General features: G+C 53.4%; 1 protein-coding gene across 1 annotated transcript; it reads left to right on the plus strand.

Annotated features, from left to right (window-relative positions):
* The first annotated feature begins 914 nt into the window (after window positions 1-914).
* Window positions 915-58,721, plus strand: HS3ST4 (heparan sulfate-glucosamine 3-sulfotransferase 4). The gene is made up of 2 exons (XM_061473297.1): window positions 915-1,816; window positions 57,163-58,721. Exons 1-2 carry the CDS (start codon window positions 1,161-1,163, stop codon window positions 57,797-57,799), a joined length of 1,293 nt encoding a protein of 430 aa, XP_061329281.1. The 5' UTR covers window positions 915-1,160; the 3' UTR covers window positions 57,800-58,721.
* Window positions 58,722-70,440: the final 11,719 nt, after the last annotated feature.

Below are 70,440 nucleotides of genomic sequence, written 5' to 3' on the forward strand. Positions count from 1 at the left end.
GGGAGACTCTCAGCCCCAGCCTGCACCAGTAAGGCTGGGCATGAAGCTCCTGGAAGAGCAGCTTGTGAAGGCGTAATCGGTCTCACCTACTAGTGCAGCTCCTGGCACCTAAACTATGAACCCCCCTTGCTGCAAATGGCCCTTAGCTCCACCGTACCAGCAAAGAAGCTGCTTCCTGCCCCTGCCCACGGTCTGCCACCTCTCCCCAGGCTCCCAGGAGACAGCAGGCTGCCCTGCGGAACCTCTCCACTCTGCTCCTGGGTCTCAGAGGGCTACAGACAGGAGACCTTGCTGGAAGGGGCTGTCCCAGGGGACCTGTCCGGACGTTCCCCTGGGGGAGCTGGAGGATTTCCGCAGGAGCCACGGGCGGGGGGCAGTGGGCTGGGACGGTGGTGATACAGAATGCACTGGGGGGAAGCAGAGGGGAGCAGGGCAGGACAAGGGGCCAAGGAGCTAGCTGTAGCGCGGTGGTTTCTGCTGAGGGAAGGGAGCGGAGTTGGTAGAGGCCATGGGCGCTGCCTCCCGCCCTGGCCCGCACCCTCCCTGCTGCCGGGAGCGCTGGCAGGGGAGGACGTGGCACCGCTGCTGGGTCTGCGGGCCGCGGGCTCTGCCCCGGAGAACGGGGGAGCAGCGGGGCTGCAGCGCGCAGGGGGTTGCCCTGCCCAGCCTGGCGCTGCCGTGCCCGGTGCCGCCCGCGGCGCCCCGCGCTCCCGGGCCCCGCCGCTGCTGTCAGCGGTGCTGAACGGGCGCTGTCCGCGGTGTCGAACGGCAGCGGCGCTCGGCGGCCCCAGCGCGCTCCCCGCGCTCTCGGCGGCGGCGGGGGCGGGTCCTGCCCTCCCCTCCCCTTCCTCCCTCCCTCCTCTTCCTCCTCTCCCCGCGCCGGGAGCTCGCTCCCGCCTCCCACCCGGCACAAAGTTTAGCAGCAGGAACTCGGGCGGGAGCAGCGCGGAGCCGGCGGCACCGGAGCGCAGCCGCTCTGAGCCCAGGCCGCCCCGGTGCCCGGCGGGGGGCCGGCGGCGACCGTGCCATGCGGGGCTCCCCCTCCCCACCGGCGGCGGCGGCGGGGCGGGAGGGCAGCGGCGCCCCATGCGGCGGGGGCGGCCGGGCGGCGGCTGACACCATGTGCGCCCGGTGCCCGGGGCGAGGAGCGGGGAGCAGCCATGGCCCCCCCCGCCGCCCAGCCGGGGGTGCCGGGCGGGCGCGGCTCTAAGGTGCCCCCGGCGCGGAAGCTCCTCTGCATGTGCAGCCTCTCCCTCTGCCTCACCTACCTGTGCTACAGCCTCATGGGGGGCACCGGACCGGGCGCTCTGCGCTCTCCGGCCGCGCTCCCTGGCACGGCGACCCCGCGGTCCCCGGCCGCGCTCCCTGGCACGGCTCTCCCCGGGCCCCCGCGCTCCCCGGCCGGCTTCCTGGGAGGCTCCTTCGCTCCGGACCCCTCGGCGGCCCCGGCGCGGGCCGGCAACAGCAGCCAGGAACGGGCGGCGGGGCCCTGGCCGCGGACGTCGCTGGCCCCCGGGGAGGTGATCACGGCGCAGAGCGGAGCCTTCGAGAGGGACCCGCAGGAGTCGAGCACCACGGACGAGGAGCTGAGCCGGGCTGGCAGCCCGGGGAGCCGCGGCGGCAGCAGCGGCAGCAGCAGCAGCACCACGCCGGACTACGGGGAGAAGAGGCTGCCGCAAGCTCTCATCATCGGAGTGAAGAAGGGGGGGACGCGGGCGCTGCTGGAGGCCATCCGGGCGCACCCCGACGTGCGCGCTGTGGGCACCGAGCCCCACTTCTTCGACAGGAACTACGAGAAGGGGCTGGAGTGGTACAGGTGAGGGCGCGGGAGCTGCGGGGCCGCGCGGGGTATCCGTGCGCAGGCGGTCCTGGGGGTGCAGTGCTCGGGGGATGCCCGGTTCTCCCCCAGGCTGGCCCCGGTGGGTGGCTGGCGATGGGGCCCGGGACTGGTGCGTGGGTCCGCGGGGACGCGGCGGGAGCGGAGCCGGGGCAGGCCGGGCTCTCGCGCGGACCCCTCGGCTGGTCGCGGTGTTGATTTGGAATGCGGCGTTCTCATGGGAGGGCAGAAAATGTGCGGAACACCCTCCTCTAAGTGCCGTGCCCGGAGAGCTCGGGCAGACCCTGGCAGTGCCGCTGCACTTGGTCTAAATGGGTCAGTGATTAATAATTACTGAAATAAACAAGATCGCGAGTGGCTCGGTGATGGTTGGTCGGGGCTCCGAGTGCAGGAGGACGCCTGCCTTCATAGAAGCTGCAGGGCTCGCTTCACAAATAAGATTTACTCTTTTATTCAACAAGTTCCGCGTCAGAAAGTTTTTTTTTTCCATTGACAAGATCTGATATTACCCGTGAAGAAGCCTCTACGTGTTCTTGTCTGACACAGGGCAATGTTTTAAGGGAATCTTCTGCTAAAAGCCCTGATTGTTAGAAAACAGCGGGCTGCAGTAATGAAGTGTTAAGTGCCTTGGCAGGTTTAGCAAATCAATGAACTCAGGGCTCGGGCTTCCTCTCTGGCTTTTAAAAACGCAGGGCATCCGTGGAACCTGCAACTTACCAGCAGTTTACGGTTAAAAGCAATCCATACTAGCTTCTTTGTAAGAAACAGTATATGGCTCGGCTGGTGAAGTTCTTTTTGCTGCACTTAGTGTGGTATTTGCTCTGAAATGAAGGGAAAATAAATAGAGGCAGCAAGTTAGTTACTGCTTGAATTATCTGGTCACTCTTTATCAAATAGACTACGCAGTCTTCATGTCAATGGCATTTAAATGTGAGGAACTCCAGGCAATTTTCTGTGGCAGTTGTGGAAGCAAAGTCTTCATAACACTTATTTGCTTTAGCATCTGCTAGACTGTGTTGAAATGCTGAGGGATTTTTTGGGGGGGATTTCATCAGCAGACATCAGCCCTGAGAGTGTGTTTGTCTCCAGGAGTGTGCTCAGTGTGCTGTACCAGCATGGGGAAGGAATAAAGGACTGACTGTGCTGCTTGTTTTTATATATATCATTTCAGACACAGTATCTTATTTCACTGAATTTTCTTGCAGGAAAGGTTTGCCTTGAAAAATAAGTCTTAGAAACTTGCTGGAACAGGCTAGAAAGTGGCATATAAAAGGTTTGGGTTTATTCAAAATAGGCAGAAGATCAAGCACTGAGTATGGCAAGTAGCTGCCTTTTCATCTTCTAAGTCATGCTACAAGGAAAGGGCTGGAGAGTGGGTGTAACTCCTCTCGTGGAGTGAAAGGCACACAGAGGTTTTCCTTCGCAGATGCATTGTGAAATCTTTCCTCCCTGCAGCAGCAGCTCTGGGGTTTGTTCAGCTCCTTTCCAGCATGGGCGCTGTGCTGTGCTGCTGGAGGGGCTGGGTCACGGCTGGTCTGTGAGGATCCAGGGCACAAGAGGCTGGGGTGGATTCTCTGGCTGTGTATATTGACTGTATAGGCTGTATGATAGATTACGCTGCTGTGTATCTGCTGTTGTGCCTTGAGGATGTTCCCCGGTTGTTTCACCTGAAGCCATCTCCACACCGGCCCAACCCCAGCAGTGTTTTCCTCTCTCCTTGCACATGTCTGTCAGCCTCCCTGGGAAGGAACCAGGTCACCCCGCGCTGGTGGCTGCACCTCGGTGAGCGACAGGTTTCCCCCAGAGCCACACCGGGACCGGGCTGTTGCCCTGGCGCAGGAGGCGAGTGCGCTTGGTGCTGTACGTATACGATGGAGGGGGAAGGTGGCCATCCCCACTGGCTGCTCTTCCTTCCTGCCCTTCTGGAGCTCACCTGATTGAGCTCACCCAAGGCGGCTGCTTCCAGCTGCAGCCCAGGATTGGTAATTGGAGATCTTTCCTATCCACAAAAATACCGATTTTCTTTAAGCAAAGAAGCAACTCTTGACGTGTTTATACCAGCATCTCCTTATAGCCACCTCTACTGCTTGTTTATGTTTTGCATATAACACTTCTCTGTACGCCTTATAAACTGTTAGCTTTTAATGCTGTCAGGTTTTCCCTTATGTAGCAAAATAAGGGAAGAGCAGGCCCTTGGAGTTCCTCGTTTTGTCATTCAGTCCTGAGGATGTCTTCTGCTCCGGAAGAGAAGCAGCTTTCCCAGCTTGGTTTCTCTGACTGTAAAATGAAGACAGCACTCAAACACTACCATGTCCTCTCATGTGTCCCATGCTGTGTGCTGTGGGTTTGCTGTCTTGGGACAGTCAGCTATGAGCCCAGTGCCTGGGTCTGTGTGGGGACAGTAGTCAGAGGCTGAAGTTGTGGTGCAAGCAGAGCCCCAGTGCCAGCTCCCCACAGCCTGTGCTGCTTTCCCAGTATCCTTTAGGGAAAGCTGTGCTCTGGCTCTGCAGTCAGGGTTTGTGTAGGAATTAGCTACCTGAGGTCTTCCTGCACATGTATTTATGCGCAGTGGGTCGAAGGCTTGTTTCAGTCGGTTGGTGTTGTGCTGCCAGAATCATTTGTGTAATTGTAATTTGTGATTCTGCACATCCTGGTGTTGGGATGTCTGAAGGACAAGTGCAATGATGCCGCTTGCCTTAAACTGCACTTAATACACCCGTGTACATTAACTCTTGTTGATAAATTTCCTAGCGTGTCTATTTAATGCAGAATGTAAGCTGACTGCTGTTAAGCAGTGTGCTAAAGGCTGAGTGGGAAGTGACTTTTAACCTTTCCTTCTGTTAGCAGACTGGCGATGCTTCTCTCTGGTGTGTTACTGGCATAGCTTCATCGCTCTCTCAAGTTGGGGACATGGCTACGTAGCAGTAAATGTTATCTTTGATGATGAACTTTGCTGACTTCATCCCTTTCACTGTGCCAGGATGTGGTCCCACTGTGGATGAAGGTTGTGGCCAGGGGCCGGTACTGCCTTTCCTTTGGAAGTTGCTGGCTGCTCTTTCACCTGCTGGTTCCTTCTAAACCATGGGACACACGGTCCTTCCCTGCAGGAACTGTTGCTGATTTCCAGGCAGTGCCTGAGCACCCTCCTTCTCCCTCTTGTGCCCAGGGCAGCTCTTGGTGCCCACCTACCCCAGGCATGAGGTGACCCTCACATGCAGCAGGGCTGGACCAGAGCCTTTTGCACAGGGATATGCTCTCTCCAGTGTGATGCTCGTGCCTCAGTGAGCCTGTCCCACGCTGTGAACTCTGCCCTGAGCTGTTCTGCAGTTGGAAATGAATTGAGAGCCTTTCTGAGCAGAATGATGGGGGGACTTTGAGGCCTCTGAGCACGGAAGGAGTTAAGTTTGTATCTGTGAATATGAAAAGTGGTCGGTGCTTCAGACCTCGGGCTTTGGCATCTTGGAGCTCTCTGAGCTGAACAGAATAGCTCAATGCTCCAAGTCCACTGCTCCCACCACAGGCTCAGCACCGTGTGGTGGTTCAGTGCTGCCCACACTTTCAAGGTTTTTTTGCCATCCTGTGGTTAGCAGAAAACTGGAGATTTGTAACAGTATTTTGAAAACAAATTTGCGGTTTTAACAAAAACATAATCCCCACAATGAAAAGAGAGCAACTGCTAGTGGTGGACTGAAATTGTGGAGCTCTAAAGCTCACTGATTTGAGGATTATTCCAAATAATCAGGAGTTCAATTCTACGTGTACCTGCACACTGCTTTACTCCTTGTTTCCCTGTCGGTGGAGCCTTCACAGAGAAGCTGCAGCAATGTCTGTAATGAGACCACGTTCCTCTTGCTCTGCCCTAGGTCTCCGTGTGTTAAGCACTTACACAGGGGCATAGCTTTCTGCGTGGCGCAGCCCCATCGCAGGCGCTGCAGGAGCAGTCACCATGACAGGCAATGAAGTGGCTTGCATGTCTAACGCTGTTTTTGCCGCCTGTCTGGGTTTTTTGGAGCGCTCTCGCCAACCGTCAGGCCTGCGCGTTGTGCTGTGAGCTGCTGCCCTCATACAAATCATGGATAACACCATGACAGGGAGCTCTTCTCCTGGTGGCAAACACGTGCTCTCGAGCCAGAGGTTCCAAGGAGCAGCTGTGGCTGCGGAGCCAGTGCTCACACTTGTATCCCTGTGGGCACTATCGCCTGTGTTGGGAAGCGTCTGTCACACACTGCTGCGATGGGCTCAGCTCCTGCACCGCCCTGCGGGCTGCGTGGTGGGACTGTCCCTGTGCACCGAGGCTGATCCTCCTCCTGGCTATTGCTGTGTCTGAGGAGTGTGATGAGACCCCCCTGCAGCATCCCTTAACAGCTGTTGGACAGCAATAGCTTGGGGCCGGTTCAGCTGCGGTCCCACACGGTGTGACCCTCGCTGTGAGCAGTAATTGTGTGGCTGGGTAGTGCCTGTGCCTCTGATCTGCTCGGGGTATTCAGAAAATCAAACCCCTTCCATCATGCTGTGAGGCTGTGCTGATGGGCACTACAGAACACCTGCAGCGGATGGATAGATCAGTGCTTGCTGCTAATGAGTGGCACCACTGCCGAAGGCTGGAAACTGCTGTATTTCCCTGCAAAAGTCCTTCCCAGCGTACAGTGCCCTCTGCACTCTGGTAACTTAGGGAAAGTGTATTGATATTTTTTTTCCTGGGACCTGCTGTGAGTTGGCTTTTGCTGAAATGTAGTGACTCAGCTGCCCTCTCTCCTCTGGATCTAATGCATCAGGATTAATCTGGGTTGAAGACTGTACAAGGCTGTACAGCTCTTTCAATACCTTGTCCCCTTGTGCCTGTCCTAAACCTTTAAGTCTGGGTTAGATCCCACGTGTGTGCTGGTTTTCCTAGCCCAAGTCTTCCATGACTTGGAAGCGCACACGCACACACCTACAGCACTGGCCTCCCGCTGGTGCTGAGGTCTGGCTCCCAGTGAGGCTGGTGCAGGGTTGGGGCTGACCTGGGTCCTGGGCTGGAGGCTGTGGCAGGGGCCAAGGTCTTGCCCGGGCACTCTCTGTGTCCTACCCATCTGGGGGCTGAAGAGAGGTCAGTCCAGCATCAGGCATGGATTTTCTTCCACATCCAGAGCTAAAGGAGTGAATTCACCGAGTGCCAGAGCTAGGGGCCTCCTGGCCCTGTGTGCTGAGCTGCTGAAGCCCACCCTGCTCCCTGATGGGCAGCAGACTTCTCCCAGCCTTTCTGCTCGGTTTCAGCTCGGGGGATGGATGGGCTGCAGGAGTGATTCAGGCCTGTTTGCGGTGTTTTTTCACCTGATGATGGTTACCCGCAGGCTACTTGTCTGTAGCCATGGGAATGGCAGCTCCTCGCAGCACCCGCAGCCCCTCCATGCTGTGCCTGCTCCTCTTGCAAAGAGAGTGAGAAGCGCAAGGGGCCGGAGCGCCTGCAGGGCTGCTCACTGCTTCCACTGCTGTGTAAACCACTTGCAGCTGAGTGTGTAGTGTGTGGGGAGGCAGCGCGGGTGTGGGGACTCCGTGGCCATGTCCCACCACTGCAGCCCCTGGGTCCTGCCCTGCTGTGATCAACAGGGTTATGAACGCAGGGCTCAGAAACCAGCCATGGGATGTAGAGATGCTCTCAGAGCATCCTTGGAGCATGTAGGGAGCTGCCATAAGGCTTGAAATGCTCCAACTGTTGCACTGTGTTTTCAAGAATGTTTTCTGTGAGATTTTGCTCAATAATCCCCTAAACAGACACTGCAGTGCTTTGCTATTAATGGCTTAAGTGTTACTTGTAGTGTTACAGTTTGTGAGCTTCGCTCCGTGTGTGAGTGCAGCATCCCTCAAGCATGTAGATGCTACAGAAATCCCGAAATAGGCCTGAGGAAAAACAGCCCCCTTGGAAAAGAGGAAGGCAAAGAGTCGGTTGGTTGTGTTCATGGGTATAACTGGCGAGCCTGACCCTGCTTGCTTCCTAATTTAGTGCGGCTCGTTCTGCTCTGCTCAAAGCCCAGACTAGCAAAGGAGGTGCAACAGGTTCTCAAAGGAAGTTATGGACAAAGGCTTTTGATTTTCAAAGTGAAAATTCCAGTACAAATTGGTGACACTGTGTATCGAGAGAGGTCAGAGCCTTTTGCTTTTCATGGCTTTCTCTTGACTCTTGTTGTCATGGGGACTTCTTTTCCCCGACTCTTTCTATCATGCACTTCAGCAGAAATTTTATTGCTTTGGGGGCTGGAGAGGCTCATGTGGGACATTTCTCACTGCTCACGGTGCAATACACACAGGTAATTTCTTTCAAATGATTTTTGCTTGAAGTGGTTTCAATGAATTGCGAAGGGTGCGAGTATGAATGGATGGCTGCCTGTTTGTACTGGGCTCCGGTGAGGAACATGAACTGTCAAACTTTCCAGAGCATGAAGTGTGGATATTATCATCTCACTGTGGTATGTATGTAGGCAGCAGTCCATTTTATCCTGTTTATTCACTTTTTAAACTAACACTTAGGGTTTGAGGTAGTTTACATTGGTGTTCCTCCCTTTTAAAAAGTTAAAAAGAAAATCCTAAGTTATAGGAGTCTTTTCGAAGCAGTGATTTCTTGCTGTGATTGAGAAAAGGCACAGGCATCTCTGTGGGAGCAGCTTCTCACACCTCTGCTGCACAGGTAACAGGGCTTTGAGTTGCTTCAGGGGATACCAGTGCATGGTCAGAGTCCTGTCCCCTCCAACCAGAGGTGAGCATCCCCCAGAGCCCCATGTGTTCAAGGCCAGGTTGGACACAGGGGCTTGGAGCAAGCTGCTCCAGTGGAAGGTGTCCCTGCCCGTGGCAGGGGTTGGAGCTGGAGGAGCTTTGAGGTCCCTTCCAACCCAAGACACTCCGTGGTTCTGTGCCAGGGGCCTCCTTCCCACACAATCCCTGCCTGGCCCTCTGTTTGCTCGTTCAGGCAGCTGCTGTTTCCAAGCCGAAGGAGGGTGTTTAAAAGCCAGTGGTTTGAAAGATGTGGAAAGGATTCATATTTATGGGGGGGAAAAAAAGGAAGAAAAAATAAACCAAAACAACCTCAAAAGCCCTCCGTGTTTTTTCAGATCTCCCATTTGCATCCCCAGAGTCAACACACCAATTTAGTAAATGTTGCAAGGCACACAATTTTCCCCCTTGTCATATTATACATCCAAGCATCAAGGATGGATCATAAACTTGCTCTTTATGGCTTTAACATTTCAATTGCTAGTCACATTTTATGTAAATGAAGGTATTTACCTTGACAAGCTCTCCTGTGAAGTACAGTACTTCTTTAAAGAATTTATTTGGCAACATAAACAGGCCAAATACTGAGGGTGGATGCAAAATTCACAATTGATTTTTGCAGCTGAATAATGCAGGGTCCTCCCAAAATGTGCCCGGGTTTGTCTGCTCCAATCTTGTCAGTGCCTTGGAGAAACTGAGGCAGCAGGACCGGGGGAATGGAAATAGAGCAGCAAAGGAACGTCAGTTATAGGCACAGACCTACTAAATGGAACTGGCTTTGGGTAAAAATAACTCCAGCTGCCAGACTTTATTTTGTATTACTGAGATTGCTGTAACACATTTCAAGCCAAAATCTGATTTCCATTCCCTCCAGAGCCAGGCTGGAGAGGATGTGGCCCCCTCCTTTAGTAGCAGGTAATCATTTTGGATCTGAACAGAGCAACCTTGCTCTGGGAGCCTGAATTTGCAGCTCTCCTTTGTTTTAGAGCATATTTCCTTTCATCTTGCATTGAGATGGGCACAGTAATATAATACACTTTCTATTAGTCTTCATATGCATCTGCAAATAACTTTATTTCAGCCTCAGCTCTGCCCTTTCTGTATTTGTTCTTGATGGACATTGATATCATTAAGCTGAGCAGTGAGTGTGCTCATGGAAAGCCAGCATCAGGGCTGTGCTCAGTTCACATTTGGATTCTGCTGCCAACACAAGCTTCTATGGCCCAGCCAGGGCACAGACAAAGCCGGCCAACTGCGAGGGGCACCAGCCACAGAGGCTTTGGGGCTCCCCCAGCTGTCCCCCCCTGCCAATCCCCATGGCTCCCAAAGGGTTTCCTTGCTCATCTGTGGGTGTGAGGAGCTGCACCCCTTGGGCAGGTCATTAACTGGGTATTACTGGGCTCCAGGCCTGTTGATTGCATCCAGAGCGCTGACTTGTGAAATCCTGGTGGCAGCCCATGGATGCTGGAGTCCTTGCTGCTGGAGGGCTCTAATTGGCCTTCAGTCCATCCCTCCCTGTCTGTCCCCTGGGGAGCACCAGCACTGATCCCACTGCTGCTCACCTGCACTGTCAGCACTCTCACCTCTGATCTCATTTCTGGGCTGTTTATTTGAACTGTGTTAATCCAAAACCACCAACCACCACCCCTGCTGCTCCATGGGGCCAGGGGACAGCACCAGGGGGTATGGGAGGTATCCCAGGAACAGCCTCTGCCTCTTTTACCTGAGCTGCTGAAATCATCCAGGAAGGCAAATAGCTGCAGCCCAGAGCTCAAGAGGTTCCAGAGGAGCAGGATGGGGTGATGGGGAGGTGTGATATCTGGTGTGGAGGGAGGTGTAAGTGTGGTGGTTGGGGCTGGATGTGACTTGTGCCATGGGCAGGAGGGGATTAAACTTGCCTAGCAGTGGGCAGGAGCTCTTGGCAGGCATTCTTGCTTGCCACTCTTCACTAACAGCTACCCAAGACAGATTAACCGTCTGGCCAAAAGAGAGCGATCCAAGCTAGCCAGGCATCTGCTGCGAGTGCTGGTATGACCATGCGCATGTGTCCCTGGGGAGCTGTCGGGGTCCGATTAGGAGAAAACCCCAGTGTCGGACCGTGTTCCAGTTTGTGATCCAAGAGTGAAATTTAGACACAAATGAGGTCAAGTACCAGAATCGACTGGTAAGTTTATAACAAATTACAGAAAGACAGTTATTATAAAAAAGGGAAATTATTGTCATAAAGGGGGCAGTGATAGGACAGGTTGGAAAAAAAAAAAGGTAGAAAATGAAGCAAGGATTCTCCCAGGGAACTGACACTGGAGTTTTAACTCGACTCCTCCCATCCATCTCAGTCAAAAGACAGGTGGAATTCCATCTCAGCTTCTCAGACCAGTCTTTGAGACGATGGACACTGGAGTCTGATTTCAGATCAGTCTCGCACAGGAGCTGGGCCTGATGGGACAGACAGTGGAGGCTGAGGGGAGCCCTGGCACCGTGAGCAGGGCCCCCAGACCTCCCTCGTGAGGGGCAGAGAGCCTGGTCCCCACTGAGAGGGGGCTCTGGTCTTTTCTCGCATCTGCTGCTTGGGAAGCTCTTCTGCTTGTGCCTCGGCATGGGAGGGAGGCTGCCGAGGCTGCTGCACATGCCTGGATCAGAACAATAACGGTTCCTTACTCGGCTCAAAATCCTCCAGAAACCCCCCAAAAGAAATCAAAGCACTCTGGAAGAATGCCCGAGGCAATAACTTCATTGGTAAACTAAAGCACTGAGAATGTCTTAGACCCAGCAAATCATAACGCAATTTCCTATGCAAAAAGGGTTTATCTCTATCTAAATATTATTCTGCATCGTTACTCATTGTAGGGAAGCTATTGCTCTCCTAGGTTAACTGATTGAACTTTGGAAATAAAGCTGCAAGCTTATCATACAGACGAGAGCTTGACTTTTATTGCTCCTAAATTGTAGTGATATTGTTAGATGTGTGTAAATGTATACTCCATTAGAAAATATTAAAGTTTGATACTACTTTAGAATTAAGAAGATTAAAAGAAACATTTCTGCAGTCTAGCCCACCATGAAATTGGAAATCTATTTGGTATGTAAAACGTGTAATACAAATAGCCTAACAATTAATGGCAAAAGAAGAGCTGGTATGGATTTAAAGCTCAAACTACCCTGGAGTTCTTGAGGCTGGAGTGGCAGCAGGGGAAATGTGTTATCAGATCATAACAGGCTTTTTCAGCTAGAGCCATTACTGGTGAAGTTACACCAAAGCGTGTTACTTTTACCCTGCTCCCACATAACACTCTGAAGCGCTCTCTTCTTGGAATGGGGCTGTCTCTGTGGAAGCCCATCCGCGTCTCCGCCATGGACTGGTTCATCTGGAGAACCCGAACAGAAATTCCTCAGCCATTTTTTGCTGTAGGCAATGGTGCGAAAGTGCCTTCCCTTTGCCGGCGTGTGCAAGGAGCTTGTTTATTAATGCTCGAGTTCAAAGCTGCTGACTGCAGTCGGGGTAATGCATTCAGGAGCCGGGTCCCCGCCGTGGATGCGGAGCCTTCAGCCTCTCGGCCGCATCCCTCCCAGGCAGCCGCTTCCCGGCGCCGCTCCCCCCGTGCTCCCTATTAACTTCTGCTAATGCTGGAGCGCAGTGAGGCGGAGGAGAGCCTCAAGCCCCTTGCTGTGCCCAGAGGGTGAGGATGTGGGATGCTGGTGCTGGGGCTCTGCAGAGAGCTGGATTTCATCTTGCATCCTCCTGTGAGCCCAGGGGTTGCTGAGCCACAAGTTGCCCTAATGTGGGGTGTGCAGTGCTCCACGGCAGCACGGGTGGGGGGGACCTGAGACCAGAGTTGGGTTTTTCTATGGGAAAGAAGTAGATTACAGTACCACAGGCTGTTTGTGATTCCTTTGGGATGCAGATTCAGGGCCTGCAGTTGTGGTGGTGCCGCTGAATGAATGTTGTGTGAACCTTCAGAGTATAAATTGCATTTCTAATCCAGTTTTTCTCCCAGAGAACCCCCTTGCACCTCATGTAATTTTGTATGTTGGTCCTCTGTGCTTAAACGTACAGTGCAGAATATGTAACTCCTTCATTAACAGGAGTTATGTCCTTGGTGTTTCTTGCTGAATGACTTAGTATTGTAATGAAGAACATGAATGCTGTCTTAATTAAAATGCAGCCTCCTACATGAATATATATGTTGCCGCTGAAAGTTAAGGTTCACTGGAAACAGTGAGTTTAAAAGCTTGTGGCGGATTTAACTGGCAGCATGTGCAATGGGAAGTGATGGGATTTGGAGCGCCCCAGCTCTGCAACCCAGCCATGCAGGACTGTGCTCACAGGGATGGGGATCTCAGCTGCCTTCACAGCCTGATCCTGCAGGGGCTGCCTGTCCCTGACTGGCAGCAGAACTGTCCTGGGGTGCCCGCTGCCCTTGAATGTGGCTCTGCAGGGCTGTTGCCCACCCGCTGGCAGGACACAGGCAGGATGCAGGCAGTGTCGGCACCGTGCCATGACCATCCTCATCCTGTGCTGAGTCGTGGCTGGGAATTGCCCCAGCTACAGCGCTCACTCCGGGCTGGTTTGTTTGACCAGGGAGATGCAAAGCAGCTTTAATGAACCAGAGAATTTGTTTCATAATATCGCTTAAAAAATATATATTGTAAATGCAAACACTGCCAGCTCCTGTGAGAACACGGTGCATGCATCGCCGTAGGCAGTATTATCAGTTATGAAGATATTTTGCATTCAAGGATTTGCAGTTTCTGGGCCCATGAATATTCAGGCTCCAGTTTGCCCTTTCTGTCTGTGCACTGCACCGATCCCTTCCTTTCCTCACTCCTTTATTTTTTTTCCAGTGGATTCAATTTAGTTCTATTTGCTGGTTTAGCAATAAAACAATTCCCTCTGTGGTATTAAAATGAGTTTCTTTCATTATTTCATTTGGCTTCTTGCTGTATGTTGAAGGAAGGCGAGGGGGCTCTGCTAATCCTCTGCCCTGCTTCGCAGGGGCAGGCTGCCAAGGCAGGCTGGACATGGAATGTACTTGGGGCAGCATTAAGCATTAATGAAGGGCACTTGCTAGTGCAGAGGTGCAGGATCCTCACTGACAGAGCTGTTCTCAGAGCCACAGGTAGAATTTGACTGATCCTAAAGACTTCCAATAGGACTTTGTCACCCGACTCACTGTGAGCTGGCCTTGAACGTGCCAAGCTTCTGAAGAGGTTCAAGGAGTTGGGTTGGATCGGTGCAGAGCCTTTGCATCAGCTGTTGGTAATGAAATGCAGAGGCTGAGCATTGAGAGTACTGGGTTTAGCTGAGGCACAAGTTAATCTGGAAATACCAATGTAAACCCAGCAGATCAGCTCATGGAAACGGCGTGGGCAGTGCCTGGTGTGTGGCATCGGGCTGGAGCTGGTCAAAGGTCCTGGTCCCAATTTCTCCCAAAGCAAAGCCCAGCGTGGCGTAAGAAAAGCACGCAGGCATCGTGAGAGCCGAGTAACAGTGATTATGTGGGCAGGGTGTACAAATAATTACACGTAACGCCAGAGCCCTCTCTCTTGGAGTGCCCTTTCGGGGGGGTTGAGATGGCATCAGGTAGCCGTGTACTGCTAACAGACCCATAAATCATTCTTGTTTCACACTGTGCTAAACACAAACCATATTAGTTACAACCCTGAAGAGCATCTACATAGAGAGAAGAGAAAGGCAAGGTAGAAGGAGGAAACTGGATTTAAACCTCATTGCTTTTCTGTGTATGTTTGGCTGGGACAGAGTGCACGCAGCCTGGGCAGAGGTGGGAGCCTCAAAAGGCCGACACGGGTGTTAAGGGTGGATGAGAGGAGACGTGGCTTTGTGAATTCAAATTGTGTGTGTATGGGGGGTTAAATTACTTTTCCTCCTCTCGCTGTGTCTGGGGAAGGTTAAAACACTTGTGCTGGTTCCAATTCCCTTTTCATTACAAGATTAAATCTAGACCCAAAAGAGAATTTCCAGGCTGGCAGAGTGGCTGCGACTCCCCGGGGCTGACAAGCGCCTGAGCTTCGGGAGGAAGAGGTTTGAGCTTTTCCTCTTCCCGTGACATAGACCCGAGTCCTGCTGCCGTGGGTCACCCACTGCCTCCATAAAATCTGGGATGGGATGGGTGCCCTCTGGTCCCGGCCCAGGAAACCCTTCACCAGGGGAATCAGTCAGTAACAGCGAGCTTCAGTGGGACAGAGTGAAGGAGCTTAAACAGGAAATATGTCTGTCTGGCATGGAAGACCATTTTAAAAGGAAGAAAAATTAGAGTGTACAGGAGGGTAAGTAGGATGGCAAAGTCAAGCAATTAATCACACTGGTTGTAACTTGGAAAGGAAATAAACGTGATAAAAGGATTTGTCTGAGTGGATTACAGACAAATTAGAAAAAAAGGAGGGGTCATCATGGACTTGGGAATTGTGCTCCTCAGAAATCTTCAATCATCCTCACAATCAATTCTGCGTTTCCTTAATAGCGGTGTGAGACACGGCTCGCTCCGCATTGTCCTAGATTAACCGCTAACTGCAGCCCATACATTAAATGAGGTATTGAATATTTGTCTCTCAACAATACGCTTGGAAATTGTTTATTTCCCTACCAGGCCATCTGCAGTGCATCTGGGTACTGTAACTTAACAGTGCAGTGCATCTGGGTACTGTAACCTAACAGTGCAGTGCAGACAGGCAGTACCTGCACTTGACACCCTTCACTGGCATCCAGGACAAGTGATCACAGGAGCTGCTTTCTCCTAAACTGATTGTTTGTTTCTGGAGACAATTACACCGAGTTTATTATACATTGTATGTTTCTCTGCAACAAACAATCCGCTTTATGGGTTTTCCTAGTAAAATACCAAGTCGCCATGCTCACTAATATGATTCAATTGTATTGTGTTATCTGACCTTTAAGGAACTTGCAATCTATAATAACATGGTTCTACAGCCAATGCACTAGTAAAAAACTGCGGCTTCTGGGAAATTCAGTCTGCAAATAAGTGGAGCTCAGGTATGAAAGGAATAACAAAGCTCTTCAACCCCTTGGCTGCCTGCCTGCCTGCCTGTGGTGGTTTTGCCATCCGTGTGACGAGGTGCTGTGGGGCTGTGCGTGCACAAGGAGGCTGGGAGCATGGTGCAGTGGATCCCATCCTGGAGCATTCAGAGTTGGCATCCCTTGTCCCTCTCCTGGGAGGCATGGGGACACAGAGAGGATGTGAATGGGACGCAGGAGGGACCTGCTGTCTTGGCTGTGCTGAGGGCTGGTCACCCGTGCCCCGTCCAGCGTGTGGTGCTTGGCAGCGGTGCAGCCTGGGCGCTACTGCTCTCGTGAACGGTGGCACGGAAATGATGAACGCTGGGCTCCCTGCAGCCGCCCAGCGCTCCCCCCTGCCCGCTCACTCCGGGTGTGCTGCCACACAGGAGCACCATTGAGTTCCGCTGCAGACCAGGGAGCCCCTGCCCAGTCCCTTGCCCTGTGGTAGCGTGGGTCCCATCACCACCAATGACCCCAGGACGACCACGGGTGCTGGTTATGGGCTGCTGCTGGAGAGCATGGCACAGCCCGGCCTCCGGCTCTCCCTGCTCCCCTCAGCTGTGATTTGGAAAACACTCCAGGCAAAAACTTGCCAACAAAGTTTTCAAGTTGACAAGCAGGTATTCCTTATTGCGGCACCGGGAGACACAGGGGATAGCTCCTCCTGACGTGTGTCCCCTATTGCTATACAGACCATCCTTGTATGGTCACTGGGCATACATAGAATCATAGAATAGTTAGGGTTGGAAAGGACCTTAAGATCATCAAGTTCCAACCCCCCTGCCATGGGCAGGGACACATCACACTAAACCATGGCACCCAAGGCTCTGTCCAACCTGGCCTTGAACACCACCAACGCCCTGGGCAACCCATTCCAGTGCCTCACCACCCTAGCAGTAAAGAATTTCTTCCTTATATCCAATCTAAATTTCCCCTGTTTAAATTTTAACCCTTTACCCCTTGTCCTGTTGCTACAGTCCCTGAAGAAGAGTCTCTGCCCAGCATCCCCATAGCCCCCCTTCAGATACTGGAAGGCTGCTATGAGATCTCCAGGCAGCCTTCTCTTCTACATACATATTTATGAGGCTACACATGAATTACATCGTTTTCCAGGTTTCCCGGCTGCATACAAAAATGTGATGGTGGTCTTTAAGGGTCGTTTTCCTACTCCCAACAACCTTCATCACTTCTGGCAGTCTTTGAAGCACCAGCTTAATTGACATTACAGACATAGCAATCATCCTGTCCTTCTACTTATCAGTTAGTTTAACTGCTCCCATCCTGGACACCTGCTAGGCCCAGGTACTCTCCATCCCCAGGTACTGTTTTTCTATTCTGCTTTTCTTACACTTTTGTACTAAGGTCCTAAAGACCTAAAACTATGTCAGCTACCTTCAAGCACTGCAGTTCTTTTCCATTACAAAGCCATCAAACTTTAACGTTACTTAGATCTGATTACATTGTGCTTTTGTGCCCCCTTGTCTCAGCCGGCATTGCAGCCAGTTGACCGTATGGCACAGTGGAAGCTCAGGAGCCACATCCACACGTGTCCACATCATTCCTTAGCCCAGGCTGTTCTCCTGCCTGGAATTCATCCACAAGGTGCTTAGAAGAGGTCTGCAGGTTGTGGTCTCGGCCAAGGCTGGAGTGACCCCTGCCTCGTAGGTCAAACAGCCCAGTCCCCCCAAGGAAGGGATTTGCCATCCACCAGCTCATGCTGCTGGTCCCTCTCTGCATCTCCCCTGCCATGACCAGCAGGACCAGGGGCCCCTGCAGGGCACAGCACTGCCGAGGAGGCCTGATGGGGACAGAGGGGTCCTCAGGCAGTGTCTTCTCTGCCCAGCAGACAGCCACGGGGTCTCCATCCGTGCTCTGTTTGGATGCCTTTCCAGCCCACTAATCACTCTCTAAGCACCCTGATTGCTTTTGTCCGCCCTCCCTCCAGGGTGGCAATGCTTGTCCTAACAGGCATTGGAGTGATTTTATTTAGCCGAGTGAAAGATGGGGATAGTTGGGAATGTGCTAGACCCAGGAACTGAACAGAGAAAGAGCTACCTCCGAAGCGTTTAACGATCCCTTTCTCAGAGGCCGGAGGACAGCCTGTGCCTGGCTCTGGGTGCTGCGTTTTTAAGAAAGTTTTCCTGATGCATTGACTTTTGGCAGAGATCTCTGCGAAACTTTTCCACCGAGGAACAGGAGATCAGAGAACCGCTCCCTTTAACGCTCCAGCGCGCACGAACTTGCAGGGATATCGTTTGAGGCTCTGCTCACCTTGTTAAAGGTCACCGTTTGATCCCATCAAATACCCTCTTTACCTGGAGATAAGATTTAAAAATGAAAGACGAAAGAGAAAGAGCTTAAGAAAGAAGGAGAACCTGGAAGTTCGCTGAGCACGCCCGTGCCTGGCTTGTGGCAGGAGGGAGATTAAAGCAGGCGCTGGTACAGCCAGGGGAAGGGCTGCGTGGGGTGGGAATGGGGCAGCCGGGGCACCTCAAGGGCTGTGGGGCAGCCCCATGGCACGGCTGGGGCCGGGAGCACTGACTGCCCCGGGTCACCGGTGCTCCCCTGCCCTGTCCTGCCGGAGCCTGTCACCGCCAGCGCCGCGGTGCGAAGGAAGCGGCGCCGGGCCAAGGTCGCGGCTGAGGTCAATAAATAATACATGACAATTAATCTTAGCAACCTGGAGAAGGGCGAGGACACTGCGGCTCCTGCGCCGGGCTGGCAGGCGGTGCCTTGGCTCCGTGTCAGCCCGGGCAAGGCAACGGAACACAGGCCTCTGCCGCGATGCTCTGAGCGGGTCGGTGGCACGGCTGGCACAGCCCCCGTGCTGGTGGAGCTGGGTACCACGGTGTCCCCCGGTGTGCTGGGAAGCAGGTGGCTGATGCCTGCTCCCTACAGGCACTGGGCCGGCTCCCAGGGTGTCATCCATGGGAGCCACGCAGCCTTCCTGCGTTCCAGCTAGCCGTGAGCCCTCTGCGCTGGCGGGGTTCAGCAGTTGTTTGCTTTACAATCAATTCCCATTTGAGATGTTTTAATATGTATAACTGTCTCCTTGAGACTACAGCATTCCGCAGGTGGTAACACTCAAAGCTTTTTTTTTTTTTTTTTTAATCTGTAGTAAGGATTTACAAAGGAAACCTTGACTTTTAGATTGATTTTTAAGTAAGCATATATTTAGCTGTTAGTGCTTGAAGTACATATTGGATTATATTCTCCTGCAAACAGAATATTCTAATTGATCTTGCTAATAAATAATGAAAGCCAGCCCTGCTACAAATAATTCAAGGTTACACTGCATTTGTACCAGCAGCACTGGGGAGTTTTTTAATGCTTAAAAGATTATTTCTTTTAAAAAGGGAAAAAACGGGGGGGGGGGGGGGAGACTAAGTGCTGAGCTTTTCTCTAGAATTTCCTTTTGTTATTCTCTAAAATGCAATTAGCAAGTGTCACCGTTGGAGACCCTGATATCCATATAGAACTGAACTTGAAAGCCTTTCTCTCTCCCTGCAGCCGCCCTCTCGGGAGCGGCTCAGCGCCAGTGCCTGGCTGGTGGGTACAGAGCAGCAGTGAGTTTGCAGAGCCATGGGGAGGAGGGCACTGGGAGCTGCTGGAACGTGGAATCAATTTTAATGTTCCGCCTCATGCTGACCAGTGATGGGGCACTTGGCTGTGGCAGCCATGCTGGGATGGGCACTGTGTGCCCAAGGGATGTGGAGCTGCCACGGCTGGCGCTGAGGTCTGGTACTGCACTGGGAGCTTGGGCTCTCTGTGGGGCCATGGAAACCAGGCTGTGGGCCAGGGCCCAAGCAGCCAGTGGTATGCATGGCACACAGCTGGTGCCGTGCATGGCACACAGCTGATGGTGCTGTGCATGGCATACAGCGATGCTGTGCATGGCACGCAGCTGACGGTGCTGTGCATGGCGTGCATGGCATGCAGGCAGTGCAGCCCAGTGCATCACATCACGACCAGGGGTAACTCTGGGGCTAGGTGGCTTCTTGGGCATAGCCGCAGCTCCTGACACTGGTGCAGAACATCCTTTGTCATGAGTCCTGCTGCAGTCGTGTTGTGGCACATCTGGAGCCCACCCTTCATGTTGTCTCCCCAGGCCCCAGCAGTGGTGGGCTGATGGGAACGGAGGCTATGCAGAGCTCAGTGACTTGGGGAGCTGAAGTATTACAGTTTGCAAATGTGGTGCAGGCTCTCAGTGTGTAGAGCAGGCATTAATCACTCAGTGACATTGCAATTACCATAAAGGATAGGGCATTTATTTGGCATTTAACTTGTAATTAGTGGAAATAACTATTTCTTCCCCGTGCTAAGAAAGAGCAAGTTGCAAATGGGCAGATTTGACCTAGTGAGTTTATGCAGCTCAGCTGCATTGGCTTTGCCACAGGGCAAACAGCTCTTTTGTCCAGCTGAGGTGAAGTCTGCTATTAAAGCTGACATTCGTAGCAGTCATCCCTGCTCTGTACAAAAAGTCTCCCTCGTGCTGGAGTGATAGCAGTGGCTGCGCAGTGGGGAGGGCAGGACACCCGGTGAGTGGTCATTGTGGGGAAGGTCGCTGAGCCCAGTACCCTGCTTTTGGCCACAGGTGGGTGAACAGGGACACAGGATGGGGCATCCCTGTACGTATAATGTATTGCTCCCTAATATGTGAGGTATTTCTCCCTCATAATCTCAAATATCCTCAGCCCAAGGATTAGGACAGAGGCCAGCTCAGCACCCAGTGCAGAGCAGTGTGCAGCTGGGTGGCTTTATCCTTAGCTTCCTGATGGCTGCTGGAGGAAAGGAATGGTCTCTGGGGACAGGGCAGCCATCCCAGCTGGGGTGCTGTGATGCAGAAGGCTATATCCAGTGCCACCACTTTGAGACCAGCAAAGCTCCTCATTTCTGAGCAAAACCCTATATATCTTGTGGCTGGACTTGCTGTTCTGCTCCCTTTTGGGGACAGGGAAGCAATCTGTGTCTGACCCTCTTGTTGCCATCCTGCTACCCGCTGCAAGAAGCCATTCTTCTGTAGAGCCAGGAGTGGTGCCCAGGGATGAGCCAACATAGGTCTTGAGGCAAGAGAGGAAGTTGCTATCTTCCTTTTCCTGTAGGCAGCTGGCAGCCACTCTCCCCACCAGCTGGAGTGACGATCAGCCAGCAAATACTAAAGAGCTGCTGACATCTCATGGGAAACTCACTTTTATTTAGGTGCCCGTCTGTGAATTTTCCTGCTTCTTCCCCCCCCTTGCTCCACAGAGAACAGTGCCTGGAGTGCAGGCTGGGTGGGATTCTGTGACTCTTGATGGAGAGAGGCCAGGGATGCAGAGCCGAGTGCACAGAGCATCTTGGGCCTGTCCTGCGTCTGCAAGGCTGCCTCATGCCCAGCACATGATGTGGAGCTGGGAACAGCCCGATGTGCTGCTGCAAGGCCCGTGGGCTGCTCAGGGTGGGTGGGCCAGGCAGGAGCAGAGGGAAGGACACAGCAGGGCAGCCAGAAGAGAGAGGACCTGCGGACACTGCTGCCGCCGGGCACGACCGAGAGCGGCAGCCAGTGGCTGGTTATTAGCAAAATACTCCCGTCTTTGCCTGGTGGTTGCTCTCGGGAGTCGGGATGGATGCGGGTGGGGGTGCGCAGGGAGTGGGGTGGTTAATGAGAGTGGAGTCCTGCGAGCGGGAACCCCTGCGCTGTAACCGCACCCCGGCAGTGGAGCCGGCCCCGGGGGAGCTGTCAGGTGTCCCCGGTCGTGTGCGCTGCCTCCGCGCTGGCGCGGCGCGGGGCCCGGGGCTGCCTTCCCCTCCCCGCAGCTCCCATCGTAGCTGCCTCGCGGGCGGTGCGCGAGCCGCAGTTAATTAACGCTCATGAAGCCGCTCGGCACCCTTGGAGAAGAGCAAAGTGTCATCGCTGCCGCTGTGATTCGCAGGCGATGCAATCAGTTTAATTCCGGGAGGTTCCCAGCCCGGCAGCCCTGCCCGCAGCCGCTGTCCCTGTCTGTGCACGCTCGCGGGGAGCCGGCTCGCGCTGTCTGCCGGGGAGGAGACAGCAGCGCTCGGCGTCTGCTCCTGCCACCACCTCGTCCCCCCTGTGCCCTCCTGGCTCCTGAATCATCCCCCGTTGCCACCCTTTTGTCCCATTAACGGCCTGATGTCATCGTGACCTGTGGCTGGGGTCGCAGCAGCCACCGGTGATGTCATGAACAGACGAAGAGTAAAAGTCATCTCGTTTATCCTCAGCTGCTTACCTCCATGTGAGCTCTGGGGGTGCCAGGCCCTGTTCTCCAGCTGCAGAGAGGTCTGGATGACACCCTCGTGCCACAGCCCAAGCTGCTGGGAGCCCGGATGAGGGATGTGAATCCAGGCTGGCCTCTGCTCTGGGCACAGTGCTCTTTTTCCGTGCTGCCTTTGTGTTGTGGGGACCAAACAGCTCCCGGTGCTGCTTTGCAGTGATCCTGGCCAGCCCTGAATGTTCACAGGATGGGGCAGGTTGGGGGTGTCCATGTGGGGGGTGTGTGTATGTATATGTATATGTATGTGCATGTATGTGTGTGTATGTACACATTTAATAGGTAAGAAACTCAAAGACCATCTGTTCCAGCTTTTGGGGACACTAAAAGCCATTTCTGGCATATGCTGAGGCTGTAGGTAATAAATCACCGTGGGCTCAGTGATTCCCCTCCACAGGGGTTCTGCTCCATGCTGGCTCTGATACCCCATGTTCTGGGTCCTGTGCAGCCTCCAGCCCCGAGGCAGGGCAGGGCTCAGGCCCTTCCGAGACAGCCTGAAATAATTGGATTGCTTGGTTCTCTCTGGGCTGCCTAGGAAAGAATGCCTGGCCTTTCCCTTTGTGGTCCATCTCTTCACAAACCCATCCTTTGTTACTGGCTCTTCTTTCCTCCCAAGACATGAAAACTGGGGCCTGTCATCTTTCCCTCTATCTTTGCAATAGATGAAGATGTCAGGGAGCTTGATTAGCTGCTTAAGAGACCTGCCATTACCTTTTTCCTCCTCCAATTCTTGAAATCATTTCATAGGGATCCAATTTTCTCTTTCGTATTCACTCCTGCAAACAGATTTGAAAAACTCTTTGTTAGTTGAAATAGTCTCTGAAATGTGCTGCTGTATTTCTTTTCGCTATTCTAATTAGCCTTTTAACTCAGTGCTGCTTGTATTTATAGACGGCTAATCCTCCCTGTGCAATCCTCCTCCTCCATAGCAGAACATTTCCACTGTTTAAAAGACGTTTGCTCTTTCCTGTTTTCTGTTTCCCAGTTCCTCTGCTGTTGCTGTTTAAACGCTCCAGCTCTTGACTGAGCTTCCTGATCAGACGCAGGGTCCCCTTTGCTGCAGCCCCTCTCCCTGAGCGAGATTCAGCTCCAGGCTGGCACAAGCCTTTGAGCAGCTGCCTCGCTTCTCTCCTTCAGGATTATTTCAAGACCGCCTGTTTTAGCTGTTCAGTTCCTACCACCGGCTCCTGCAGGAACGGGCCACCCGGGGTGGCCATGGGCACAGCTCTGGTGCCCTCGCACCTTCCCACTGCACTCCTGCATGCAGGAGCCTCTTGCCCTTTCCTGGTAGCCACAACCTCAAGTCCTGCTGCTCTCCAGGGCTGTGCAGGCTGTGACTGTTCGGAGCAGCACCTTGCTCTGAGCATCTCGGGTTCTCCCGCTCAGAACAGCTTCAGCATCTGTGTGTAACCAGATTTGTGTCCCCATCCATCATCTAATTAAATCCTAGTTTAAAATACGTTTTTACTTTTTGATGCTTTTATGTACTTAGGAGCTTGGCCGAAGTGCGCTGCTGTAGTTTTTCAGTAAGCCCTTCAGCTTAGCACCGGGGAGGACGTTGTGGTTTCCCAGGATGGGGGTGTGCAAATGTGCACTTATCCCCCAAAGCCGGTGGTAGAGTCCCCCATAAGAGCCCTTTTTTCTGTGCGCCTCTAACCCTTGACTTAAGAGCAATTCCTCTGCTAATGCTTTAGCTCTGCATTTATGAAGCTTAAGATAACTCAGAGCTCTTCTGGAGAAATGCCAAATTCTAGCATAAAATATCAAAATGTCTTGTATGGTGCAAAGCTTTATCTGTAGGCTGGAGATGTAGGGCTTTCCCTTTATGTGGCCCTCCTGCCAGAGCTTTTCATAGCACAGTTTCAAAGAGCAAATATGCAGGAGATCTGCTGGCTTAGCGCAATTCCTAAATGCAGATAAGGCTTACAGCCCTTGCGCCAGGTAGGAAGATTCCAGTGACAGCTAAATGTGCTCAATTGTGCAAATCCCTGGCTGTGGCAAGGAGAGATGGGGAGCACAGGCAGATGGTCTGGCACAGAATGCGTGCTGGGAGCCTGCAGAAGCACACTTCCTAAAAGGCGTCCTGACTGCCTGGTGGCAGAGTCCTTTATAGACATGGAGGTGAGGGTAATGAATCGCAGCTCCCAGCCCCACCGTGGATGTGTCCCACCACCATAGGTCCCTGCTCCTCAGCGTGTCATCCTCCTCTGGGTCGGACTCAAGCAGTCACAGTGAGCAGTTCGCCACACAAGCCCAAATCACCAACACTGCTGAGCTGCAGAGCATCCCCTATGTTCCAAGTGATACCCAGTGCAGGGAGCAGCGGCAGGATGTGACCAGAGCATGCAGGCTGGGCTCTGCAACATGGGGAGTCTGCACATAGCGTTGTGTGTCGGTCACGGGGAGAAAGAGCTGCCCCACACAGAGAGCTGGAGCAGCGATCCCAACCCAGCTCCAGCAGGGACAGGAGAGCTGCTGGGGAAAGAGAGGGCCAGGGAGGACAAGAGTGATTAAATACAATGCTGAGTGCAGGGTGAGGAGGCTGTGCTTGTCAGGGGCTCTGATGAGAAGCAGGGGCAACCAGGACTTTCTTCTAATATCACATTTTAAAATGTGCATATCTGTTACCAGTGAGTTATTTGCTGTACATAAAATATTAGTCCTTGTCAAGATATATCTTTCCAGTGCATAAACCGCATATTTTGTTGCCTTGTTTCTTTATTCAATCTCTTTGCTCCCAAAAATTCATCTCCATTTTAGCATTTGCTCAATTCTCTTCATGTTTACATGGCATTTATGAGATGCCCACGGCATGAATCCTCTGCTGCGGGCATCTCAAGACGCCTCAGCTGAGGAGAGGGGCTCGCAGTGTCCCCAGTCACGATGCCACCAGCACTGGGTTCCATGTGGCAGGATCTGGTACCGATGGAGGAGAAGCAGATGTAGGTGGGTGGCAGCTTCCCAGGGACCCTCAGGTTTGTTCCAGGAGTGGTGCTGAGAGGCTCAAACACTGGCTGCAGCCGGGGGCACACAGACCAGCGTGCTCCAGCCCACCAGGGCACGGTGACCTGCCATTTGCTTCTCAGCAGCCATGAGCCAAGGACAAAGCACCAAAAGAGTTAGCCTGAATGAGCACGGAAAGCGTAGATGGTGCCAACATCTCTCTTGCTGCTACATTGCTGCTGCGGCAAGGAAACCCTGGCAGACACTGGGAATGGCCCTGAGTTTCACAGATGTTTGCTAAGGAGAATCTCAGCAGCTTCCAAAGGACGGAGCTCCAGGAGTCGCAGTGTGAGCGGTCTGGAGAGGTGCCTCCTGCAGCCCCTGTGCGAGGGACCTCTGCAGCTCGTGCTCCATGAGGCTTTGCAGAGTGCAACCTCTTTAATTCCAGAGGGAAGGAGTGTCCAGAGACCTCAGGGAAGGCTTCAGGATGAAAAAGAACTGTATTCCATTTGACACTGCGTCAAAGCATAGGGAAAAATATAAAAAGATAAAGCAAGAAAGCCCACCAAGAGCATAGCTGGCTGCCAGGTTTAGCCTTGGCTGCCTTCATGTTTCAGCTATCACAGGAGTCTTCAACTTCACCTCCCCATGTGCATGTGATGCCCCAACCTCCCCATCAGATGTGGGGTCTCAGCTCCTTGCACTTTGGAAGTGTCTTATGGATCTGGAGGAGATGGGATAAACCTTCTCTGCCCCTCTCCCGTGGGCTCAGGCTGCTCCCAGCCCTTCCCCAGCTTCCCCAGCTTTGCTTTCAATCCTTCCCAAAACTGGCATCCCCTCAGCTGGCGTTCCATGCTCACAGCCTCCTTCAGACCTTGCAGTAAAACTTTACACACCATTTATCATGAGATGTATTAACGGTACAAACAATCTCTTAGCTTCCTTTTATCTCAGCATGCCCACCATGTGGTCTACTCATGACTATTAGCAGCACAGATGACAGACTAGGCAGTGAGAGGATGTTTTCTAATTTGCTTTCCTCACCCCCTTATGCTAGGGGGGTTCTGCCACCAGTCTAAATTGAGAATAGACTGGGAAGGAGTTTATAGTACGCAAGGGGTCAAAGTTGTGCGTGTCATTATGCACAGACCAAGATTTCTGTCCGTTTCCCGGTCCAGCCAGTATTTTTTAAGCATCATAAATCTGTCTCCTTGCTGCTAAAGCCAGCAAGAAATCACGCCTCACTGTGTCAGTCTCTTGGCCTGATTTAAGCAAAACCATGCAACTGGTTGCTACTGTATGGGAATGCAAAAGTAAACGCCTCATCTGCTATGCTGCTGGTGGTTCCACAATCATTAATCTAATGAAACCGATAATAACTCTTGGGGATGTGGTTCTGGGTGAAATCTCAACTCAACCAGAGACAGGCTGAGCAGCGCGAGCATTCAGGGAGTGATTTGTCATCTGCAGGATGGAGGCACCTGCAATGAGCAAAGTGAGGAGGAGGGGTTTGCTCTGGGTGCCGTGCATGCAGCACTGATCCACACGGCCTGTGCCAGCCTGGTCAAGCAGGACGTTGCAGGAGCAATGTAGAACCTGAAGTCTCACTGTGACACCTGAGCAGACACCTGGGAGCCCAGGCCCATGCGTGCCGTTGCCCTCTCCCAGCAGCGTGGGATCATAGAATCGTGGAAGAGTTTGCATTGGAAGGGACCCTCAAACCATCCCAGGCCAAGGGAAAATGCAAGTGCTCATCTTCATACTGGCTCTCAGTGAAGAGCTCAGAAAGAGCAGCCAGAGGAGAGGCAGGAGGTTTGTGCTGCCAGGGAAGGGGCTTTCATTGATTTGCCCACATGGACAGGTCTGCTTGCTGCCTAAGGATGATGCACACATGTCCATGGTGGCATCTTCTGCTGCTCATCCGGAGATTTCCTCCTACACCAGGAGTACCTGAAGCTACAGAGGCCAGCACTGGCCCAAGCTGCTGATGCACAACCCCAAGGACACAGAGCCATGGCCAGGACACCACATTCTGTTAAACATTACACCATTTTGTCTTCTTTATGGCTGGAGGCTTTTACAAGAACATGCAGTTTTTGTCTGCACTCCAGCAAGAGGAAGAAGGATGCTTATAATCCGGTGCTGGAGAAATTGGCTGAGGATCAGAGATCTGTGCCAGCCCCCTTTGCTCTCCCAGAATCTGCGGCAGAGATGCCTGGGAGCGTTTCTGAGCCGTTCTTTTTGCCGCAAAAAAGAAGCTGCTAAGTCAAACCCTAAACAATCTGCAAACTAAAGTTGGTTCTGATGAGCCTTCAGGTTTTAAAGTGTTGGGGGAGAAGTTCCATTGTTGACAGAGCACCTTCTTTCAGCCACTGTAGTGAACAGGTTTGACAATGAGTCAGAGTTTGAAGGCTTAATTAATTCAGCCTTAGCATGTGAAAAAGCACCCAATTAATAGGGCTGAAATCAGGAAAGGCTGTGTTTGTACAGACCCCAGATAATTCACTGAGATCATAACATTTCCAAGACATTGACCTTTCATCCGCATGGGAAGAGCTTTTCTGTTTCAGAATCTCTCTGGAGAAGAGGACCACCCCGGGCTGGTCTGTGAGCAGGAATTCCTTCCTGACAGCCCCACGTGAACCGGGCAGGCCCTGCAATAGGGGAGGATGAGCTGGTTTTGAGGCAGCCAGTCCTCGGTATGCAGGGGTCCCTGCTGTCCGGCACGTGCCCAGCTGACAGCACTGCCCATGGAGACATCCCAGGGGTGATGGTGCCGGTTTTGGGGAGCTCCCCTCAAGACCTGCCTGGCTGCAGCTGCCCCCTTTTAGCTGGTGCCTCCTCAGATGTTTCCCAGGATGATGCCGGTTTCCCTGCAGGTTTTATGCACTTCCAAGGGGGCAGAGGGAGGAAAGCTTATGGCTGCGTTTGTGAGGAGCAGGAGACTATCTGCATACGCTGGGAAAATCACAGAGGCTGTATAAAGAGGGGACAGTACCATCCTCCGGTGAGCGGAGTGAATTGGTATTAGCCTGCAGTCAAAGAGGATCTTAAATTATTATTGTCTTTTTTGTATTGCTGTACAGTAGTTTAAAGATAAAAGCCATCTGGGAAGAGTTCAGATAAGTTGTGGGGGGAGCCAGGCAAGCTTAGATGCTCTGACTGCAACATGCTGAAATGAGCCTGCTGCCTCCAAGTGCTTCTGCTTCTCCTCCTCCTCCCTGGGTCCAGCCTGATAAACCTGAGGTACCCAGGGCAGGGTACTATAAATCCTGCCCAGATCATTCAGCCTCTTGACCTGTGGCACATCCCCTGTCCCAGCATCTGCCTTTGCAAAGCAGCATCACCTCTGCAGACCCTGCTGACCGTAGCTCTGTTGGAAGCAGGCTCATTACCGCCGATGGCCATAAATCCACTTTCTTCCTCGGTGTGTATTATCATGGAACTTTCTCCAAAACAGGAGCCGCAGGCCCTGATGCAGGGGCTGACAGCTTGTATCCCTCTCCCTGTTCAGGACATCTGCCCCACCGCTGGCACAGACCAGATGAGGGATTTGCTCCCGGTGCCCCAGAGCTGAGGTGTGTGCTCAGGTGCATGGTGATCCCTTTTGGACTCCCTCCAAGCACAGAGAGGGGGCAAGATCCTCAGCTGTGGAAGCCCAGAGGAAGGGGGGCCCCATGCCTGCCGGTCAAGGGGTGCAGTTGAGAGCTTTGCCTAACTGCAGCACAGCTAATGGAGTAAGAGGCCAACTCAGCTGGCCCCTGCCTGGCTCTGCAATTTAAGCACAGGATAATTAGGAATAACAAATTTAGCCTGTGGTGGGCTGGCACAGGGAGAGTGGTGAGTACAAGGGGAGCTGGAGGGCTCCTGCTCCTGCTCCTGCTCCTGCTCCTGCTCCTGCTCCTGCTCCTGCTCCTGCTCCTGCTCCTGCTCCTTGGTGGATCCCACAGCTCCGTCCCATGGGGATGGCCCAGGAGCATCGCTCCAGCCGGGCAGCATGGCTGCAGTCATTGCCTGAAGGTGTAAGTGGTATTTTGGGCCTTTCCTGGGAGGATGGGGTTTCCGTCAGCTGCTTCCCAAGCATTTTTCCACCACTCCAGTGGGGCACTGACAGACGTGTTCAGCCTCATGAATGCCAGAACAGTTTTAGTCAGCAGCATGGGGCACAGTGGTTGCCTGCAGCAAGGGGTGAGCAGGGACACAACTGGGATGCAGTTAGAGCAGCTGCTCTCCTGGCACAGTGGGGAACACTGAAGGTTCCTCTGCCAGGAAGCAAACCCCGAGGGAAAGCAGTGATGGGTGCAGTGATGGGTGCAGTGACTGTGCAGGGCCCCACTGCACTTTGCAGTTCAGGTGATGAGGGCACTAATTCTGTGGAGCACTCATTAAGGCAGATGACCTGGAGTAATCTTCTTATTAGCCTTTCCAAGAGGGAGAGCCCCTGGGAGAAGCCCTGGTGCAAGGCACTACACTGACAGTGCTCACGCTCCGTGGGGCTGTGGCACTGCCCTGCGGGGCCCAGAGCTGGTAATCGCCCTCCTGGCAAGCTGGAAGCTGCAAGGCATTACTGTAATCTAGGCTGCAGGAGATAACAGTGAACAAGCTTTGCGGAGTCAGACAAGGATAAGCACTGACAAAGTCTGGTTTTTTTTCAGATGATAATGGCTGTCCTTAATAAAACACTTAATGCAACAGCAAAGGCTGCATGTGCATCCCTGCCGGGCAGGCTGGCCACGGGCTGGCTGATTGCAGCAGCGTGCGGCTGGTCACAGTGCTGGTCTGGCCTCCAGCATCCCACCAGGAGCTCGCTCCCTCAGCAAGGAGCCAGCCCAGGGGGGCACGGTGCTGGTGGGCAGCCCATGTGCCCCACTGCAGGTACTGCGAGGACTTACCCTGCACCAGCCGCTGAGAGGGAAGTGCCATGAGGGGCGTCCAGGCTGCACTGGAGATGCTGGGACTAAGTCATTGCCCTGGGACTTGTGGTGCTGGAACACAGGCTTAAATCAGGCAGGACAGGCGCAGGGCGAGCGAGTCTTTGAGAAACTGTATTGCCGATTCCCCGGTGGCTTTAAAATCTGCCTTTGTGTGGTGCTGCTTTTGTATCGCCTGTGTTCACACAGCAGCTTGAGGGCAGTGATAAGACTCATGAATATGGAAATATTTCTCAGGGGGTGGAAGGGGGTTTGCTGGGACTTGGGGTGTTTCCCTGAGTCGTGCGCATCCCGGCTGTCTGCAGGGGCCATGTGCTGAAGTGATGGGCAGCTCTGGTCCAAAACAGCCCCACATCCTGAGCGGTGCCGGAGCAGGGGCCAGGAAGCAGCCGGGCAGGTCCCTCCTCAGGAGGAGGAGAGCAGAGGCCCAAGGATGTGCCTGGGGAGCTGTGTGAAGGTGACGAGGCGTTTCCTGTGCCTGTGCAAGGCTCAGCAGTCGCTGGGACCGGGATGCTCCATGCGGTCTGCAGAAGCAGGCACGTTGCGTTCAGCACGCGTCGTCCCCGCCAGCAGCACAGCCCAGCATCGCGCTGTTTGCCCACTCAAGTGGTTTTCCAGTTCCCTGGCACTGAGCACCCCGCTCCCTGCTGGTTTGCCTGCGAGGCTGAAGCTCAATTCCCCCTTGCTCCTCATGGACGTCTGTGTGCCTGCATCCAGCCCAGGCAGCAGCCCCAGTCTGTGGCTCACAACAGGAATGTGGGAACCCCAGAGCAGCTGGGGCTCAGTGAACCCTGTGCCCACAGGAGCTGGTGTGCTCTGGGACACCCCCACCGCTGCTGGCCTGGGTCCGTGCTGCCTCAGTCCCCTGATGGCCCCAGGCTCAGTGTCAGGAGCCCCCAGTGCCATGGGGCTTAGTGCCCCAGTCCCTGCCCAGCTCAGCGCCTTGGTGACCCCAGTCCTGAGCTTCAGGGACAGTCACACCGCCCGGCACGGTGCTCGGCGTGGGAGGTTCTCTGGATGTCGCTGCAGACAGCTCTGCATACATCCACTTGTGATCGATCTCTCTAAAAATCTTTAAAGATTAACTTCTGGGGACAAATATAACATCTTTATGGAGCGCCGGGAACAAACTGCTCTCGCATTCGGGTGGCTGCCTGGCGGCACAGAGACATCTGTTTGCAACAGGACGCGCTGAGCGGATGATCTGTCAGTGTGCGAGGGGACGCGTCCTACAAGCGGGTGCCCCCCCCGCGCTGGCAGGTAGCGGTAACCTTGCATGGCTGCAGCTGCACAGGCCGTGCTCCAGGGCTGTGTTGGTGGCACTTGTTACCGCACCGCGTTCTGGCGTGTGCTGTGAAACCGGCCCGTGTCTCCTCTGACTTTGACCTCCAGCATCACGGCAGGCGGGGAGCAGCCTGCAGAGGAGTGGAGCGGAGCCGGCAGCAGGAGGGTGCATCCCACCCTTTGGGCTGATGCCTTTGCCACAGCTACAGAGAGTGGTTTTGGTGTCCATGATTACACAGCACACCCGAGAGGGGGGCTCTGGCTCCACTGTGTATGAGCGCCGCAGCACAGCTCCGTGGTCAAAGAGGGCTGGGAGAGCTCTGGGCCCATTTGTCACCCTGAGAAATGCACAAAGCACCCGGTGGTGTGTCACAGGTGGGTGACAGCACGGTCAGAGCTGTGCGGGGAAGAGGGGGGTTTGAGCCTCAGCTCAGGTCTGTGTGTTCACAGGGGTGCACTGTGCCTGCAGCAGGGGCTCGGTGGGCTCCAGCAGTGCTCTCGCGCTTGCTGCAGCGTGCCCAAACCCCCAGAAAAGCTGCTGTAAAACCAGAATTTATGACTGGGGCACTTTCCTTCCTTCACCTTGAAGTTTTTACTCCTTCAAAGGCTGGCTGGAGCCCAGTGCTCCTGCACACAGCTCCCCTGCAGGATCAGGTCTCTGATGTGGAGCTGCGGGATGCCCTGGGTAGCTGTCAGGCAGACCCATTTGCCTGGAACCACTCCTGTCCTGCTGCATGTTCTGTGAACCTCTGCTCCCAGGCAAGGCCACAGCAGTAACTACTCCACAGAGTTGCAATTACTGCTGCTTCTGCCCAAGCTACTGACGTGTGTGCCGAGAGCAATCCTGACTATTAAGCTGGTTTTATTCAGGGGGACTGGCAATTCCCAGTGCAGCTGGTTCCATTGCCCTCCCAGGCAGCATTGCTCATTGCGTCTGCAGTGCTGCATCCCCAGGGCTGGGGGGCTGCAGTGGGTGCAGGCGCTACCACTCAGCTACAGACAGTGCTTGCCATGGCCAGCCTGGGAGCAGCAAGTCCATGAGAAACCAGCCCTGGTAGTGCTAGGGTTGAGCAAACAGTGGCCAACACACTCAGCACTGCTCCTGCCTGCCTGGGAGCCTGCAGTTGATGGCACACGCACAAGGACTGTGAGCTGCACAGGAACAACCTTTGGCACGGCAGCAGAATGAGCATGGGGACACCTGGGCAGCAAATGCTCTCACCAAGTGAGGAGATCTAGGTGAGTTTCTGCCTTGCCAGGCAGCCGTGAATGAAAGTGCCTTTTCCCAGAGCAGTGAATCATCGTTAGAAATCGCTCAGAGATTGATACTAGAAGCAGTCGGTATTGGGTCATCCTGTCCGTCTCACTAGCCAGCGTTTGTGCATTCCCCTGGGATATTTGCCAGGCATCTCTGACCTGCATCATGCCGTGGAGTTTCCCCCTTTCCCTGGCATGGCAATTCCCTGATTGCCATGGTTTGCTGCCAGAAAACTTTCTCCAGTATTCAGCCTGTGTTTTCCTTACGTTAATTTCTTGCCATTACAGCACCCTGATTAATTACTCTGTTTATGCCTCTAGAATATTTGCAGGCTGTTGCCATTGATGCAGGAACACTTTATAGAAGAGGAATGTCTGTAGATCTGTAATTGCCTAATAAGTGCTGATAGCAGGAATCAAGGATATTCACTGTAACCCTGGGATTTGTAGGACCAGTGAATGTCTTCGTGGCCTGCAAAAGACTGATCTGTGCTTCAGTTTATGGCCACCTCGCAGCCAGGCTGGGCTAGCTCAGGCCTTCTGCTCACCTTTGTAGGCTCTTCCTCAGCTGGTTGACTTTGCAGCCATTGCCTGGCACAGTGATGTTCATAAGGACTCATGCCACAGACTCCTTGTCCTAGGGAACGCTGCAATCCAGGAATGGGACGGGGCTTCCGTGTGGCTTCACTGACTTGCAAGTTAGGATAACAAATCCCTGGGAAGGTGCCTAGCACTGAATGCATTGGGATCCGGGTTCCTTGGCCCCCTACGCCAGCGTGCTTGCATTTTGCACTTCCTACCTGTCCGTTCTGCCTGTTTCCCAGCTCTGGCTGCCGGGTTTGCTCCCTGGCCCTCGGCAGTTCCCCATCCACAGGCACACAGCTCTGTGCATCCCCAGGCAGGGACTGAAACCCAGCCCGCTGTGCGGTTCCCACACTGCCCCAGTTTTCCCTGTGGCATCGCTGAAGCCAGGCTCCCTGCACGTGCTGGGTAGCAGATGTGTGATGGTGAGGCCGGTGCCCACCGGGAGGTCCGTGTCCCTTCGTGCCACCTCCTTCACCGCAGCAGCTCACAGGGCAGGCGCCGGCTGCGCTGGTACTGCCACAGCTTCAACATACAAAGATGCTCCAAAAGGTCTCCTGAGTCCCCAGCAGGGCTCCCCTGCCTCCTCAAGTGAGAAGAGAAGGACCCATTAATGGCTCTTCATTTCTGTTTATCAAAGAAAAGAAAGCTTTTGTCAAGCATCAAAGCCGGGATTTGGGACATAAAGCAAACGGCTTTGCTGTGGGCTTCTGAGGAACCTCAGGAAGAAAAACAGTTGTTTGAAATTCCTGACTCAACCGGTGACTCCAAAACCCACCCTTTGTCTTCAGCTGAGCAGAAGAGGATCAAGAAATTACCTGCCTGCTGTGAGCCTCTCTGAAGTCAGGAGCTCCATCCAGGTCTGGAATCCAGGGCAGTGAGGACGCACTGAGCAGGTGTCCGGGTGCAGGCTGAGGCTGCAGCAGCCCTGTGCCTTGTGAGGGCCGGCAGGAGGCGGCTTCAGAAAACCCAGGACAGGGTGAAGCAACTGGCAGGAAAATGCAGACTAAACATGTGGCCTGGAGTGCGGATGTGCAGTTTATTTTAAAACCTAATAACTCGAGATAATTGATAGGGGAGTGCAGTGTTTCCAGCACGTTGGATTACGAGCGTCTGTCGCTCACAAGAAGCTGTAACCCTGAGCTATGAGACGTTATTGGCAGTATTTAACACAAATCTTTTTTCCATCATTGTCAAATCCCACTTTAACATGCACCACAGGAAGAAAGCCGAATACTAAATTGATTTCCTTAATGGGAAGTGTTCTTCAGGAGATACCAACCTGTGTGGAGATGCATTAATAGGATTACAATGGAACCTTTTTATTTTGCTTTATTTTTATAGAGATCTTTTATGGAGATCCCGCGCTGACACACAGGACCCTGTGCTCACACACTGCGCTGCGTGGCTGCGGTGCGGCCAGGACGAGAGCATCCTCCTCTGGGGACACAGCTCGGGAGCTTGGGACTGTTCCTGCAGAGGCTCTGCCAAGCCCCTGCTGCTGGGAGCAGCCTGGGGACCAGCGTCGTTTGCCACACACCGAAGAGCTCCCTCCCAGGGCACTGCATCTGCTGGGATCTAAGAGCACCCAGTGCCTGTCCTCACCCAGAGCCCCGTATCCCCAGGCCCAGGGAGGAAAAGTAGGAGAGAAACGAGCAGGAGCACAGGGCAGAACCAGCATGGGGCTGAGCACGGTGTGCCCAGGGCTGGCCCTGACCTGCAGAGAGCCCGCAGCAGGGGCTCACGTCACGGCCCTCCCTGGTTTCACTCCTTCCCAGCTGCTGAAAGCCTGATGTGCGGCATCAGCGCGGGTTGGGCTGTGCCGGTGCTGTGCCCGGGCAGCCTGGGGCACCGAAACAGGCAGTGCTGGCCATCACCCGTGGGCAGGGGAGCTGGTGGCTCCCTGGAGGATCGTGTGTGCCAGGCAGGAGGAGCACCACGTGCCTCCTGCGGGAGCACAGGAGCGCTGAGAGTGAGAAGGTAATTACCTTCTTCAGCACAAGCTAATTGACAGAGAACTAATTGACTTTTTAGAAGTTGCCTTTCCCCTTTCCTGGGCAGGGTGAAAGGGCCTGGAGCTTCTCTCAGCTGTACTGCTGAGAGCATGTACATGCTGGAGCACAGGGCAGGTCTGGGGCTGTACTGGGGTGTCTGCAGGCAGAGCTCAGCCTGCGCTCGACGCGGGGCTCACATGGCAGTTGCTGACTCAGTGCATAGTGGTGCCGCATTAGAAGGTCTGTGCCAGTCATGGGGCACTGTGAAGCGGTTCCCAAGTGTGGCTGGCAAAGCTGAACCTTTCCTTGTGGTACCCCGGTGATTTCTGTCTGTGAATAGAGGAGCTGTGTAGGAAGCAGCTGGTGGCTGGGCTGTGAGGGGGGGATCGCTCACAGGAGGACAATTTGCTCCTCACAGCCCCGCAGGTTGCTGCTGCCCCACCGAGGGTCACTGCAGGGAGCTGAGGCTGTGAGGGTGATGAGCCACTGGGCCCTTCCTGAAGCTGGGGACATTCACTGTGTGTTTGCCTCTTCTGTCAACTGCCACTGCTGAGCTGTTTGCTCTCTCATCAGAGGCAGAGGTGTATGCAAACACACACTGAAACACCTTCCCCCAGTGTAAAATGAGGATTCTGAAACTTCAGCCCAATACTGAAGCCAGTGACTGCTCCTTTGTGGTGACACATCTCTCCACATGTATCTCCCAGAGTCTGACAGTCTGTTTGGCATCCCCAGGCCCCGCAGGCATCCCAGGATCCAAGCTCAGCTCCTCAGACCTTGCCCAGCATGCACCATTTCCCAAGCTCAACATGACAGTTTAACCCCTCAGGAGATGTGATAGAGATAGCACAACACTGGCAGCAGATGAGCACAGACACAGCGCTCCTGGTCACAGTGCGAGGTAACGAACAGGAATTTGTAGATTTACAGGAAAACACTGCACATTCCCAAGGGCTCGGTACACGGGGGAGCTGGCCGGGAGCATGGCACTGAATTCAGAGATGTGTTGCCCCAGGTTTGACTGCCAAAGAAGGGAAGAATCGTGGTGGTTTCATTCATGTGCCCAGGGTGCAGTGGGGCCGCACAGTGGTTCAGAACCCCCTTGGCTTCATCTGCCCCTCTGCTCTGGCTGGGATCACAGGATACCCATCAGGTGCTCCCACTGCTTCCCTGCCATCCCACTCCCCCACTTCTGGAGCAGTAACAAGTCCCAGGCAGGTAGAAATAAGCTGCCACTGTGATGGATAACAAAATCACAGCAGCAGTTAGGGTGGATTATGGCTTTTTTCTTCTCTAACAGGAAGGAGACGTCTCTCCATATGAGCCTCAGGTTGCTCAGGGCAGCAGTCACTGCCATCCATCACTGCTGGTCCCCAAGCACTCCCAAACTGGAGATGTGTTTGGTCTGAAATGTGTCCACACGGCGTGAGGCTGCCGAGCAGGTCGGAGCTGATGGAGGCTGCTCTGCCCCAGAGCTCCAGCTCAGGCAGGCAGGTTATGCTGCTGCCCCTAGGTTGGCTCTGGCCCCGAAGGCTGCTTTTTCCGGGGGCACAGGGTGTGCACGGGGCAGGAACTGGGGTCCGTCAGGGCTGCCCCCTTGGCTGGGTACCATGGCTGGGACCTGCAGCTCTGCACCCAGTCAGCAGCGGGGTCACTTAGTCTGGGGCTGCAGTGGCTTTGGGAAGGATGTCCCTGCCCCGCTGGGTGTCTGGTGGCCCATTGGCCAGCATGGGTGCTGAGCCTGGCCACTGCTCCCCAGCCATCTCCTGGGGAGCAGTGTGAGCCCCTGCCCACAGGCTCTGGGGACCAGACTGGAACTGAGCATCGCTAGCTGGAGCCTGCAGAGCCGGCTCTTCCTTAGAGCAAGGTATTTGCGACCAGTCAGGTAGCACAGAAACATCTTAACAGGATTACCTGCGATGCCGTAGGTGCTAAATGTGCAGGTGGTTTTGTCCCATGCTGGTGCAGCAACAAAAGGACAGAGCTGTCAGGAGCCCTCGGTGGCAAAGCCTCCGAAGAGCAGGAGTCAAACAGGAATAACGGCCTTTCCAGAAGGGCCGGGGCAGTGTTGGGGTTTATTGTTCCGGGCTCCATGAACAGGTTTCCCCAGGAGGCTGGAGCCTTCCCAGCAGAAGCTGTGTGGGGTGAGTGCTGCAGATCAGCAGGGTCGGCAGCACAGAGCCGCCTGGCGCTGCCACGCTTGGCACATCCCTGCCTGCGCTGGGACATTTGGGTCATTCAGCCCCAGGAAGGCGTCCTCCATGCCTGGAGCAGTGCCCAGGGCACACACCGTGCGTGTTTCCTGCTCAGGGGCAGCAGCACCCCATGCACTGCCTGGCTGGGAGCGCCTGTCAAACAGCATCGATCCGGACTCTGTCTTATCTGAAATGACCGCAGCCCCGAGCGAGAGCAAGGAAGACACTCCTCTTAACAAGCACAATTAGGGCATCAGGGCTGTGACACAGTGGCAGGAAAGGAGCTTAGCCATGGTGATTAATTTCCTGGTGCCGCAGCGGGGCTGCACGTCTGCCTCTGGCGCAGGACGGGCTGACCTCGGCTCGGCTTCACTGTAACCCCAATTTGATGGAAACTGTCAGGAAACATTCAAGTACAGAAGGAGAAATGCTTCCTCTGGGAAACTCCGTGGGGATGCGGTGTTTGGCTTCTGGAACCAGACCCCTGGCGCTGTCCCTGGCAGCCGGAACCAGGGCGTGCACCAGCTCGGGGCAGGGCAGGGGTGGCACGATGCTGCCCTGTGCTAGCAGCATGGGAGCCACGGTGGGACGCGGTGCCTGGGGCGGCTGCCTCGGGCAGGACAGCGCACACGCAGGCCCTGCAGCAGCACTGCTGGGTGGAACGGAGCTGCTCATGGCACAGACCCGTTTGCACGCGGGGTCGTGGTCATTTCGCTTCCACGCACCTTGGGGCTTCTCCAGCTCCTTCCCGGCCATGCCCCAGCAGCACCGAGCTCGTGCTCCCAGTGCCAGGGCCTCTGCTCTCTACAGAGGTTCTGGGTTTATTCACCAGCTCCCTCCCCTGCTGACAGCCAGCCCTCTGCTCTGCTTGTAATGTCTGGGTGTAGCAGCTTTCATCAGGTGATAAACCTGGCTCAGTGAAGCCAGACCTTGCGTCAAACACACTCTAATATTCTCAAGACACAGCCCCAGCAGCGCACATCCTAATGCCAGACGTGCACATCGGGATTAGGCGGCAGAGCCCCTGATGTTCTGTCAGTCAGGATACAGCAAATCCCATATGTGCAGCACCGGGGAAGGTTCTGGTGGAGCCGTGTCTGAAGCCTTCCTCCATGCTCTCTCTGCTGCAGACATTTACCTTTGAACCAATGAGCTGGGAAGGTTTTCGTGCTGATTAGAAGCCCGGCATTAGTATGCAGATGAAAATGCAAATCAGCCCAGACGAGACTTCCTGGATGGCAGTGCAAGTCAAGGATTTAATCCAGCCTGATCCTGGAAATAGTTTAAGCTCCACAAAACAAGAACACACAGCCTGATGCAAAGATCTCATCTCAATAAACCTTCCTGCCAGCAAGCTCCTGGAGCCTCTGTTTGCCTTAGCAATGATGTTTGGGCAGAGGTGAAGTGCTTGGCACTGATGCCTGCTGTGATACCTCTGCCCTGGTGTCCCCTTGTGCTCCTGGGCTGTGCTGCTTCCCCCCCTGCCGGGCAACCAGTAACTGTGCTTGCTGCTGCCCTTCAGAGACGTGGGGCAGCATCTTCCTCTCCCCTCTGCCTGCCTCTGCCTCTGCCCCATTCCGCACTCTCCAGGTCCCTCCAGGAATGCCCAGCTCTCTGCTGTGGACCAGGACGGTTACTCTGGGCATGCTGGAGTCCTGACTTGGGTGAATTAACTGCATCCCTCTGAGCTTTATTTCATCATAAGAAACTAATTGTCATCTCCATGCCAGGTTCTGGGATTTCTTCTGCCAATTCCTGCCCAATTCTCTTCAACATATAGAGGCCAAAGCTGCAGAAGGGCCAACCAAGCCCCAGATTCTGGTCACAGCTTGCAGTGGCTCAGATTGCCAGCTACGGGTCTCCAAATCCAAGCAGAATTAATGGTCTGCAAAGTCCATGAACTGCACATCCTGAGTGCACATGGGGCAGACCCAGCGGCACTGCTGAGCCTGGTGGCTGCAGGGTCAATGCTCCCATGGGAGAGCTGCAGCTCGCGCCCAGTGCAGAGCAGGGAGCTGGGAGCCCACGTCCTCACTGCTCAATCGGCTCCTCTGCCAGAGTGCCAAGGGGCCACGTTCCTGCTCCTGTCCTAAGGGAACCGCAGGGAGAGCAGCAGGCAAAGGGATGCTGAGAGGGAAAGGTGCAGGCATGGCGGAGCAGTGGACCAGCCTGATTAGAGAGTATTTAATTAGCCTCTGTGTTAAAGGTCTGGTCCCCAGATGTACATAGGAGATGTGGGGACAGGAAAACTTCTTCAGCAAGAACAAGCAGGGGGACTGTGGGCTTCCCAGCTGTCCCTTTCCAGAGCTGGAAAGCCTTCACACTAGGAGCGGGAGCCAAGGAATGCTGGCAGTGCCAGGCAGCTGAGCACAGCCCTCACTGCTCCATCCTTGTGCATAAATTACCTCCAGGCTCTGAGCTAAACAAAGGCCCCTGAAATAATTCTGCATTTTAATACAGTCGGGGCTCATGCCACTGTTGTCCTTACAGAAAGGGAATTTGCATTTCTTTCTGCCTGCTCACCCTGCACAGCCTGCTGGCACCGGAGACCTGCTGCGCTCCCTCCACGCCCCACCTCAGACTGATGGGTTCTGTGGCTTCATCACCGTGACACAGAAACGCAGAGCTCCTCCAGCCCCCCGGACTGGGGAGCACACCAGTGCCTCAACAGCCTCCAGTGTGCGGGTTCCTCTGAAAGCAGCACGCTCCAAATCACTGCTGCTGGTGACCAGGCATCTCCCGCAGCCTCTGCCCGCTGCTCTCCCACAGCACCCCATGGCAGGGCCCTGAGCTATCGGAGCCAAGGGAGGAGGAGCTGGCACCTGCAGTTCTGGTTTATGTTTCTGTGAAATCAGGAACGAAACAAACTGCAGCTTCTGCCTCCCCAGGGAAAGGCATTCCCCTGGGCTTGGAGCCTGCTGTTAGCTATGCCTCCTGTGGAGAGCACACCATGAGCCGGTGAGAAACATACATAACAAACATAACATATAGCATAACATAACACACAACATAACATAACATATAACATGCCAAACACAACATATAACATAACATATAACATACCAAACATAACATATAACATAACATATAACATACAGCATAACATATAGCATAACGTAACATAACATAACAACACAACATAATAACACAACATAACATGTGCTTCCCCTGCCTGGGATCACCTGCAGTCCCAGGGCAGGCGGCAGCACATCCCCGGAGTGCTCTTCTCCTGGGACAGTCCCTTCAGTCCTGACATTCCTCAGCCCCTGTGCTGGACACAGGGGCCATGGTGGGGTGTCCAGTCTGGAGGATGCTGCTGTTCCTGAGGGAGCACTAAAGCACAAGCGTCCCACCTCCATCCCGCTCCCTCCGCCACAGCAGCCGCGCCAGGGCCTCCCGCTGTGGGGAGAGCCGTGATCGCAGCTTTCAGCATGTTCAATTACTGTCACTTAATGATGATTAATTTACAATTAAGGGCCTCTAAAGGGTAGTGTGTGTGTGTTAAATAAATATTGATCTTTCATTTGTGGCCACAGATATATTACCCCAGTTACAGGCAGCACTTCAGCAGCAGAGCTGGGCTCCTGGCACCCAGAGAGCTGCCCTGGATCTCTGTCAGGAGACCAGGGTCTGCCAGGGCAGGAGGGTTGTGCTTGGCCGCATCCTGCCAGGAGCTCTGTCTGCTCAGGACTGGGTGAGGATCTCTTCACGTGGGCTGTTGCAGTATCAACAGCAGTTCCTCAGTCCTGTTCTCACTTGCAGGAATCGGGTGAGAGCAGGGGGGTGCCGGCCGCTGGCGGTTTTCCTCTTGCACAGCCCCTAATTGGCCTTGTAAAGCAAGCAAACTGCCCAGAGCCTGTTGCGGTTTCATTAGCAGCTCAGACAGCTCACGGCTCCTCACTGAATGCACAATGTGGTCTTCAACCCAGCTCTGGAGTGCTTCTGGCTAGCGTGGTCCCACCACAGCCCGCAGACCTGTGCCACATCGTGTGCTGGGGGATGAGGTGCTCTCAGCATCCTCCACAAGGACACCATCAGAGGACGTGGCGCAATGCCTGTCGAGGTCCCTGGTGGGGTTTGGCCAGGGTGGCTGGGAGGACCCACGTTCCCACAGGATGCTCCTCACAGGGGATGAGCAGCGCAGGCTCAGGGCTTCAGCTTCCCGTGTGCCCCATCCCTGTGTCACCACCTCGCCTGCCCAGCCAAACCACCCCGGTGGCTGTCACCTGGACACAGCTCCTCTGCCCCGGGAGCACAGCCCTCACCCGGCAGAGCTGGCTGTGGTGCACAGCTCCCTGTTTAAGGCCTCAAGGCACAAGAACTGCCACCAGCCCAGATGACCATCATTATCTCATCCTGTCATGCACGTCGATCAAGTTCTCTTTATGTCAGAGCAGTGCCTGACAGCTGCCTGACGTTCCTGCCTGTAATGAGCACATTCTTCGAGATGTATTTCTCTAAAAACCTTGTAGTTAGTTATACAGCTCTCCACATTTTCCCATTTTCGCACTGTTTTTAACTTGCACTGGTAACTGCTTTGTTGGGCTCACAGTGGCTATCTGTGCTTATCAATATTCACAGCAAGATCCAGACTAAGCTCATGGAGAGCCCTTTGTGCAATGTACCACAGGGCCCTGCCCAGGCCACTGCCACTTTAAAGCACATCTGGAAATTACAGGTAAGGCAGCAGGAAGGGTCCCAAACTGAGGAATATGCTCAAGCTGCCTTCATCCATGCATGCTGTGGCCATCAGCTCCTGGACCCACCACAGCATGTTACAGTGGGAGAAGGCAAGGCAAACAGCACAGTCAGAGGTAGAGCATGAAGACCAGGGACCAGCAGTGACTGGAAACATCTGCAAGGAACAGTCATCTCCTCTGTATTATGTTTTTCCAAAGACACAAATTCAGTGTAGCTGCTGCCGTATCATACATCCTGCATCCATTACTATGGCTGTGTGCATACAGCCATGCATGCAGATGTTCTTGCATCCTCGCAAATCCATGTGGAGGGACATTCAGAGGTTCCTTGCATCCTCCTACACATTGGTGAGTGATGCCCACAGGCGTGGGATCCTTTTTTCTTTAAATTCATTCTGGTTTCCCAATACCTGGTGTTCAGGATTCTAGAGAAATACCTAAACATGGTGCAATTCAGCCCAGAGGAACAAAAGCCATTTCAACAGGCACCAGAGCCAGCAGGTCAGGAATGCTGGAGCTCAGGGCTGCTTCCACAGCACCACAGCCCTGTTTTTCCCCATCTGAGATTCTTTTCCACATATAGATGATTCAGGGGGTGGGGAATGCAATCCAACCCCCCCTCCAGCCGTGTCCCAGACAGCTTCTGAGCGATCTCTGCTCCTTTTCCCCAGCACATTCCCAATCAGCATCCCTTTGCCAGGAGCTTGTTTCCCTTCTCTGCAGTGCATTTCTTGGAAGCAGGCTCATGAGAAGAATATTGTCTCTGGCTTTCTCTTTTATTTGAGGCATGTATTTAAAATGATGCTTTTGTTCCAAATGAATGAGTCGATTCATTCAGAAGTGCAGTTTCTGTTTTTGAATCAGCAGAGCTGTTTATGCTCATAGTGTCCATAAAACTGTTATTTTAGTCCTGACACTGATGCTTATGAATAAAATTTAGATCTCATTCAGAAGTACATTAGCTGTAGCTATTTGGCTTCTTGTTAAAGCATTAATTTTTATTGAGAAGACTACATTGCCAAGCAGCTCCTTCTGCATCTTGCAGCAAACCAAGTACCTCAAAGTACAGAGGCCAAATTACAGCACACGTTCCCCTGGTACCCTAGGGTCTAAACGTTCAGTTTCTGTCTGGTTTTGTTCTGCTGCTGGATCCTGGTGGGAACTTCCCAGGTACCCTGGGTGAACAGGGAGACTGGAGTAGATACACCATTGTTTGGGCAGCCAGGGTCTGCGGGAGTCACTGGTGGGCTGGCACTGCATTGCTTGTTCATGACGGGCTGGGTGCTGGGTGCGCTGGAGCCAGTTTAGCTCTCCCATGTATTTATTGCACTTTTTTGCTTAAAGCAAGCTGTTAAATGTCAGAAATACTTTAGCATTTTAGCAGAAAGATAATTTTTTAATAGATTCCACCTACAAAAAGGAGCTGACTGGCAGAATATTAAACTCAGGAAGATTTATTTTTAATCCGTGCCTCCAAACAGCTTGAGATAACCAGTTTTTTGCATCACTCCTGGCTGGTTAATACTGCTGGCCCTTGTCTGTCCTCCTCACTTGGTGCTGTGGCAGCTGTGGGCTCTCACATCCCATTAACCTTGCCTGCAGAAGGACCAAAGCCAGAACGAGCTCTTGTAATCAGGAATGTAAACACCACCCACCCCCTATCCCTGCCTGCTCCCGGTCTTCCTCAGGGCAGGATGCTGACAGCCGGGCTCTTCCCATCACCGACTTCCCACACACCAGCTTCCAATAGTCCCTAAATTAACAGGCATATAAACCCCCAGCAAAGCCAAAGCAGCTTTGGTTCCTCAGGACTGAGTCTGGTGCTTTGTCAGTGTTGGCTGTGCTGTAGCAAGTGGCACCAGCAGCACGGAGCATTTGACAGGACTGTGGTGAGTCTCATCCTCTTCCTTAGAGGAGCTAATGGATGCCCAGGACCGGTGTCTGGTACCAGCAGTAGTGTTCTGCCCAGGGGTCACGTTTATGTCTTGGCTCTTTGAGCTGATGGCACAGCACGGTGGGGGGGATGTCGAGTGTCTCTGCAGTGAGGCTGCCATGGGTGGCACAGGGCTGTCCTCTTGTCCCCTCTGCCTCTGGTCCTACTTGGTTTCATTTTCAAGCCAAGTAGTATCAGGCTCTCCTCAGTATCAGCGCTAAGTCCCTGGTGCTGGATGGAGCAATTAAGTCATTGTTCATAATACAGTAGGTTCTGAAAATTAAGGTGACTTTATTTGTTTCTCAGTAATATAATGAGCTATTTTGAGTGATGCTGGATTTAATGGCTAAATCAATATGTGTATTTAGTGTTAGGCTTTATTTTAGCACTAAGTGACATGAGATAAGCAGACTTAGAGAGTGTTAATTGGTTTGTGTTTAGCATTTACACTAATCGGAGGGTGCAGTGCTGCCCAGGGCTCTGCAGCACTAGTAATTCTGTTTATCCAAACCAGGAGTTGTTTACTCTATTGACTGGGATGGCAGCAGTCTGTTTTTTCACTTACTTGAATGTTATACTGCATATGTGAATTTAACAGAGTCCTGGCCTAATCTAAGCTGTGCTGCACATAGTGTGTATGGGGAGAAGATGGCTAAACAAACGTTGAAGAAAACAAAACATTAGCAGGCACCTGTACTGACCTCCGCAGTGCAAGAAAACAGCCTTTATTTTCCTTTGCTGGTGGGCCTCTTTCTCTGCCTTTGTATTGAGGGTGTGCACAGCGAAAGCTGCCCTCCCCTGCTGCAGTCAAAGCAGAGCCCCCATCACCCCAGTTATTCCACCGACCCTGCTGAGCCTCCTTCTGGGGTTGTGGTGCTCTCTTGTCATGAGCCAGACCTAGGAGATGGGGCTTATCCTGGGGGTGCTTGGGCTGTGGTGCCCAGGGAGGGATCCTGCCCGGCTCTGTGTGTGATGTGGACGTAGCCTCCAGGGTCTCTCCAGGCACAAAAGCACTTGATGTACCAGATGCCTCCTCCGCTGCTATCACTGAGCTGCCTGGCCCGGGCTCGTGCCCATCCTGCACTGACAGGAGCAGATGCCCAGGGAAGAACCCACCGCAGCATCCTGGCAGCCGAGGCCAGCACGCCACAGCCAGCCTGCAGTGCATGGCATGGCTGCCTGCAAACGGCTTGGAAGCAGCCCTGCCACCACTGTGCTCCCATCACCTGGCTGCTCTTAATAGAGTTGCTTTTGGATCATTTAATTTTTATCTAAACATTTGCTTCCCAGCTGAGGTCTTGGAGAGCCCAGCTCCGGCTCCCTGGACCGGTGCTGAGCCCCTGGAAATAGAGCTGTCTGCTGCAAGCACTGACAACACTTTCTGCTGCTGGAAGCTGCCTCCTGAGCCATTCCTGGGCCCTTCCCTGCTGCAGACCAGGACTTGCTCCGTCCCCAGCCCCTTCCACTCGCAGCAGGGCAGGAGACCTGGGGCGCTGGAGGCTTGTGCAGGATCTGCGATGCTGTTCCCCAAGCAAGGATGCTCCATGTAGAAAAGGTTAGACACGCCACAGGCTACACCTTCTGGCTGCCCTAAGCTGTACTGAGAGGTAAAACAAGATGAAATCCCTTTTATTTGGCAATTGCTATTTTACTGATTTCTGCCAAGTAGCCCCTGGCTGGGTGGGAGGGGAGCGGGCGGCAGTGGGCGGTGGGGAGAGGGGAGAAGCCGGGAGCTGCCGTTATCTGGAGCTGCAGCAGCTTCTGACAGCTCCCGAGATGGACGTTAAATCACTGCTGCGAGGGAGAGTGAAGGGATGTCAGTTGGGCTCGGAGAGGAAGCTCTGCTGTACCGATTGCACTGACTGTGTGATCCAAGTCAGAATGAGAATCATAAATCTTGATTATTCTCTGTCTCAGCTGATTTGAACCAAATGCCTTGGACAGGGATATAGTTCACATCTCGCTGAAAACTGCAAAAAAACTGATTAAATGTACAAACTGATATAAATAGCACTCGATCTGTGTTAATGCCCAAACTGTCACTGCCGAGGGTGAGGAGCCTGTACGGCCGGGCTCTGTCCCAGCCCGGAGCAGCTTCCCGGGTGTTTTCAGAGGACCCTCTCTCCACTGCTGTTTATTTTGGTACTTTGTTCCTGCAATGCTCACTGTTATTATGATGCTGTCAATTACAGATGGCATCTCTGATTCTGATTGCACTTTGCTTACAATTAAGCATCCTATAGAAAAATGGAAATGCTGGGTCATTAACATAAAGTAATAATAAGGTAAACCGTTCAATTATGGAGGAAAAAGCATTTTGAATAATAAGGATATTGTATGCCTAAAAGACATTCAGATGCCAGTGTATTACCATTTTTGCATACATAATAAATGAACTTAAACCCCAAAATAATCGGCAGAAGCAAATAATAAATAGCTGTGCCCTCTGCAGTGAAGAGCAGCTCCGGGGTGGGAAAAAGGAGTCTCAGACCTGTGTGGTGCTTGGCAATCACTTGGGGTTTGCCTTGGCTGCCGTGGGGCTTCTCTGAGGCTGGGACCAAGGCAGTGCAGTGCCCCTTCTCAATGCCTCCAGGTTGCTCTGGGGACCTGGGAGCTGACACAGCCAGGCTGGCTATGGCACAGAGTGGGACACATCAGGAGCTGCAGGGAAGAGGCAGTGAAGGGGGACAGGGCAGCAGTGTTCAGCACTGCCTGGTGATGGCGAGGGAGAGCAATGGAGCTCTGCCCAGGGCAAGTGCTGGACGCCAGGATGCAGACCTCCCCCACTGTAGATTAAAAGGTGGGATGTTGTGTTTTGGACAGGGGAGGTTGGTGCAATCGGGAAGATCTGGCCACCTGGTGTGTATGTGGAGGGATTTGGGACTGGCTTTGCTACCTCCAGCATCTGCTGTCCCCTCCCTGTGGGATCCCATCCTCCTTGTCCCTGTCCCCCTGCATTCAGCCGCTCTATCTGCGGCACCAGTGGCCCTGCATGGACCCATCTTGTCTACAGCTGAATTTGAACAAGGACTCATGAGGGTTTGAAGCTGCAGAAGGGCTGAGCTCAGGGCTGTCTGCTGGCCCCTGCCCAGCCGGTACCAGTGGTTTCATATCAGACCTTTCTGTGCCACTTGGGTTAGAGTCCATCTCCTTTTCCCAGCTGCCAGCGGGGCAAGAAGTCGGCAGCGGGATGTGCACAATTACTTCTGTTATTCAACTGTTCTGCAGGTACTGCTCCTCTGTTGTCCCTCCATAACAATTCCCAGCCTTTTAGCTGTTGATGGCTCGTCTATTACTCTGGCACTGTGTTAGGATAACATCCAGATACATCTGAAGAGTGGAATTTATTTACTGTTTTTCCCTGAAAAGCTTTTAGCATGATACAGCAGCAGTGCTTTCACTTAGGCAGCCATTATTGTCAGGGTGTTTTTCCTGGTAGAAGTAAATTCTCCAGAAGATGAAAAAGAACTCCTCATGATGTGTAGCTCCAGACTAATACATTTTAATAGTCTAGTTTCATGGTGTTCCTTCTCAGGATGGGACCGTCTTTGGGAAACAGGAATGGTTTGAACCACCCAGCTGAGTCAAACCAGTATTTAAAGTGGACTGGACTGTTTGTAACATCCTTCCTCAGCTGTATATTTTCCATCTCAAACTGGCTTTTCCAGGAACCATAGCCTGCAACATCAATGGCATGTATTATTAACAGTCCTGAAACTTCCACAGATACTACTTAGCAACCAGCAAGGGCTGGCAGCGCTGGATGGAAGCACTTCTGCAGGGGTGCCGGGCTGTCTTGCCGGTCTGCTCGGGGCAGAGGGGCCTGGCTGGTGCACGTCTGAGGCCAGCTCCACCTTGGGAAAAGCTCTTCCCAAGCAAGTGGGAATGGCAGCTCTGCCCTGGGCTGCTGCCAGAAGGTGCACTGGGCCTGCTGTTTTGGAGAAGACTTCTGTCCTGCAGGCACCATTCAACACGTGCGTCAGCATTCCATGCACTTTAAGCCTCTTTTACCTGTGGGTGTGCTGGGAGAAACGGGAGCATCCCCAGCCTTTGGAGGACCCGCTTTGCAGAGCAAGCTGCCTGTGACTGAGACGCAGGTATTGGGACACCCCAGTTTTTCAGCGAGTTTGTATTTGCTCATTAAATACCTGCTGTTTGCTCCCCAAACTGCCTGCAAGACCCGTCTCGAGTGTGGAGCTCGATGTGGTTCGCACAGTCTTTGGGGCGGGTGGGCTGCTTTCTGGGTTGGCTGCTTGCTCAGCCCTAGGATTTACACGTAGTCACGGGCATCCAGGTCTTTTCCCTTCTCCTGTGACAGTGGAAAATGAATGAGCTCACTCAAGGGACTTGTACTCATACGCTGAAGGGAAGCCTGGTCTTAGAACAGACCTCTTTGACTTGCACATCCTCAGTCAGAGGAGGCAGGCTCTGCCAGGGAGTCCCTGTTCCAGCGTGTGCGAGGCAGGGCACTCACCAGTGCTGCTTAGCTGTAACTGTGATTAATACAGCAATTAAACCTGGGAGATGACACTGAGAGATTCCCAGAGAATAGGATCACAGTGCTGCTGTAGAGAACAGTAGCGAGGCTTAGTCAAAACAGCGTTGACTGCAGTGGGGTTAGGAACAGGCATTTCCAGCCTTTTTCACAAGCTGTTTCATGGCTCAGCACTGACCAGCAATAAATCATACGCTAAAATTGGAGAGTCTGGGCCAAATTTATCCCCGGTAGAACAATGTGACACAGCACACGTCTTCATCCTCGGCGCTGAGATGGCTTTGCACAGCCAAAGCCATGTGGTGCTGAGGGCCGTGGCTGTGAGCCCCTGAGGTGCTGTGTGCCAGTGCAGATGTGCCGAGTGCCTCCCACTGTGCCAGGAGCTTGCAGAGCTCCGGGGGCTGCTCCTAGGAGAGCTGCTAGGCCAGGCCAGGGCAGTGAGTACAGCCCTGTGCATTCACCTTGGCTGCTGGGGAGGAAGGGGGTGATTAAGGGCACCCCCGTGAAGAAGGCAGTAAAACCACAGCAGCACTGTCTATCTGAGACACTCCAATTTGCGTGTGAGCTGTGCAGTCAGATGGGCAAAGGGATTTCAGCACAAGGCAACAGCCGTATCCCAGAGGAGATCCACTTGAGGAAAGAACAGAAGAAAGCAAGATTTAGCATTAAGATCATAATTTCAGATTGCATTGTGTGAGCATCAACACTCTATATACGTGAGAGCCTTTGGGGAGCATAGTGCTGTAATAGCTATCCAAGCCAGCCTGAACAGCCAGGGTTATTTTTAATTGCAACTGAATGGATCTAACCTTGTGATGTTTGTTCACAAAGCGTTGCTGGATTAATACAGGTTCCATAGTTGCTTCAGCTAAAAGACTTTAATGGATCAGCTTAGTTCTCTGCTCCATGATTATAGCATTCTTACCCGCCTATCATGCATGAGCCAGATGGTCCCAGTGAAATCAGAGCATATTTATATTTTTGTCTGCTACTCAGCCACCTGCCCACTGATTTAGTTGCAGAGTGGTAGGAGGAGAGGAGCCTTCCTGAGTGAGGTGCACCCGCCTCGGTCCCTACCCCCGGTATCTCCTCCACCTCCATCAGAGGAGCCATGGATGTGTTCCGTGCCCAGGGCTGCTGGGACGCTTGTCTGCTGGCCATGGAGGGCGGCCACGCTCCAGTGGCAGTAGCTCTGTCTCCTGGCATGGATTCAGCCACTTCCCAGTGAGCAGGGGGATGTTTTCAATCCTATTGGCAATGAGAGCCATTAAGAAGGTACAAATGCTAAAGAGATCCTGAGCGATGCCTATAAAACCTTTGAATCTCTGACAGAATCAATAGTGGGCTCTCAGGAGCAACTTCTTATCCAGGCCAACCTAAAAACACGCCAATGCGCTGTTAAAGATTTTGCATTTTGTGGAGACACAGAATCCCTTTCACCACCATTGCTGGACTCCAGACTGGGCGAGATGATGAAAAATCACATTAGAAATAGACTGTGCTCCAAGGGCATTTTCCTCAGTGTCTGGGAGAGTGCCTCAGATGATGCTCGCAGGCGGCATCCTTCCTCCATGTGGAAGCCCCACTGGGATTTGTTGCAATGAGAGGCACAGACCCCTCTGGCCATGTCCGTGAGGGAAGCAGGGGTGGAGGAGTAGGAGAGCCCCATGGAATGGGAGTCCTGGGAGGCAGCCAAGGCTCCGCAGTGTCCCAAGCTGTGCATCTGCCCAGGAGGAGCTCAGCAGGGCTGGGGCCAGGCCCTGCTGCACACACTTGCCTCTGTTTGGATAACTTTGCTATTGGCACCATCTCCAATTTGGCATCTCGGTTACCATAGCAACTCGATGCTTCCGTTGGGATCAGATCAGCCTGCAGTTAGTCAGCACCTGCGTTGGTATGGCAACACTGGGCCCTTCTCCATCCATCCTGATGCTGCTGTCCAGGGATGGTCCAGGCGGCCCTGAAGGGACCCTGTGGCCCCGAAGGGCAGTGCAGCCCCATGCTTGGCCCTGCTACAGGGCAGTGAGATGCTCCCAAGCCCTGGCTGATCCTTATTCCCTGGCTGCAGTGAGAGCTGGGGCTGCTCCTGCTCTGGCTGCTGTGTCCTGAGCTCCTGAGTCCTGCACGGGAGGACCTCAGCAGGGATGTGGCTGGCATGGAGCAAGGCAGTGCCCTTGGATCTCAACCTGCCCCTCGTGAGAGTGTTCTGCATGGACACCAAATGGCTTTGCAACCTTTGGGAGTGGGGAAAGCTGCTTGTATTGGTGATGGAAACCAAGAGACCCAGGCAGCCCTCAATTTGGGGTATTAAGTCCGCACGAGTAGGGCTCAAGGCACAGAGAAGGGTGGTTCATCCCCTTCTCCCACAGCCACCAGCTTCCAAACCACTAAACTCTCTCAGTAAGTCCCTGGGGGAGATTTGTTTTGCTTTAGCCCCAGCCTGATCTGGCACCCGCTTTTCTGAAAGTGCTTTACAATTTGTTTAATGATTTTTAACAGACATGTGCAAGCCATTTGAATTAGAGCAGTATGAATCTATTAGGCAGCAACAGATGCAAGTTTTGTGTCTCTTATTAGAAGGGATTGGATTCTGAGGTTTAGTGATGTGCAAAGGATTGGACTTTGGAGAGATTAAAATTATTTTCAGCGTTAAGCACAATATTTCTAAGCTAATGCACTCAGTCTTGAATATAGATTCACAGAGCAAAAAGATTATAAAACATTAAACCTATGTAAATTCAGCTGTAAATTTATGTTTGAACAAATTCAACAAGAGATTTGACTTGGGAGCTTACAGCAAATAGGTTCTGCTTTTAATGCACGCTGCAGCGTGCGGCTGCAATGCCACTCTCCCCTTCAATGTCCCACGGCTGCTGAATTACTGGCAGGTCACAGCTGACAGCTCGAGCAGCTACACTGGAATGTGTTAGTAATAAAAGGGAAAATGACTTCATGTTTGCCTTCGCAGAAGACAAAAGCAGATGTTTGCTCCACCCTGCGGAGCGGAGCCGAGCTCCATGGGCAGTGACACTGTCTCAGTGCTCGGGCATTGCCTCTTTCGGGCAGCGGTTGTGCAACTCAGAGTCCTCCTCCGCTCCTCCCGGCCCTGGGAGTTGCCGAGAACTTTTTTCTCTTGCGAAGAAGATGAAAATCCAGCCAACAAAGGCTCCTTTAGAGTGGGATTGCGGGAAACCTGCAGCACCGTGAGCAGGCTGCCTACACAGAGATAAATGACAGCTGTGACTGAAGGAATAAACAAGATAATCTGGATTTAAATAAAGCACAAGGGGATTTTGGCAACATGCAAATTCACAGATTTATAAAAGGTATCCTTTGAAAATAAAGAGCTTTTCTGAAGCCGGCGGTTAAGAACAATTACTGCAGCACTTCTCCCAACGAGCGCTCCGAGCTGGCCTTTGCCACGAGCCGGGGGAGGCCGGGAGCCGTGGGGTTGCACTTACGGGCCAAAGCAGTGAGTCCCCATCCTGCTGCAGGAGCTGGGGCACGCAGGGCCCCAGCCTGGTCCTGCTCTGCTCCAACTCAGCACCAGGGGATGAACACGAAAGGAGTGAAATATCAAAAGCCCACACAAGCACCCAGTAATGCATATTTGATCACTGCTTGGAGGACCAGGCAGCTCTGGATCCAAGCCCAGGAGCGGCAATAAAGTTTCATTTTGACATGGCACAGCACAGGAATGCTGCTACCAACGTGAAGAAATGAGGCCCATCCCCACAAATGAGTGATGGAGATGTTGATGCCAGAGGGTAGTGGAGCTCCCTCCAGGGGCTTGTTGTCATTGTCCCCTTTTTTCAGGTGGGAGGTGATGGAGGGGGTGGGATGTAAGTAGAAACCAGAGCAGAGCCATGAGCAGATGTGTCCCATTCCAGCACTGCTCTGCAGAGGTGCATCAGGCATGGTCAGCAGCATGTCAGCAGCCTAGCATCAGAAGGCAAAGGAATGCTGCAAGAGAAGCTAAAGTGTGTCCAAGAGGCTATGGAGTCCACTCGAGGAGCAAAGCCTTGTCCCAGCACTGCAATTGCTCTGCAGCAGCCACCAGAGGAGAGCAATAGGAGCATTGCATCCTGCAGGAGTGCTTGGAGCTGGTTGGCACTCTGTCAGCACATGTGCAATTAGGGCAGAGCACGTGCGAGCAGCTCTGGGAAGGTTAACTGCTCTGAGGAGTATTCCTGCCCTTCCAGGGTCTCGGCCGCTACAGGTTTAACACCCTTGTTACCCTCAGCAGCAGGAGCTGGCGATGCCGTGCATTGTTCTCTGCTGTGCACTTGGCAACAGCTACTGTGTGCAGCAGGATGGGTGCGTGTGGTGGGATGTACACATGCAGCAGGATGGGTGCAGTGGGATGGTTGCATGCGGCAGGATGGATGCAGCAGGATGCGTGCAGTGCCATGGGTGCATGCGGCAGGATGGATACGGCAGGATGTGTGTGGGGCTCACTGGCTCTTGGTGCTGATAGGCTCCAGTTGCCAGTGCCCGGTGGGAGCTCAGGAAGGCACCCGTGTGCCTGCCCAGGACGGGCAGCACCTAAAAGTAACTCTGAAACAGGGCAGAGCTTGGGGAAAAAGCTTTTCTGTGTGCACATCCCAGAGCCGCGGCAGTTGCGGTGCTCTGCAGGGCCAGGGGTGTCTCAAGGACACGTTGCAGCTCCCAGTGTTATCCTTAAAACTGTGCAGCAAGAGCTGAATTTGCTTTTCCTCCTCTTTTCCTTGATCGCTCCTTCCCTGCTGTCTCTCCTCAGTGCCAGCCTCTCTATCCATTTGTCTTTATTGTGCATGGAGTTAAACGGGGTCTGTAAATGTGGCAACACTTTCAGGTTATTAGCTCTGCAATTCCTTGGCTCCTGTTTGGTGTGATAACATCATCTGAAGGGGCTGTTGTAATTAATAGTTTGTTCGTGCTTCTTTTATAAACCCCTGGTGTGTTTGTTTTATACTCCAGCATCAGCCACTACAGCTTGCTTCCAGTGTCTTGTCTGAAGCATCCCCACTACAGGGAAAGGGCTTAGAGGTTTGTTTTTTTTTTTTTGCAATAGTTTATTGAAACCATAATTTAAAGGCAAAACTCAGTAAGTACAATATGAAAGGCAAGACAATCATGTTGCCCTGACCATAGAGCAGAGGGGACCAAAATCCTTGTTTACAGAAGTGCCTGTGAAGGGGCAGCTGGAGCATGGCAGTGCCTGCAGGACAGGACCCTGCTCCTGTCACCCAGCCCTGGCCAGTGCTGGGATGGGCTGGAGCAGCAGCAGGGGTGAGAAGAGAGCAGAACTGCCTCTGAACTCTGAGTGGTTTCGTCTCTTTTGAAGCACTGCCATCTAAAACCCTAGAGACCACAGGCACAATCCATGATGCAGAGCAAGTGAAGACTTGTGTAGGTAAAGTGCCACGTCTCTGGGCACCAAGAGGCTCCAAGTGCCAGGGAGGTGCTGGTCGGGGGGGAGTAGGAGCAAATGAAGCACAAATGCCACCAGTAACACCCTCTGATTGCACAGCCAGAGCATGGGCACAAGGGGCAGGGCCCAGCCAGTCCCCGTTTGCGCCGAGCTTTTACTTTTAGAGCCCACAGGCACTTACTTGCAGAGCAGCATCTTGTCAGCTGGCAGAGAGACCAGGCTCAAGGGTGTGTTACAGAAACCCATCAGGCAGTGGCTGCGGCCAGCCCGGTTCACGCTGCAGCAGAGGCGCTGGGTACCGGTGAGAGGTGTTAACTAACCCGGAGCCCCCGTTCCCCCAGCTCCCAGGGCAGAGCAGTTGTGCTGGTGGAGGCAGTGCTGTGAGGCCAGGGCAGAGCTGCCTGTGCCATGCAGAGGGTCAGGGCTGGTGACAGCCACGGTCCCCTTGAGCCCTCCTGTCTGGGAGTCCCTCGCTCCTAATCCCGGAGAGCTTTTAGCGTATTCGCCCCATTTTGACACTTGGACAGCCTGTGTTTGACGCAGAGGAGCACACACCAGACACTTCTGCCTCTGCTGGTCCCTCCTTCTGCTCAGGAAAACAGCTTATCCTGTCTGAGGCAGCACAAACAGCGTGCGGGTGACCGGGTAATTAAACACCACGGGGGACTGGTGCTCGCCTGGCAGTCCAGCTCCATTTGCAAGGTAGAAGAACTTTGCAAACTGCTCCTTCTGCTTTATCCGGGCTGCTGCTGTCTCAGCTGATGCCCTCTTCAGTCAAAAATCAGAGCTGCCTCTCCCCACTCCCCACAGTGCCACCTACCACAGGCTCAGTGATCCCACGGCACCCATTTGACCCTCCTGTCACAGTGCTGATCCAAGCTCCCAGCAGCAGCAGTAGGGACAGCCCCAGGTGCCCAGTTTCACCCTCATTATCAGCTCATTATCAAACATGCCTCTGGCCTGGAAGAGATGCCTCTGGAGAGCTTGCTGTGAACCCTGACCCTCGGTATTCCTGTTGGGAGCTATCAAAGGGAGCATCAGAGCTGGTCCAGCACTGTCAGGCTTTACCGTGCTGTAAAATGAAGATTGGGGTAAAGAGAGAAGGCGGTAAGCTCTATTCTCCCATCCTCTCAGAGCAGGCCAGCAGTGACTACAGAGCACAAAGGAGAAACACTGCCTGAGCCCTGCAGGATGAATTAATGGACCTTGTTGCTGCTTGATGTCTTCGAGCAGAGACGGGTCCAGCGGGACTGGACACCTTTGTGCATGTTAATGTGCCTGTTAACTGCATCTAGAGTTGCTACTAACTACAGAGATTGGGAAGCAGTGTTAACACTTTCTGCTTTGGAACTTCATTAGATCTTCAGTGGCAGAAATCAGGAGGAAAGGAGCACAGGCAGAGTAATCCACTGAGATTGAGAGATCCTTGGTCCTTCCTTAGGAGCTCCCATTACTCACGAGTGTCAAGGAGAGGCACCTGACCAGAAAACCCCCAGCCACTACCTAGCATGTGGTACCTGTGTCCCTGCAGACTGCCAGCACCGGCACTAGGGATATGCTCTGGCTGTTAGCACAGGACAGCAAGCAGCACCGTAAAGTGTGGTCTGCAGTTTGTGATAGAACCCGTTAAGAAGGAAATGCACACAAATTGCTAGCTATAACTGATGATAAAATAACTATTTTGTGGAGCAAGGAACACATTGATTTTGGTAATTAATGGTTCAATAGAAACCTGTTCTCGGAGCGCCCTGGGCAAAGTCACTGGATTAGAAGCATCTCTATTCCCTGGCCTCAGTTCTCTGCCTCACTCCTCCACATGTTCTCCCAGCCCCAAGGACAGCCGCAGGCACTGGCTGCTGCTCCCCGCAGGCTCCCACTGTCCTGGCAGCTCGTCGGGGCAGGGACTGGGGCTCAGGCTGTGGCAGTGCTCACCCAGAGCACAGACACCCGCCTGCCACTTCCAGAGGGCAGCTCCGATGGGACATGATGCTGGAGGTCCTGGCCATGGGTGTGCTGGCAGGGGTGAGCCGGAGCCCTGCAGCCCTGCTCCCAGCACAGCCCCATTGCCAGGACGCAGAGAGAGGTATTTTAACAGGGAAGAGGTGACTGCAGGACGCCAGGATGCTGCTGGCATCTTCACTCCAAAGTGCTGGTGGCACGAGCAGCCCTGTGGCAGCACCAAGCCCCTTCCCTTGGGCTGGGCAGCAGTCACACAGAGGAGGCAAGGCTGGCAGTCAGACCCAGCTGGGCCTAGCCTCACTCAAGCTGTGTAATTCCTGAAATGGCTGTTTCCCAGGGCTCAGCCGTTTGACGTCAGCATCACCGCGGCCGCCGGTGCCCAAGGTGCTCTTACAGAACCATTTCCAGCCTGCTCACATTGTTCCCTCACCGTATGTTTGTACTAAAAATAGTCGCAATGCGAAGGGATAATCCTGTAAGACCCCGAGCATCGCCATCCTCTGTGCCTCCTGCAGGAGACCTGGCCAGTGCTACCAGTGCTTCCCGGAGCAGTGACACTGCTCCTCCTCCTGCCTCCCAGGCACCCCATCTGCAGGGCAAACCAGCCAACAACAGGTTAAACAAACAGGGGTTGTGGGGCTGCGCCCATGCAGGAGCGCTTGGGGAGCTCAAGGTAAAAATACTGCTGTAACTCAGTTAAGAAGCGGGCAGTTCATGGCCATGGCACATGCAAAGCCGGAGCTTGGCTCCTGGCACCACTCTCCAGCATCTCCAGCACCCTCAGGAGGTGTGAAAGAGGCTCTAATGCTCTTGCCAGGGACATCACTTAATACCTTCCCGCTTGCTATGATAATCTTTAACTGGGGGCAGCGGGGATGAGCATTTACCTCTTCATTTTCTTAGATATAAATGCTATCTCGCCACAGTTTCATTTTACAGTATGGTAATATGCTATCCAGGAAAGTCTTGCTATGCTAATTTATCCAGTAGGCAAATTCCTTTTGGCTAATAAAAGTGCTTGCACAGGAAGCTCAAAACCCAGCAGCAATTAATTATTGACAGAGCATGTGAATTAGAGATAAAAAAAAGTCATTCTTTCTCACATACAAGATAGTAAATAAATTTAATTATTGTACTAGAAGCAAGGGATCTTATTCTGTATTAAGTTTTATTAGCTGAGACATTTAAAAGCATGTCATCATAACAAAAAGGTCTTGTGTAATCCTAACTGCACCACTCTGGTACAAGGCTCAGAAGTGAATAGGCTTAATTGAGCAAATGGAAGCAGATGGCTTGCTGAACAGACAGGTATTGTACAGGTTTATTGTCAATTAACTTTTGTCTACATATGCCTATGGCGAATTGACTGTATAATGTGTTACCGAGGCTGATTTAATGCTTCAGGTCCCCACCATGTCCAGGGTCCAAGAGGAAGCCAAGCCAGAAGTGCTTTGGTCACTGGGGCCCTCAGGCACACAGCATCCCCCCTCCTGACAGCCCCAGCAGCACCTGCACGGGGCAGGAGGGACACGGGGTGTCCCCCCATGCCCGGCCCTTCACTAACATCCCTCCTCTGCTTCCACACAGGAACGTGATGCCCAAGACGCTGGACGGGCAGATCACCATGGAGAAGACCCCCAGCTACTTCGTGACCAACGAGGCCCCCAGGCGCATTCACTCCATGGCCAAGGACACGAAGCTGATCGTGGTGGTGCGGAACCCGGTCACCCGCGCCATCTCGGACTACACGCAGACGCTCTCCAAGAAGCCGGAGATCCCCACCTTCGAGGTGCTGGCCTTCAAGAACCGGACCCTGGGGCTGATCGACGCCTCCTGGAGCGCCATCCGCATCGGGATCTATGCCCTGCACTTGGAGAACTGGCTCCAGTACTTCCCTCTCTCGCAGATCCTTTTTGTCAGTGGCGAGAGGCTCATCACTGACCCGGCTGGGGAAATGGCCAAGGTCCAGGACTTCTTAGGCCTCAAGAGGATTGTGACAGAGAAACATTTTTATTTTAATAAAACCAAGGGGTTCCCCTGCCTAAAGAAGCCAGAGGACAGCAGTGCTCCCCGGTGCTTGGGCAAGTCCAAGGGTCGAACTCACCCCAAAATAGACCCAGATGTCATCCACAGACTGCGGAAGTTTTACAAACCCTTCAATGTCATGTTTTACCAAATGACAGGCCAGGATTTCCAGTGGGAGCAGGAAGAGAGTGATAAGTAGACCCACAAAATCAGGACCAAAAAATGCTCTTTTCTTTTGAGGTGTAAATCATCATTAGAGACCCAAAACTCACCCAGGGCTGGAGGCTCAGCATCGTGAGCGCAAGGCTCCTGCACTGTCAAGGTTGCTGCCAAAGCCACCCCATGTTTCCAGCCCTGAAACCTTATTGGCACCAAACCTCGGGTCGCACTTGGGCTCTCCCCACTGTGACCATGAGAAGCCAGGGGCTGGTGGGAGGAAGGAGGCAGAGGGTGCGGGACTCCTCGGGGTGCTGGGATGCTTCGTGCCCACATTTCGCTGCTGGCTCCCCCTCGCAGCCAGGCAAGGCAGGAGCAGCTCCTGCAGGGCTGCCTGAGCAGGAGGGTGGCCCAAAACCCAGCAGCATGGGGTCAAACTCCTAGATTTGATTTCTTCTGTCCTGGCTTCTAGTTTTGCCCAAGCGGCAGCATCAGATCTGTTGAAGTCCAGGCTCGTGCATTCACATGCACACTGGTGTTTATGTGTGGAAGGAATAAAGCCAGTTATGCTGCAGGGGAACTATGTACAGAAACTTCATTTGCACCAGATGTTCCAATTACCTGTTGCACTAAAACTAGTGTTTACCAAGTGCCACAAAACGCCTGGGCCTGATTCTCCTCCAACTGATGGGTGCATCCCCATTGCTGGAAGGGAGCCCTTCCTCTTTGCTGGGATGCTCAGTGAGGTCAGACCTGGGTCCTCCCCAAGCCCCCCTCCTCTGTGCTGTGCCCTGCTCCGAGGTCTGGAGCCAGGTGTTCCTGGTGGGAATGGCGGGGTGCCTGCAGGCAGAGCCATGGGGACAGCCCCAACGAGGGCCTGGGCAGGGCTGGCTGTGGGGCCTCTGGCACTGCCCTTTGCACCTTGAAAACGAGAGCTCTCCTGCTTGTCGGTGACAGAGGGGCCCGCACAGCTTTAGTTCACAATTACAGAGAAGCAATGGATTCCCAGGGAGAGCACTGCTCTGCACAGATAATGTGTGTTTTCTACTGGAAACGGCCAAGTCAACCAAATTTGCAGTGCTGATAGCTGTAGAATAAACCCGGATCCCAGCTGGATCCGCCAGCGACGTGGTGAGTGCTGCACGCTGGAACCAGTGGAGAGCAGCCAGCAGCACTCTGACACAGCAGCGCTGTTCCCATCCCCATCACTGAGGGAAAACAGAGAGAGGGAGCAACAGGGAAAATGCGGAGCTGCTGTTGCTGAATGCTCCCCTCGTAGGGGTGATTTCTAAGGGCACTCCAATGCTGCTGGCTGCTTGCTTTGTTTTAAGAAGTGGTGAGGATGCCTCCTGGGCTGTGGGTGAGTCCTGTCCCCTTGCAAGAGGCTGGCCCCTGGCTGTTGGGAAGCAGCAGAGATGCTGTGCATGATCACTGTGGGAGGACAAAGACTCAGTTTTGATTAAGGTGGCAAGAAATCCCTCCTGAGCCAGCTAACCAAACGAAATCACTGTTTTCTGGGTAACAAGCTGAACCTGCTTGGGTTTCGTGGCCTGTCGCGTGGTTCATTACGCCATGAAGTGGTGCTGGTGCCTTGGATTGGATGAAAGGCAGAGCTGAAGCCATTTGGACAATTTAGCCCGTGGGCCATGCTGGAGGGGCACCGCGACGTCCCTGCTCACATCACGTCAGTTCCCGTTAGCATGATTAGATTTAAAACCAGCTCCTGACACAACAGTTTTTCACAGACCCACAATCCCCGAATTATGACCTGAAAACTGGAAGTCTGTAACAGGAATCATTTTACAGTGTTTCACATGTTATTAAAATGTCAGATCAGCTCCGAAGTGAAAACCGTTGTTACACAGTTCAGTGCAAGCTGCTCGATGCGTTCAGTGGAGGACGAGGGAGGGGATGACCGAGGACCAGAGTCCAGGCTCCTCACCGGGGGTATCCAGAGATCTTTGCCTGTTCCCAGCACGCTGCAGCCCCAACACCCGGCTGAGCAGAGCCTGCCAGTGCGGGGGCGGGGGGTTGGCCCTGGGGGACGCTGCCCCAGCTCATGGCATGGCCGGGGTCTGGCAGGTTGCTGGCTGCACATGACCGCAGCGTGGCCCTGTGCATCACCTCATGCCCAGAGCTGGGACTGCCTCAGCCCCCATCCCCAGCTTAACCACGAGCAGTTTTTCTCTGAGCAAGGTCTTCTTGAGCTTGAAGAGTCCCCGAGAAGCCCCATGCCCACCCTGCAGGTCTCCCTGCGTGCCCCAGCCTTGGTGTGGTCTGGTCCAGGCGCTGCCCTGTGTCTCCCTGGGCAGCTCAGGCTGGCTTCTCCCGGGAAGAACCTCTGGTCCCCAGCTGCCATCAAGCCACTGTCACTCTTCCCACCGTGCCCCTCACTCACTTGGAGGGACAGGAGATCTGAAACCACATTTTTGTCTGAGAACCAGGACCCGATGAAGCATCCCGATAGGGAAGTCACGGCGTGTGGCTGGAGGAGCATCTGTCCTGCGCTGGGATGAAGCACAGTCACACCTGGGGCTCAGTCCTGCCGCTGGGACAAGGCCCTGGAGCAGGGTGCACCGCAGCCCCCAAGGGGGGGTCACCGCATGGTTTACAGCGGTGCGGGGTGCCGGGGGTGCTGGGCCTGCCCGTGCGCATCTCTCGCTCCCGTTCTTTCTGCCATATGTTCAGAGGTTTATTTTTTATACTGGCTGCAGCCTCCATCCCGGGAGGAGCCACCGAGAGCCCCATCCCGGTAGGACACGGTGCCACCGGCCCCTTCTGCTTCCCTGACACGCGCCCCGTGTCTGCCGCGCCGATGCTGGGGATTGACAGGGGAATTATTTTCTATCTGGCCGAGAGTGGCCTGCGAATGGGAGAGTCAGGTTAATAATGTGTTTTTTTTAAACTATTCAAATGTCAGCATTAGAATACACAGGAAATTGAATTTTGTATTTGATTTCAATTAGCAGAGCATAAATTATATTTAATTTTATACACAGACCGGGTGATTCATTGTTCTGGAAAAGCTGGTGCTTTATGGTTCAGAGACTGGAAATGGAGAGTTAAGTCTTTTCTGAAACCAAACTGCTGTGCTGTCGCCTCCTCCCAAACGCGTCTCTGTCTGTCAGTGTCAGTGTACCTGAACAATATGAAAACCCCGAACTGAACAATTGAACCCACAGCACTAAACAATAAAACGTTGTAGCAGCTGCATTTCTCTGCTCCATTTCTCCCACTAACACCCTGCAAGCAGCAGAGCCACGATGGGTGCTGGCCATGACCCATCATCAGACAGCCCAGTCCTGAGCAGCCACTCGACCCCGCTATGGGACACGGCCCCATTGGTGCCAGAAGGGCTGGAGGAAGGTGCGTGCCATAGTGGGACCAGGACCTGAACCAGGACCTGGGCCAGCTCCAGCCCACAGGCTCTCAGACATCCTGAGATGTCCTTCATGGGATCCAGTCAGGGACCCATGGAGAGCACAAACCCTGCTTTCCCCTGCAGGCAGGGATCAGTCACTGCCCCCAGACCCAGAGCTGCCCCAGCTGGGGACAGCAGGACTGTCCCTGCAATGAGGGACAGCTTTCCTCACCGGCCTCACAGCTTGGGCTGCACTTCCCAAGGTCACAAAGAACAAATCCCTGGGCAGTGCCTGAGCCATTTCACTTGCTGCTCATCAAGGACAGGTCAGTGGATAACAAGGGGAGGGAGGAGGCTGGCTGCAGGCAGAGAGATGAGGGGGGATTTTTTTTCTCTTATTTTGTGTGCACAATTTCCTGCTAGTCTGAAAAACGCCATTTCACAGCACAGTCCCATTGTGTCATCTGATAAAAACCACTGAAAAACTTTTATCAACAAAATGAGGAAGTAGTCAACTATAAAATTGCTAATTATTTTCTAGTAAATTTACTTTTAAATAACTTTGGACACCAATTACAGGCACCATTAAGCCCCATTAACACTGGGTATATTTGCTAAACAAGGATGGAATACTTATTCAAATCAAGATCATTTGTGTGTAGATCTTGCTGTTTGGAAAGCAGTCCCCTCTTACCAGATGTTTAGAAAGTCAGCAGAAGATCAATTACACCTCACACATAATCAGATTTCTAATATTTAGGTTGTGGCATGATATAATTTAAACCTTGAACCAAACACCCCCATGAGCAGGGACTGTAACGCTGAGGAGATGCCCTGGCAGCACTGGCACTTGATGGATGCAGGGCCAGGGCTCCTGAGCAACTTCCTCTCTTGCAAGACCCAGGTGAGCCCCACATTGAGCTGCTCCAGCTGCCTCTTACAGCATCTCCTTCCTCTGCTCCATGCAAGGCTTCACCACCCTCTGCAAACCTCTCCTTGTCTGGCCAGCGAGCATCGCTACTCCCTGCAATCCACTGCCCTTTGGCTCCTCAGCACCATAACCAGGCGCCTTTTGCTGCTTACAGGGATTTGCTCCCAGCAGACCTGTGCAGCTCCCCGCTCCCTCCACATGCTGCACGTGTGCGGGATGCCCTGGTGCTGGCATCACCAGAGCCCCGGTGCTGGTGCTGGCATCACCAGAGCCCCGGTGCTGGTACTGGCATCACCAGACCCCAGTGCCAGTACTGGCATCACCAGACCCTGGTGCTGGTGCTGGATGTGCTCCATGTGGGGCTGAGCACCAGCGTGCACCTCTTAATTGGCCGTTGCCAGGCGGCTGTCAGAGCGCCGGCTGCAAAGCTGCTGCCTGCTCTGACTTTCCTGCTGTTATCTTTGACATCCTCATTATTTATTAACTGCCCTGTACCCAACAGGCTGCCACCGATGCGGAGATGCTCTTATTATGCAGGTTCAATATTCCGCCTGCCTTCCAAGGTCACATCCTCCAGGATGTCTTGCAAACCAGATTGAAGAGGTACCAGTAAAGATTCAACATGTTCTGTGTGTGCTGATGCCAGGTTTCAAACAGAGCCCTTTGAATAAGGATGACATACTAAACAGAATCATGGAATTGGTTAGGTAGAAAAGACCTTTAAGATCATCAAGTCCAGCCATTAACTCAGCACTGCCAAGGCCACCACTAACCCAAGTCTCCAAGCACCTACATCTACACATCTTTTAAATCCCTCCAGGGATGGTGACTCAGTCCCTTCCCTGGGCAGCCTGTTCCAACGTTTTCAGTTAAGAAATCTTCCCTAATATCCAATCTAAACCCTGATGCAACTTGAGGCCGTTTGCTCTTGTCCTATTGCTTGTTGAAGAAGAGATGGACCCCACATCCAGTGAAGGATGGAGATTTTCCTTAGCCTTCCTTTTGCTGCTAATGTATTTATGGAAGCATTTTGTCTTTTACAGCAGTAGCTGTATTAAGTTCTCATTGGGCTTTGGCCCTTCTAATTTTCTCCCTGCATAACCTCACAACACCCCTGTGGTCCTGAGTTTCCTGCCCCTTCTTCCAAAAGTTATAAACTCTTGTTTTGTCCCGAGCTCCAGCGAAAGCCCGTTCAGCAAAGTTCAGCCAGGCTTGGCTTCTTTCTGCCCTGCTGGCCTCTGCACCTTTAGGATTTCCGTCTCAAGGCATGTCCACTCATCCTGGACCCCTTTGCCTCCACAACTGCGCCCTGAGGGACTCTGCCACCCAGACTCGTGCTCAGTTCAAAGTCTGGCCTCAGGGAGTCCAAGGGAGCCGTTCTGCTGACCCCCTCTTTACTTCTCCAGGAACTGGAACTATCACTTCATGATCACTGTGCCCAAGACGACCTCCAGGCAGATGGCGATACGAGACCCTGTGCCTTACTGCCCTTCCCTGTCCTCTGTGTAGCACTGGGCTTTCTGCACCTGCATCAGCAAAACCAGGAAACCAGAGCAGCCGGGAAGGGCTCCCACCATCGGCTTTCACACACTGGGACAGAGATGAGCTGGAGAAGAGCAACGTGGGGTTATTCAGCTGCCCAGGTCCAAACCACCATGACCTGCTGCAGCTTTGCCAGCGAGAACAAACTCCCTGCCCCAGCACCCTGCCCTCTGCCACCACCTCCCTGGCACGGAGCCGGCGACCCCGCGTGGTGCTGGCTCCTGCCTCCGTGCCAGCAGGCTGTGACCTCCCAGATGTTCCAGGCAGGACCACCAAAGGAAGCGATGCTCTTGCTTCAACAGCTTTAGTGGTGCCTTTTGCTCAGGGTTTTGCTTTGCTTTGCTGACCTCAAAAACGATCCCTCTATGAGTCACTCGCTGGAAAAACAATCTGATTAGAAAAGCCTTGATGCCTTTTAAGAAGCTCTTCTGACTTCAGGTGAAAGACTTGAAATCAGAAGAAATAATTTGAGGCTCACTTTGCTATTGCTTTATACCACCAACAGGAATATTTTGGAATGTTTTTAGACGTAACACAAGGTCTAACAGCCCAATAGACGTGAGCACTTGCCTACATGCACCCCACGCAAGGACAGGGGCTCCCAGACCAGAAGATTACTCCAGGGAAGGTTTCACCTACAGATTAAGATGAATTTCTGCTCTAAGCTAGTGACGCTCTAGGATGCCAGAGCAGAAAGACACTGGGGCTTTGCAGACTCATGCAGAGAGCTCCCCATGCTGCCATCACCAGCCCCATGGGTGTTCTGGATGGGGTTGGACACATCCCACCAGTGTCAGAGGCACCCCGCCAAAGGAGCTGTGTGGATCTGGCAACTTCTGAGGGCCGGGGCTTTGCCTGGAGCGAGGCTGGAGCCTGGGCAGCCAAGGGACCTCAGCCCAGGGTGCAGGCTCTGAGGAAATGGGAGGGAGAGGACCCAGGATCATTTCAACAACATGTTTTGTGTCTAAAGTCATTATGTGCACAGAGATGTACAGGGAGCTGAAGGACAGAATTAATATAGTAAGTAATCCTCTCCCTTTAGCAATATCTTTCTGCATGAAATAATGATTTAATTTCTAGCTTCTTCCAGCATACACATTTCCTCATAACAAACACTTAGATGATATGCAGCTCTTTATGTTTCAAGGCAAAAAGCGTGGAGTGTAATGGACTCTACTCTGACTATCTTTCCATGAAGAAATTTCACTGTATCATGGGAAATGAGGAAAAACATTTTATTTGGAGACAATTTCTTCCTATTTAAGGCATTCTTTTCTTACGCCTTTGTTCTGTGTCTGAAGGAGGATGTACATGACTCTGAGCTCCTGCCCCACACATGGGGTGTCTGTGCTCCCCAGGAGCCCCTGCCCACAGGACCCCCTTGCTGCCCTTGAGCACTTCCCACATGACCTGGCCCAGGGGGCAGGAACCTGCTTTCTGAGGCTGCAGAACCCAGCCCAGGCAGCCCTGGCTGCTCTGGAGCCCCCCTTAGGAGGCTCTCAGCTCTGCTGCTTCCTTTTCCTTCCACAGAATTGATATGCAGAGCAGCAGAGGACAGAGCTCTGCCCCATAAGCAGGCTTGCCTCTAGGGTGTTGCTCCCCACGCTCTCTAAGGCAGATCCCACAAACATCAACACCACGAAGAAGAAATGAGCTTTCCCCTGCTGGTGACACACCGCTTAAAAGCCCTGATCCAGATAACAGGAGACATGCCTGTGTAATGAAGGCAAATGACACATCTGGCGATTTTCCACCCAACTGACAGAGATAAACAGCTACAAATACACCCCATTAATAGCGTGAGCATCCTTCAGAGTTTGTCTTTGAGAGTCCATGGGCTGGCGGCTGCGGACACCTCTCCAGCTGCATCCTACATGGACAGGCCCTGCAGGAGCCGATGAAGCACCAGTGGCTGCACTGCCTCCGGCTGCTCCTGCTCCACGGGCTGGGAGCCGGGGCAAGGCTCAGGACACGGATCGGGCTTCAGCCTGCTCGAGCCGCAGGTGGATGAATCTCTCCCCTGGTCCACACCGTGGTAGAGGATAGAGAAGTGCTCCGTTCCCTCAGAGTTCCCAGTTTACTTGGGCAGAAGTGTCTCATCACAGCTAACTCCTGCTAATCTAATCCCTCAGCACTATGATGTCTGCTCCACCCTGCCCAGCACCTCCGAAAGCACTCTGGGCTGATGGACACTGATGGAGTACCACGAGTACACGGTGAAGAGGAGCCCCTCTCAGCAGATGATCTTCCTGAAGGCGGTCAAGCAGTTTATGGGGTTTTGCCCAAGCACCAGTGATTTTGGCTGCCCTTTGTGTGCTGACCTGATTGCCTACCAAAGGTTTATTGCTCAGATGTTTGCTTCAGCTTAAAAGCCCGGGGCATTGCCTGAGCCAACTGCGGCAATATCTTAATCCTAAACACTGGGACCACAACAGCCTCTGCCTGCGTGACACCAATCTGCAGAGGCAGTTCATTAGTGACAGTGCAAAGAAGCTCTCTCTATCTGCGCTGCATTTGGCCACCTTCCCGTTCACACAATCTGTCAGAGTTCACACAAGAGGAGGTCCCGCTGCGAGGGACCCTGCAGTGTCTGCAGAGCTGGAGAGCACACAGTCAGCAAACACCCAGCACAGCCATTTGGTCGGGGCCATCTCTGCAGTGTTAAGACAGAAAATACTTTAACCTTTCCTTCCTGCAACACTTCCAGCAGAAAGTCTGGTGTTTTCCTCGCAGGTACGACAGCTCTCGTGGCGAAGCAGATTTGTCAGGTTTACAATATGGGCACTACTCCCTGAAATTAAAAACAAAACCCAAACCTGAGCCTGTATTCCCAGATGTACATTAGAGATACTCTAATGGCCTGGGAACTGTGAGCGTTAGCCCCGTTCTATCGTGGAAAATGCCTTTTCACACAACTCAGAGAGGGAACGGCATACGCCACCGGCTTGTCCATCTGTCTTGCTCTGTTTGCAGCAGCAGAGCTCTCAAACCAGAAAATCAGTCCCTGGTCCTGCCAAAACCTGCACCACCCGCTTTGTTCTTCTAAACACAGGGCGCAAGAGCTGCAGCAACAGGAGCTGGGGGCACGACTGTAACACACACAGGCCAGGTGTTCCTACAGGCACCGGGTACAAACCAAACCAGAACCAAAGAGACGGACCCAGTGCTGGTTCAAACCCTGCAGAGGAGGAGACTCTTCCTGGACGACGTTAGGCACAGAGACACAGCCCATCCATTACAGCCCATGGCTGGCAAGAACACGGGTGTCTGTAGGAGGTTCCTGTGTGCCCCTGCACACGGGTGCCGTGCAGGCAGCTTGGGAACTGCAGCTTCCCACCACCCCTCTATGCAGAGCTGCACCTGGGGCCTCCGTCACGCAGAATTCCCATTTTCAGGTGGGGAAGGCTTTGTGCATTTGAATATCTGAGCCAGGAGCCAGGCCAAACAACAGACCCCAGCCCTGCACTCCTGCTGGCCCCGTGATCCCCGCAGGAGCACAGGGTTCTGCAGCTGTGGAGGTGTGTGCTTGCTCAGAGGGTATCGTAGGAGCTGTGCACTGCCGGCTGCCATTCCTCCCTACCCAACTGCATCTTTCTCTCCTCAGCTCCTTCAGCTCCTGCCCTGATTGCAGCTGTCAAATCGTTTCAGCTAAAGCCTTTTTCTCCCTGCTTTTGAAGCAGCCTCTTCATCTCCTCTTCCCAGCTGTGCCCAGGTGATAGCAAACACTCCTGCTGTGGGGCTTTACCCCTCTGTGTTCTGGACGACACCCTGTCAGTCATTCCAGTACAGCTCTTGGGTGATATTTGGATTCCCTTGGCAAGCACTGGATGCTCTGAGTCCAGTCAGACCAGTGTGCAATGATGGTGACAGCTCCTACCCCAGCACAGAAGGAGCAGGAGAAGGAGCCACCCATCTGGAAGGCTGCAGGGAGCAGCAGTGCTCAGGGATGGTGCTTGCACTATTAACAAAGACACAACTCCTGTCTCGCATTAACCCCTGCCTTATCCTTGCTAAATCACAGAGCAGCCCAAACCAACAAATTCAGGGCTGGTTTTCCTTTCAGATCTGTGTGCTTCACCCTGACACGTACTGTACAAGAAGCTGTTAAAGCCTCTTGCAGAAGGGCAGCTCAGTCATCCCCAAGGAGCCTGGCTCTGCTGGTCTATGCCATCCACACTGCAGGTTTCTCACGGGTCACACATAAAATGCTGCTTGCACGTTTCAGTATCACTGGGCACACACTGGAGCCTGCTCTCCCCATGGGCTTGGCTGCTCGGGTTGAGCCCACACAGCACCAACAGCTTCTCTGGCGCTCACCTTCTTGTCATGGGTTAAGTTTGTGTAAGTTTCTGTTAAGCACCGAGGAAATGTTTTCCGGGGAAAGCCAATTCCAGCACATCCTCCCTGTGTAGGCTCCATGTTATGGAACAGTGGGTCTGTGGAATTCATTAGCATACCGCTCTTCACTTACTCAGCTAATCTGCATATTCTGCTCCAGGATGAGGGAAAGCTCCTGGCGCTGGTAGGATGCTCGGGCTGTTGAGGCTCCAGCCCCAGGCAATGGCGATGCTGGCACTGCCCTATGCAGGGCTTCCCAATGGCCTGGGCACTGCCTGATCCTGTCCTGCAGCCAGTTGGGGTGAGTGGGACCTGTGTGAGGCAGGGCTGCCTCCTGCCAGGATGTGCACTGGTCCCCTCCCCATCCCGTGCCCGGAGCAGGCACTGCCCCTTGCGGACCATGCAGCCCGTGGGGCAGGACGAGCAGAGCTGCCCCACAGCTCCTGCCTAGGCTGTGCTCACACAAAGGCACAAAGACGCCTCTGGGATCTGGGCATTTGTTCATCTCAGCACAAAATTCTTTCAGAGATGATTATTTGAAAGATGAGTCACCAAATACAATAGCAAAGGCACATCCTTGACTTACTGGCAGAGAAGAGAGATGTGACCAGCATTAAGTCTCTGTGCAATGTCTCCATCACACAGTGTCTGGCGTTTATTCTAAACAGCTCTCAGTCTTGAGAAGAATTGGTTTTTTCACATCAGAAATCCAGCTACTTTTCCATAAGAAATGTCCCTTAATGAAAGACAGACCATGTGTGCAGATGTAAAAATCATTGTAGTGCAGCTCTGCCCTATACAGCTGTTTTCTTTCACAGCCTATTTTTGTGAACACACATGCACATGTGGAGATGCACATTAGCATCTCTGCATTGAGGGTGTGCTCTGAAATGGGGCATAAATTCCAGCTACCTTTGGGGAGCTTCTGCTTGTTGAATTTTCTCCCTCGTTCTGCCTGTTTCTCTTCACAAGGAGCCTGAGCCTCCCTGCGGGTCCATCATCCTGCCCATGGCTGTGCCCACTGAGGCTCTGCAGGGTGGGTTGGTGCAAGCAAGAGCAGCCCAAGAGGAGAAACCTCCCTGGCCAGAGCAGTGACGGGAAGGGGCAGCACAGGGGTGATGGGGCCGGAAGGCGATACATGTGCTGCAGCGAGCGGGTTGCCCTGCAGACGGGATGCTGGAGCAGCCGCCCTTGCACAGGGGACAGCCGGGCAGCCTGGCCCTTGGTGCCTCATCACCCCCTGGTCCCCATGCACCCTGTGCAGTGGGACCCCTGAGCCGGGGCTTGATGCTCTGAGCTGTGCCCAGTGCCTGCCTGTGAGTGACCCAGAGCACATGAAGCACAGCAGCCCCTGCTTGCCCCCTCTCAGCCCCAGGACAGAGTCCCCCTTGTCTTTGATGGGTGAGGAGGGGTGAAGCTGGGAGCGGAGGTCTGGTTTCTGCACTGCCGTGTGCTGTGAGGGTGGGTGCTGTCTTGTAGCCTATTCCAATTCAACAGTGTGCTCTGACCTTGATTATGTTGGTTTAACTAGGATATGAAATGCAAATATAGCCTAAGCTCAACAATTCTGGCACCTAGCAAAGAGACTGAAGGGTGGAACACTTTCCAGAAGGGTCAGCAAGACCAGGAAAAATTATATAGAGCAAATAAACAGAATAAAAGGCTTCTCTATTATCCTGGCACACAGGGCTGCAGCTCCAGGGGACCGCAGGAGATTGTGCTGCTCTGAGGCTTATCCTCAGGGACAAGCTGATGATCAGGAAACAGAGAAAAGGTTAAGGGCAAGGAGACAATTTGGTTTTAAATAACTACAAGCCAGGAGGGAGTCACCCTCATTCTGCTCCTTGGCTGATTCTGCATCATCATCACCCACCCCACAGCCAGGGCACTCGCCCCCGTGATTTCCCTGGGTCTGGGGCCAGGCCTCAGGAGAGGGCTTAAAGGGCTGTCAGGATGGGGAAGGGAAATTGTTTCCTGTCCTGTAGCCAAGCAGACACCCTGCAGGGGAGGGCAGCCCCTGCTTTGGAGGAGCTGCTGTCACCAGCCTTGTAGGAAGCTGAATACACACAAGCTACTACAGCAAGCTTTGAATGCCACGAGACATGTGAACACCGTAACAGGCACAAACCCCTTCTTTCACATCAGGGTGGGATTTGCGCATTGCCAGTAACTTGCAGTGAAACCACGAGAGTGCCGGTCCCGGCTCCGCATCCCAGCACAGCAGCTCGTGCTCAGGGCAGGGTCCTGCATGCCTCCGCTCCCAGGGTCAGAGGGAGCTCAGGCTGCTGGCTCCATGGGGATGGATGGGAGACACCGGAGCACGCAGACCGGCTTCTCCCACGGGAGCCCCGGACAGTGCCCGTGAAGGGTGATGTGAGCCAGGGTGAGGATGTCTCCCTTCTCCCTGTGCTTTAAGGAGCCGATACCCTTGTCTGCACAGAAGCAACTTGTAGCTCAGATTCAGCTCAGACTCAGACAAGCTTCTCACCTCAGGGGAATGCAGTGATTTCTC

The sequence above is a fragment of the Pezoporus flaviventris genome, unplaced genomic scaffold (genome assembly GCF_033815535.1).
Source record: "Pezoporus flaviventris isolate CSIRO_AGI_PZ_B2104156 unplaced genomic scaffold, CSIRO_AGI_Pfla_v1 ptg000078l, whole genome shotgun sequence".
NCBI classification, from domain to species: domain Eukaryota; kingdom Metazoa; phylum Chordata; class Aves; order Psittaciformes; family Psittacidae; genus Pezoporus; species Pezoporus flaviventris.

Bases quoted from the DNA above. Each gene is read 5' to 3' on its own strand.
- HS3ST4 (XM_061473297.1), top strand. From the start codon at position 1,161: ATGGCCCCCCCCGCCGCCCAGCCGGGGGTGCCGGGCGGGCGCGGCTCT. The intron at 1,817-57,162 runs GTGAGGGCGCGG...GCTTCCACACAG, and splicing joins AAGGGGCTGGAGTGGTACAG to GAACGTGATGCCCAAGACGC.